Raw genomic sequence first — 72,089 nt, 5'->3', positions numbered from 1 at the left:
TATAGTTTGGAGGTGAGTGGAATATGCAGAACCAAGAATACGATATCTTGTAATTAATTAAGGATAGAGTTTCTGTAAGTTGAGCAGCAGTTGGTGTGGGGCACTTTTTATATCAGGTTAAATCTGAAAACCCCGAAACAAGACGTCGATGAACTGTATATCTAAAGGCCACCCACGGCTTATAATTATTATCTACAAATCTAGAAATTTAATGCACTTGTAAACTTTTACAGAGATTACAAATATTTTGAGAGCAAAAAATGAAAACATGTTACCTTTATGTTTACCGAATTCATCGAATAATACGCAATAAATCATGTACGGAATTGTCGAAATTTCAACTTTTATGGTTCCAGGATAAAATTGCCTGTATCCAAATGGTCTTGATATCTTTTTGAAAGTTGCAAATTTCAAATTTTGAAAGTTCTAAAAACAGTCCGTTTTTATTTTTATTTTTGGTTGTGTAATACAAAGTTAACGAAGTTGTGTTTCAGACGATTTCATTCAAAGAAAAAATCTAAATCTCGCGATGGAAACAGTCAAAATGAAAGAACGGTTCCTTCTCCAAAAGCTTCAGCGTTTGGAATTGATATGCGTTTGCTACATCAATCGCAAAGCACTCACTTTTCGTCAGAAATCAGTAGCAAAGCGCAAAAAGAATGCACACAAATAATCATTTGTCTGCAATCGTCAGATCTATTTGAAGAAGCTCAAGCAACTCCGCAAAAACAAAGCAACGCATTGTTTTGCTCCTCACCGGATCATCATGTGTTATTCGGCCTTGCTGAAGTACCGCGTCGAAAAAGAAGCCTTGGAATAAGCAGATGAAGCAACAACATATTTCATAAGCATCAGCTGATGTAGAAAGCGTTTATCGCCTTCGGTCTATGTATCCGAATTTGCAGAAAACACCAAAACAATTATTCCTTTGTATGATTGCACCTACAACAAAACAGCTATGTTTTGTTAGATTACCCGAAAAAAGTTTAAAGAAGCTTTTTGACATGGTGAAAGAAAAAAGCTGGCTCAGACTTTCCAACATCATAGACGCTCATTGCGCCGCGACGTAATTGGTCATCGTTATTATGCAAACTCCAATTGCTATGAAAGTTTTCAAAATAAACCTTTAAATGCACAGAATGAGTAAGGGTATGTTGCCGCCCTGTGACTTTGCTTGAATCTTTCAAGAAATTTGGCAACAACGACAAATTACTTCAAGAAACATACAAAATGGGTTCAAAGTAGAAGAGTTCTATCACCTCCATTACAAACGCAGAAAAGAATTTTCAATTGAACGGTTTGTATTTTACGTGCTGGAGAGAAGTGAAATGTTATTTCCATAACGGTTGAAAGTCTTTTGTTGAGTGTTTTGCACTTGAAGTGTCAAAATATATTCCAATTACTTCACTTCATCGGACATCGTCAGGATCATGTTGAATTGACCAGATGAAGTGGGTGACCCATTCAACACAGCAACCTTAAAAGAAAAATCATGGGTTAGGAGCCAGAAACAATTAGGTTACACAGGTGGTTCGAGGAACGCGGCACGATTACTAGAGTTGTACCATACTTCAGCATACTAGTTTGCTTACGCTGTGACACCTTGGATTTAACCATTGTATGGTAGCATTACAAGCGATTGCTGAATAGTGATAGGTGATCACCCAAGATTTTAAGCATGCTTTTGTTCATCATCATCATCGGCGTATCAGCAGATCTTTCTTTTTGCTTTTGTTAACAATCGTTTATATTTCTTCATTGATCAGCAAGGAATCAACATTGTAATTTTTGTGCAAATCTTTTATTTTAAAGTTGTTGTTGATTTATTTATTGTCGCAGTTTTTGTTTGTTTTCGCAGTGTTTATTGCTATTACAGCATTATCCGTCATCAGTAATCAACTTCTTCGATTCTTAAAATAAACAATTTTCAATTTATTCCTCCAACCACTCATAGAATGCTAATGAACTGTCAAAACATTGATGCTCAACTTTGAGTTTATTTGCTGTTTTGTTTAAATACAATGAAACTCCTTTTTTTATTTTTTGGCGGTAGCATAATTTTGCTCTTGTGCGTACACAAGATAGTTCGATACAATAAGGTCCTATAGAGGGTTGGTGTGCTATGTGTGATGAAGATATGCACTTATTTTACAGTGTGTTATAAAATTGCAATGTTATAAATAAGGTTTGTTGATGATCATTGTGTAGGAGGTTTCTTCTTAATTCATTTGTAATTTGAAAATTGTAGTTTGGCCTTTCTATACGTTAGATTCACTCCTGACATGGATTGTGCTTAACTCTAAACAGTGACAATACTGTAATTAACTAAAAGCTTTATTCTCTTAACAGGCGTTTGATTGCACAAAAGATAAAAAGATCAATTGACTTGAAAGCTGCTTCAAGTATCTTAACAACTTGTGAGAGGAAATGTGTTTATCAGATTAAACAATTTATTGTACATGATCGAACTTGATTTAGTGATTCTGCCATGCGAAGTTTATGAGGGGAGTTTGGACAGCTGATTGCATGGATACTAAACAAATAGGTCAATTTTATACCCACCCTGGGTTGAACTTGGGATTAAATATTCAACTTGGTATCTGGAGCGTTTTCGTGAAGTTGGTTTGTAAAATTAATTTTCTACAAAATCGTCAGAAATTTGATGGTTACTGAACTGACATAGAAAATCTGCAATCTAGACTGTCATTATGACCACTATAACTGTCGATTTTACCTTTGCTGGAAATATTGAATGAGCAGTTGAGAAAAGAGTTTATAACTTGATAGAAAAGCTTTTGGGATACATAAAATACGAATACTAGCAATATTTTCACCACAGTAAATTGCAGCATTGCCCGAAGTACAGTATTGCGAAGAGAACAAAAATTTTATTGGAGTTTTTCGAACATAAAATGACAAAGCTTGTGATGGTTATAGCAGAAGTACAAAATAAAAACTACCAAGAAAATCCATACTGCTAATGCATGCCATACTTCTTCAGAAATAAATGGTTTTGAACAAAAAGCTACAATTATACAACAAGTTCATTAAGTATTATACTGTAAAATTTTCAATCTTTTGGTCTGTGTGACATTCAGACAGCACGAATTAAATCATCATTACAACTATTTCTAATTGGAGTATTTCCTTTCGGTGATAAAATGTTATATGAGATTAAAATATGTTGTGGGCGCAACACATATCCCCAGTAGGCTGTTACAAAACGCTTGAATTTCGCAGACATTGAACCTGATCATGATTGCTTCCATTTCCTGTTGGCTAAAAAAAATATAAATAGCTTCACTTTTAGGAGCGATTATGCCAAGTAGAGGTCACGTCGTTGATTAAAAGAGTTTCAATTAGCTTAAATTATGAATTTTTCTCGGAATGTTTATGTAACTTTTGAAAAGATACCACACAATTGATCGGCCGAGAGCCACACAGCCACAATATGCCCACCAGCATGGAAGGAAACATGTTATATAAACTTGTGATGAGAACACTCCTGGCGTGGTTTGCCACAAAACATATTCATAAAATGCACCGAAAATGCATCGGCGGCTATTTGCACCCAAAACCAAAACAAAAATGATTTATTATGTTTGAAACCATTATTTTGAATTTTGTAGATGATTTTTTACAAATTTGTAATAAGCGCTGGCTGGAGCTGACGTTGTTTCCTACACTTTCTTAAAAATATGCAAAGACAGTTAGATGTTTAATTGAGCTCGTAATTTCATTTCAAATACTTTTGCGCCGCAGCTGTTTGTATACCCCTGTAGCCCATGTGTAGCCTATGGCTTTTATTTTTGTATTTTTTGTGATTTAAATATAGACATTCTTGTCTGATGCTAATAAATAATAATAATAAAGACAACAACTTTTGTAATACAAAAGAATCTTTACTTTTCAAAGAAATGCGTTTGATGTATTGTACAAGGCATGGTTAATTCAATTCCTTTGCTACATCAGGAATAGGTTAGTTTAGTGTTTAACTTAATTTGTTTAAAAGCGCAATCTGTTTATTGCAAAAACCGTTTTTTCACCTTTTGATAGACTCATGATTAGAGATGTAAATGCAAAAAAAACGAACCGTTTTTTTTAAAAAAAAACGTGTTTTTTTTCAAAAAAAACTTGAGCCAAAAAAAACACTCGTTTTTTTTTTTTTTTTTTTTTTTTTTTCTTTTTTCATATTTTTCTGAAAAAGTTGCAATTTTTTTGCAATTTACAGCTTAGTTTCATTATAGTGCTCTTGAAAAACATTAAATTACTAAAAATAGTTTTATTGGTGTGCTGAAATTCCTAAGTGTTTGTGTTTGGCAGCATATGTTCTTGCATAGTCCTATGAGGACCTATGTTGTTTCGCTTTCTTCTTCATTCTCTGGCATGTTTGTGGCAGTAGACCTGACAAACATTGAATTAATGAAATTTGATACATGACATAATGTAGATGAGTTAATTTCTTTTTCCTTTTATGGAAGTTAGCCTATGATGTTAGTATACTGTGGTACTGGTTATTCTTGTACACACTCAATGGGTTGACGAAATTTTGACAAAACAAGGTGGCAGTATTCAGTACACACATTTACCTTGTTTGTGGACGTGGTAATTTACTAACGCAAGCTATTGCCAATAGCTTGTTTAAACATGTTTTGTAACTGATAGCTTGCCAACGATGTATATGCTTTATAAATGTTGAAACAGAAGTATTCTTTTCGTGTGTTGTAAGATCTTGGATTGGACACTTCGTCATTGATGCTTCTTGCAGATTATTTGGGACATATAATGCAAGAGACCTTATCACTGATATTTTTAGCTGTCAAAAGTTAGTGCATTTGTCAGAAAAGGTTTAGGTTAATGTTCCTTTCAAATGCCCACCACCCATGTTGACTATTGCTAGTAACTACCATTCTACCAACCTTGAATGAAGAAATTTTTCCTTTAAAGTGGAGTTTTTCAGCACTGCTCAGTGCTCAGTGTTCACATAGTGAATAAATGCTTTATAATGCTTTTCCTGACAAGAATAAAGTTTTACCCATATTCCCACAATGCAGGATAAAGATACAAAACAAACATCAAAGATGAAAACTTATTTTATTTGAGAACTAGGCTTACTGTTTTTTGAGATAAAAAGAAATTGACCTCTTGTCGTTACGCACCAATAAAACCATGATGCAAACTTTAATTTTTTTTATTGGGCAGAGGAAAGATTGACGAAAAGTTAGGCAAAAACAAAAAAAGTGCTAAAGTCTCAAAGTTCTGCAAACTAGTTCAAATTGGATGGATTAAGTGCAACCGATAGCCATACTTCTTTTAAACATGTCTATGACAGCACAATGGTGTGATTAAGGGAAAACAAACATGACTATGACGTCACAAAGGATTATTGAATCTCTTCAGGGAAAATAAAAAAACATCAAAACGTTTCCATCTTTCACTACATTTAAATGTGATTTGGGCTAAAAGTTGGGACTTTAGCACTACACTGCTTTTGCCAAACTTGTCATCAATCTTTCTTCTACCCAATTATTTTTTTTTTAAATTTACGCACCATGGTTTTATTGGTGCGTAACGACAAGAGGTTAATTTCTTTTTAGCTCAAAAAGTAGTAGCCAAAACTTGTTTTAATATTCATAAACAGATAGCCCACCCCATAAAACATGGGGGTAGAGCTAAAACTTATGTAAATATGTTGAGCGGTTCTTGAGATATGGCCGTTTTTCTATTGCTCCTTATCTATAAAGCCACTTAGTGGCTAAGGTTATTTCACTTATAACTCGAGAACCGCTTGTGTGATTTTCATCACGTTTGCACCAAATGCACATCAACTGGAACAATCTCTTGACGTTGTACTGGTAATGGTGTGGTGTGCTGGTGAAAAGTGCCTTTGTGAAGTAGAGAAACAGGACCCTGACCACCTGGTCCTAACGTAACATGCCCATTAACCAAAATCCCAGGTGGCTTCGAAACTGTACATGAGTGTGGTACTGTATTTAACAACTGGCTGAACCAAATTACAGACAATACTTGAGATGTGCCAACCATAGGACACTGTGTTACTATTTGAGACGATGAGAAATGTTTATGGCTCGTGTGTTGAGACTTGAGAGACATATTGTCTCATTTGAAAGATGTTATACGAGTTATGAGACTATTTTTTTGTTGAAAGAGACGCTATTGCAATGAGTTTACCCTAATTGCTGCATATTGTGACATTTAATAAAAAAATAGGTAAAAAAAACAAAAAAAACAAAAAAAACGAATAAAAAACAAAAAAAAACGATAAAAAACAAAAAAAACGAGCTCGTTTTTTTTAAAAACAAAAAAAAACGTTTTTTTACATCTCTACTCATGATTAAATTCCTATGCCTTTAGTCTGCGGCTGATTTGTAACACACATGCAGTGTTTCGGGTTGGGTTAATGCAGTTTGATTGAACGAGAAAAGCAAGCAACAAAATTTTGCAAATCTGAGAATTTTTGCATGTTTTAAGTGGCACGTAACCAAGTAGGCCTACCAACAACCGGGTCCGCAACTTAAGTTGGACTGGAGCAGGCAGATTGGATTCTAAATCTCAGACAAAAATGTTTTTATACTCGGGTACGCCTACTTGAAATAAATATATTTCGTATTATGGTCATAGTAATTTTATCCACATTTTAGAAAACAAGGTAAAGTTTAACCATGATTATATTTGCTGTCCATTACTTGGTGTTTACTAGTCCTGTCCATTTCTAACTCTTCAAAAGAAACGTATATTTTAATCATTACCAACAAGAGAACAACAAAATCTACTGAATCTCCCTTTGGAATTTCTAAATTGAAAAAAAAAAAATTAAAGGACGAATGCGGTTAGTCGGTCTTGACCTGCGTTAAGTATATTCTAACAAATTCCTGTATCATGCGTTACATTGCCAAAACTGTTCTTGCAATGTTTGCGATAATATTTACCAACCGTCTAAATGTTTATAGAAGTCAGAGATTTGTAAATGCTGATAATAACTAATATACCGGAAATGTGTTTAGCGATGTTTAAACTTAGACAAACACGTAGGCCTACCAAACAACATTACATGATCCACCTATCCACAGTGAAGTGCTTTGCCAAGTTGCATGAAGGTGAATTATCACATGAACTCCAGTTCTCCTTCTCAAAAGATTTGATGATATTGTGAGCTAATATCACGTGGTCTTGTAAGCCTATAGAACGTACTTCTTTGCAGGGCTACATTTTATCAAACATACAAATAGGACTGCTAACTCGTTTGCGTTTTATTGGGATATTAAACACCATATACATTTGCAAGTTAAACATAAAATTTAGTAAAAAATACTGAGTTTAATTAAACTGAGACATCAAACACAATCAACTCAAGTAATGAAAAAAGCGTGTTTTATTTGTAACTTTGTTTTCCTTCAAAGAAATTTTCATTTGTGATAGTTTTAGCATAACGGATCATGATAATTTTATTGTAATTGTAACACATTCCGATTACAGATGTTACATATTAGCATCTGTTGTTCTTTGTTTGCGAACAGGCAACTCCTTTCTTTTTCTGCATCTTGCAATGCAGCCATGAATGCAGCCAATTTCATTATAAGAAGACTTAAAAATGATGCTAATTGGAAATTGGAAATAAAAAAGTGGCTACTCGGAAGGAATATACTGTAGCTATTTTCGGATTTAATGTAAAAGATATACCCATTTAAAAGTATCTGTGGGTATATAAAATAAAATAAATAAACAGAATAGTTGACTTAAACTTGAGCATAACATACTAAAAAAAAAATCATAACAAATAATTAATCAAAGCTTGACTCGTTAAGATCTGTACCAAGTTACGCCGACACAATCATTTTGAACCAAAATTTAACCCATAGTTTTACAAACTTGACGGAAGGGCGTAAAAAGCAACCCCTGGAAAAATTTGTTGAAGATAAACAAAATTAAAAGTGCCTTTTTAACAGCCTCTTACTATAAAACTAAACCAACTTAAATTTTGATACTTTTTTAGTTCATTATAAACCACTAAGTAAGTTATTTTGTTTGTGAAATGCCGCAAACGTCTTCTCGACAAACATTCCAACCAAAGCCTTTAGTTAAACTTTTCATCAAGCTGATCAAAAAAAGATTTACGTTGCATTTTTTTCAGGCAAAGGAAAGTTGAATGATACAGTTTCAAACGTCAAATAAGAAAACGGCAACTCTTGCTAATGTCCATGTTGATGCAGTGTTGCGTGTTGGAATATTTATCAACCCAAGCCAACCCAAAAAAATTCAAGGACGCCATTTTTACATACCCTGCAACAACTTTCTATCATGCCCTGCAACAACTTTCTATCATGCCCTGCAACACACACAAAGCAAACAAAAATTCTAACACAAAGATGTCTATTGTACCTTGTTTTCTTGTTGAAAAGGTTAAAAACTTTATTGCCATTGAGAAGATTCAATCACGAAATGAAAACTAGCAATGTGGGGATTTTACATATATACTGCCAACTAGCGAATTTTTGTTTCAGAGACGTGCACCACACTCTAACAAAAAGCATCTTTTATGTGTAATTGCACATGCAAGTTCTGAAGCTGAGAAACAGTATGAGAAAGAAGACTAATTTGTGGTAGCTACTTCATGTTTCAATATATTTTTTCAGACTTTACTTCAAATGATAAATACTGCAGATGTCAATGTCTCTCCCCATTGAATTTAAGTAGTTACAAGCCAGACCAGAGTGCGGCATTACCCAGCACTTGTATACAATACATTTAGTTTTGTGACTTAACGGTAACGTTCACAATTGGTTTCATTTTTGAGAGTTTATTGCCAAAGCAGCCTTAAGAAGTTCAGACGGCATTGCTCCAAAATTTTATGGTTTACACAAAATACACAAACCGGAAGTTCCTCTTCGACCAATTGTTTCGTTTGTCCTGCTTATTATTTGGCAAAACACTTGGCCAATATTTTCAATGCTTTGGTTGGTGTTGTAGATTACAATTCACCTTTCTTATTTTGCCTCGTGCCTAATCATTTCTATTGCTTCTCCTTGCGGTACTATGACGTAGGTAATTGCTCGTTTAAACAATCAAATACCTGCCGCGACATTTTACTTGTGTTCTAGCAGCGTAGCTTCATACAGCAGATTGTTTAGTAGTGAAGACATTTCAGTTGCATGTAATCTTTAGTTGTAAGCTGTAGTGTATAATCTCTTTATTTAAGTTAATACCTACTACCTTATTATGTTGATGTTAACCGCTATGTTTATGTTCAGCTATATCGTGTGTTTTGTTTATTAAACCTTAATTTGAGGATTTGTGATGAATGAGTATGGATTCATAACAATTTAATAAACAGACACAGAATGGATCTTGAAGACTTAAGACCAAAACTGTTTACTGGCGATTCTCACAGTAGCGAAGCCAGGAAGCTTTGGTCGCACTGGTATAGGTCATTTACCTATTATATTCAGAAGTACGGAGGTATTTCGGATGCAGATAAACTCGGTCTTCTTGTCAATCATCTTGATAGTGCAGCTTATGAGGTCATTTCAGAAGTTGGTACATATGAAGCTGCAATTACTCAACTTCAAAGTGCATATGACAAAGCTCCTCATCGAATTTATGCGCGTTATTTGCTTAAATCTTGCAAGCAAGAGGTCAACCAGACACTTGATGAATATTATCAAAAGCTCAAGCGCTTGAGTACTGACTGCAATTTCGAAGCTGTGTAGGCCGTTCAGCACAGAGAGGAATCTATTCTTGATGCCTTTATCAGCGGATTAACATCACAAGAAATTAAGCAACGTTTATTGGAAGAACCAAACCTTGTTCTACAAGCTGCTTTCGAGAAAGCTCGGTCGTTGGAAGATGCTAAAAAAAACGCTGGACGAATAGTTGCAGAACCCTCGGCACTGTATCCGCATTAGGGTGGAGTGAAAATAACTTTTTCGCGAAATTCAAAAACATAGCCCCCTAAAAAGTTGCTTTTGTTCATGAAAAACACATTTGTGAAAAAAAAAAATAAAAAAAATAATGTCTTGATGAATCTCAATCCACAAATCAAAGATGGCCGCCAACTTTGCTTGAAAATACAGTAAATTCACCATAACTTTGCCAACACTTGCCCAATTTTCATCATATTTCAACAAGCTTTCCTCGTTCATGTCATAAAACACTAGAAATACATATGATGACAGCGTGAGCAAATTATGACGTCACCAAATCCAATATGGCCACCAAATTCAGTTTTTCACATTTGCTATCCATGTTACACATTTCTTTTTCGATTTGCTCCAACGTTTGACAATTATATGGTTATGCTGTCTTCTGTCGTGGGTACGATTGTTTCTCTTGATCAGTGTTTTTTTTAAGGTGTTTTTGGGGACCGAAACGGTCCCCCAAATTTCTCCAGCGGTTTCCCAAAATTGGGACTTGCAACTACAGTAGAAAAGTAATGGTTGTTTCTCGCTATGTCTTAAGCAAATATGGTTATTTTTTGGTATTTAAATGAAACACTTGCGGTTTCTTAAAACTACTTAGCGATCGCCCAAACCAAACCTTAAAAAAAAACCTGCTCTTGATGATAGTAAATACAGATGGAAGCTTTATTTAGTATAGTATTCATCTAGAAATTAAAAATACCTTCAATAATTGCAACAGAGTAGGATAGGACGTTTAGCCGTTAAGCCCGTAGAATTAACGTTTCCAGTTCACGCCACGTGGAGGCAGTCCTACATGTGAACATTTTAGGGCACAAACCGGGGATGGAATACGTTTGTCGCCCAAGGGCATTCTGGGAAGTCCAAGGGATATGAACTTCATCCCAGAATCACCTGTTCAATGTAACCTTCACTGAAATTCTAAACTTTGAAATCAGCCTTGCTGCCAAACTTTGGCATTTTGCGCCTGTTCTCTAATCGAGCCCTGATCAGATGAAACCATCTCTGTTATCTTCTCCACAAACGGAGCCTGAAGCCTCTGTTACAAGCTTAACATGGCGTTCCACATCCTGGTTATGACAGGGGAAACTTTCAACTGTGAGAGGACTCATCGTAAATGGATTTGTTTTGATCATATTAATCAAATCTTCATTGCTAAGGTTCTTGGTGTGGGGAGGTTCAGTGATATCTTCGGTCTGCCAGTCAAATATTTCTATATAATTCCTACCCTGAAGGTTCAAGGTTGGCACTCTAAAAACTCGCACTGTACTGGTGCACTTGCGTTAACTGGACTTCAGTATTCGCCTGACAGCTAGTTCTCTGATACTGATGTTGTCGTCTGCCAACATTGCCAGCAGAACGTTTTCAGGGTGCGCAAAGAAGGCATTTCTCTGGATAGCATTCATAACAACTTCCTTAAGCTCATCCTCAAAATATCTGGCCTTGTCTACCATGTTGTAGACATGCTTTGCTCCATCTGTACACAAAGATGCTTTTTTAATGGAGAACCACATCGGTGCATACACTTTCAAAATAAAAATAATTGACTGGCAGACCGAAGATATCACTGAACCTCCCCACACCAAGAACCTTAGCAATAAAGATTTGATTAACATGATCAAAACAAATCCATTCACGATGAGTCCTCTCACAGTTGATAGTTTCCCCTGTCATAACGGCTGTGGAACGCCATGTTATGCTTGTGACAGAGGCTTCAGGCTCCGTTTGTGGAGAAGATAACAGAAATGGTTTCATCTGATCAGGGCTCGAATAGAGAACAGGCGCAAAATGCCAAAGTTTGACAGCAAAGCTGATTTCAAAGTTTAGAATTTCAGTGAAGGTTACATTGAACAGGTGATTCTGGGATGAAGTTCATATCCCTTGGACTTCCCAGAATGCCCTTGGGCGACAAATGTATTCCATCCCCGGTTTGTCCCCGAAAACGTTCACATGTAGGACTGCCTCCACGTGGCGTGAACTGGAAACGTTAATTCTACGGGCTTAACGGCTAAATGTCCTATCCTACTCTGTTGCAATTATATATTGAAGGTATTTTTAATTTCTAGATGAATACTAAACTAAATAAAGCTTCCATCTGTATTTACTATTATCAAGAGAAACAATCGTACCCACGACAGAAGACAGCATAACCATATAACTGTCAAACGTTGGAGCAAATCGAAAAAGAAGTGTGTAACATGGATAGGAAATGTGAAAAACTGAATTTGGCGGCCATATTAGATTTGGTGACGTCATAATTTGCTCACGCTGTCATTATATGTATTTCTAGTGTTTTATGACATGAACGAGGAAAGCTTGTTGAAATATGATGAAAATTGGGCAAGTATTGGCAAAGTTATGGTGAATTTACTGTATTTTTAAGCAAAGTTGGCGGCCATCTTTGATTTGTGGATTGAGATTCACCAAGACATTATTTTTTTTATTTTTTTTTTTCACAAATGTGTTTTTCATGAACAAAAGCAACTTTTTAGAGGGCTATGTTTTTGAATTTCGCGAAAAAGTTATTTTCACTCCACCCTAATCCGCATCAAGTTGCTGTTATATCCGAACCTAAAGATAACCTTGAAAGAAAGCAAGATACTGTTGAAGCTACCGTTTCAGTAAGATGTCCATATTGTGGAAATAAACGGCATTCTCGACAATTTTGCCCAGCTAAGGAAGTTGAGTGCTATCGTTGTGCTAAGAAAGGACATTTCTCCAAAATGTGTCGATCACCTAAACTTTCTATGAATAAAAGTCATTGTTCTTTAACCTCTTTGATGCACATAACCCCTCAAAAGACTTCAAAATCTATTGATACTAAAGTCATTATTCCTGTCACGATTAACGGTATTTCTGCCAATGCTTTAATGGACACAGGATCGTCGTTATCGCACATAAGCAAGTCGTTTAGTCAACAATTCCAACTAAACCTTAAAGAGACTGATCAGCGGATTGATTTAGCAGTAAAAGGATGCAGCTCTAAAGGTGTAGGCATTTGTAAAGTTGACGTGAACCTTGGTGGTCAACTATACCAAAAAGTGGATATAATGGTGCTGGAAAATTTGCTAACTGATGTCATACTCGGTCAAGACTTTATGGAACAGCATAAAAGAGTCAGCATTTACTTCGGAGGTTTGAAGCCCACGTTACACCTCGGATTGTTGCAAGCTGTAAAGACGTCAACTCCTGTCAATTTATTCCAGCATCTGACGGAGGATTGCCACCCAGTGGCAACCAAAGAACGGCGTTATTCAATGCAAGATAAAGAGTTCATAGGATCAGAAGTAAAACGACTGCTGAAGGAAGGACTCATCGAGCCAAGTAACTCTCCATGGCGTGCGCAGCCTCTTGTGGTTACCCAAGATAACCATAAAAGGCGAATGGTCATTGACTATAGCCAGACTATAAATAAATTCACTAGAATTGATGCGTATCCGCTACCACGGATGCAGGAAGTGGTGCAAAATGTTGCAAAGTTTAATGTGTATTCGACAATCGATATGACAAGTGCATACCATCAAGTAGAACTACCCAAATGCGACAGGATATTTACTGCGTTTCAAGCTGACGGTTCACTTTGGCAGTGGAAAAGAATACCATTTGGGCTGACAAATGCAGTGCCATGTTTCCAGCGAATTGTGGACGATATTATCAAGTCTAATGATTGCAAAGGTACGTTCGCTTATCTTGATGATATTACAATCGGTGGTAAAACGCAGCAAGAGCATGATGAAAATTTGTCGAAGTTTTTGCAAGTAGCTAAAGAGTGTAATTTGACATTTAATGAGTCGAAATGTGAATATTCGACTGACTGCATACAGTTGTTGGGTTATCAAATTTCTAAAGGTTGTTTAAAACCAGATCCTGACCGAGTGAAAACTCTTTTAGAGCTCCCTTCTCCAACAAATAACAAAGAGCAGCAGCGTGTTATCGGACTTTTCGCATATTATGCCAAATGGGTGTCTCATTATTCTGACAAAATTAAACCGTTAATAGAAAACAGCGACTTTCCTTTAAATGGTGATACTTTAAAAGCGTTTGAAGAGCTTAAATCAGAATTGGCCACTGTGACACTTGGAGTAATCGATGAAGAAGCCATGTTTGTAGTCGAAACTGATGCTTCAGATGTTGCCTTGTCAGCAATCTTAAATCAACGAGATAGACCAGTTGCATTTTTTTCCCGATCGTTGACAAAAACCGAAAAGCATCACTCTTCGATAGAAAAAGAGGCCGCTGCTATTGTTGAAGCAGTGCGGAAATGGAGCCATTTGCTGGCCGCGCGGCGTTTCAAACTTGTAACTGATCAGCGATCAATCGCGTTTATGTATGATTGCAAAAGTCATAGTAAGTTGAAAAACAGTAAAATTTTGAGATGGCGTGTTGAACTTTCACAGTATCAATACGACATAGTTTATCGTCCAGGAAAACTTAACGTGGCACCCGATACCTTATCAAGAGCGTATTGTGCACGTTTGTCTAGCAATTATTTGTACGAGATTCATGCGAGTCTTTGCCACCCTGGGGTAACAAGAATGCACCATTATATCAAAACAAAGAATCTACCTTATTCGCTCGGCGAGATACGTAAAATGATCTCAGATTGTAATGTTTGTGCTGAAATTAAACCTCGTTTCCACAAGCCGATTCAAACTCCGCTTATAAAAGCTACTCAAGCTATGGAACGCCTAAATATTGATTTCAAAGGCCCATTACCTTCAGCCACAAGAAACAAATATATATTGACTGTAATCGACGAGTATTCGAGGTTTCCATTTGCGTTTCCTTGTGCAAATATGAATGCCGGAACTGTTATTTCATGTTTATCGCAATTTTTTTCTTTGTTTGGCCTTTGCTCATATATTCATTCTGACAGAGGGCCTGCATTTATGTCAAACGAATTTATATCATTTGCGCACAGCAAAGGAATAGCTCTCAGCAAAACTTCAATATACAACCCTCGATGTAATGGTCAATGTGAAAAATATAATAATATTATTTGGACCGCAGTGCAACTTGCATTAAGAACGCGCAATTTGCCCATTTCAAAATGGGAAAGTGTTTTGCCTGACGTATTACATTCCGTACGTTCACTGCTCTGTACTGCGATCAATGTATCTCCTCACGAGCGCTTTATGAAGTTTAGTCGGCGTTCCATGCTGGGATCATCAAGTCCCACATGGCTCAGTACTCCTGGTCCTGTTCTATTGAAGCGCCACGTTCGCACGAGCAAATATGAACCTGCTGTAGATGAAGTAGAATTAATTCATGCTACTCCAACGTATGCTTTTGTGAGATTACCGAATGGTCGCCAGACTACTGTATCATTGCGTGATGTTGCTCCTGTGGGAAAAAGAAATGCTTTCGAAAATAGCGCAACTGATTCTGACACTTCTGTTTTCATTAATGATCAATCGTACAATGATGAAACCGTTGCAAGCGATTCACCCGTTGATAAAATGCATCACAGCAACGTGAGAAGTGCTGAACCAAACACCGAAGTTGATCGTCATTCTGAAGTCAATGAAGAGCCTAACACAAGAGAAGAATCAATGCTGAGGCGTTCTTCCCGCATAAGGCGCCCTCCTGATCGTTTGATGTATGAATGATACAAATACCCGTTTGAACTCGATTTCTTGGCAGGGGAGAATGTTGTAGATTACAATTATTCACCTTTCTTATTTTGCCTCGTGCCTAATCATTTCTATTGCTTCTCCTTGCGGTACTATGACGTAGGTAATTGCTCGTTTAAACAATCAAATACCTGCCGCGACATTTTACTTGTGTTCTAGCAGCGTAGCTTCATACAGCAGATTGTTTAGTAGTGAAGACATTTCAGTTGCATGTAATCTTTAGTTGTAAGCTGTAGTGTATAATCTCTTTATTTAAGTTAATACCTACTACCTTATTATGTTGATGTTAACCGCTATGTTTATGTTCAGCTATATCGTGTGTTTTGTTTATTAAACCTTAATTTGAGGATTTGTGATGAATGAGTATGGATTCATAACAGTTGGGTGCACCGATTTCTCCGTTAAAAATTCAAAACTGTCCTGTGATATTATTGCCGATTATAAAATAACACCAATGAAGTTCAAATTTTCTTTGATGTAATCAGTTTGTTTACCTCCGGACCTATCGACATGACCGCAGTATCGCTTTAGATAAACTCTCCCAAGATTGCACTCTTTCAAACAGAACTGATTGGACAATTCCGGATATTGAACGTGCTCTACATATTTGTCTTAATGCATCATTTTTCACCTACAAAGCGATAATTTACCGGCAAGTTTTTGGAACACCGATGGGGTCGCCACTTTCGGCGGTTTTGGCCAATTTAGTCATGGAACACATCGAAGAATTATCTCTCAACACTTTTTCATCACCCCCTAAAATTTGGCTTCGATATGTAGATGACACTTATGTTATACTACAAAAACACCCAGTAGATCAATTTTATCAACACTTAAACGCCATATCAGACTCCATCCAATTCACTAAACAAGTTGAAAGCAACCAAAGCATCGCATTTTTTTATGTGAAGGTCACCAGACAAACCAACGGTAAATTAGCCACAGAGATTTACAAAAAACTGACACACCAACAGATACATGCAATGCACATCACACCATCCACTCCAACACAAATTATCTATTCCCAAAACACTTTACAACCGCGCCAACAACTTGGTCACCTCTGCAAAGAACAAGAAAAACGAAAACAAACAAATTTATAACAATTTAAAACTTGGTTTGGATTTCCCAAGCAAATGGCACACTCATTTCTCGACCAAACGTCACGTCAAACAAAGCAACAGCAAAACTTATAACAGTTTCACCACCATTCCATACATACAGGGAGTCAGGGAGTTTCTGAGTCGATAAGGCGAGCATTGAATCGCGCCAGGGTTAAAGTCGCTATGAAACCGTTTCGAACTATCGGCAATATTTTATCACTACCAAAAGACCCAAACCCTTTTCACAATAAATGTGGTGTTGTTTATGAAATTCCGTGCAATGATTGTGACGGAGTTTATATTGGCCAAACTGAAAGTAGCATAAATTCCTGGGTCAATAAACATCGCAGAGCTGTCAAACATATGGAAGATGAAAAGTCAGCCCTTTGTTCACACATGCTAAAAGAAGACCACAGAATTAACTGGTCAGAAACAAAAATTTTAAAAAATGAAACAAATTATTATCAACGCACCACGGCAGAAAGTTGCTTCATCAACATTACGTCAAAACAATGCAATGTACTCAACCGGAACCACGGAAATCTACGCAGGCTTCATGCCTACTTAAACACAGTTGGAAACGTTATTGTAATTTAATTTCGTCTCGAATTTCTGTTGGTCTTCACCTCTTCGAATTTATGTTTATTGTTGGAAGTTTTTACGTAATTTAACGTGGAAAGTAACCGCTCACGCATCATTGGCTAATCTTTAAAATATTCTGTGTTTTATTTATTTTTTCATGCCTTCAATCGCACTGCAGTATATAATTTGTAAAATTTTATTTTGTATGTTATTTGCTCTGAGGATGCGCATTGTCATGGTGCTCGAAACGTCAGTGAAGCAATAACCTATCCCAGGGGCGCGGGAAGTAGGGGTGCTCAAGGGGCTGCAGCCCCCTTAGAGTTAATTCAGCCCCCTTGGAATTTTTGATAATTGCTTCAGCCCCCCCTAGAAAATTCTGACAATTTAAGGTACACAGGCTAACATATTTTCAGAAAATTATTCGAACAATGATCGTCTAAAGTTAAACGTAAATATCTATTCATGTCGCTTTTTGGTTCCAATGAAGTTTCCTGTAATTTGCTGGGTTTGTGTCCTACTCGTTGGTGCGTTCGTGCTTCTGCCTCGCTCGTGTTGTTAAGTGCTACCTTACCCTGTTGCAATGTCTGACCGACATGACAGAAGATAGTGCAATGAGAGGAGACGCACGTGCAAAGATATTCGGCTTGGTAAAACAAACACGCACGATGCGGCTTTATTTTGCGATTACCTGCAGCGGAGAAGTTTTTCAGCCTGCAGAAGCCGTCGCAAGACAGCTCCAAAGCAAAAAGATCTCTGCTTCTTCAGCTTTGAAATCCATCACCATTCTCCGCGAACGGATCAAAAATCTCAGAAAAGATGAATCCGTTTCCAAGCTTATGGAAGCAGCGAACGTCTTTGCGTCTGCCAATAACCTAAAGACGCCAAAGGATCCGCGAGTGAGCACAACTCCAGCAAGATTTCGAAACACAAAAGAATCGGATGCAATGTCGTCTGCGGGAGAAGGAGCGTGGAAATGGCAATACATCGAAGCCTTTGATTTGGTTCAAGCTGAGCTTGATCGAAGATTCGACCAGGCGGATCTGCTTACAGAAGCCAACAGAGAGAAGGCCCTTCTGAGCTGTGCAAACGGTGAGGAAAGATCTGATATTGAGATCAGCTTACCCTATGCCATCAGCAAAGATCGCCTAAAAACGGAACTTATCTTGTTCAGGGATGTTGTAAGTGGAAAAACCGCAAACTCCGTTCAAAAGGTTGCTGAGATAAAATTGCAACTAAACCCTCAAACACTAGATCTTTTCAAAGAAACGGGAAAATTCGTGGAGCTCTGCCTTTGCCTCCCGGATTCAGCTGCATCACCAGAAAGTTCTTTTTAAGATGCTCTAAGATGCCTGAAAACGTGGTTGAGAAGCTCAATGACACAAAAAGACTTAGCCTACCGTAGCCTACTCATCTTGTGTTGATGCATGTCCACCAAAACATTTTGTACACTGTCGATGTCAAAGATGACACATCCAGTTCATAGAGAAAACATCTGAGCGAAAAGCAATCTTGGGAAGCGTGTGAGAACTCATTTCCACAAACTGTCGTTTTCGTATCACTTTCTAATTTGTACGTTTTCATTTTAATTTCCTGAACAGCTGCTTTTGTTGTTGCCGTTCTTCATTTGTTACAATTTGACGTCGTTTTTTTGCATAGAAGGGGACCGAAAGCTTAATACAAGTTTTAAATGATGTTACACATAAGGGGGGTCTGGGGGGCGAAGCCTAGAGAAAAATAGTTCCCGCGCCACTGACCTATCCTGTTTATTGTTGGTTTTACTTTCAAATTCATCAGATGAACGTTGCAACTAGTGCTAGAAACAACAACTTCATTATCGCAACGTTGAAGTTTACGTTGATAGAACGTCGTCTATCGTTGATACTTCGTCGTTGTCGTGTAATAAATAAAGAACGGATAACATTAATTTAACATAAAACAACGCAGCACACTTCATGGAAGACACTTGGAATGCAGCATGGTGCGCCACCGACACCAAACTACATGGTTTTATGCCCCACCCGGTGGCGCGCCCCCCTGGTATGGACCTCCCTCGGCCGACTTGGTTCAAGCTCAACAGAATCCGAACCGGAGTCGGTCGCTTCCATTCCAACATGCACAAGTGGGGTCTGGCTCCCTCATCGGCCTGCGAATGCGGCGCGGAGGAACAAACTGCTGACCATGTCGTTCTCGAATGTCCCATCTACAAGGCACCAAATGGAACGCATGGTATAGCAACGCTGGACGAAGCTACACTCACCTGGCTCTCCACCACCTGCCCTCAAATTTGATCTAGTCTCAAACGAAAGAAGAAGAACAAAACAACAAATCACAGAGAAGATTGGAAGACCATGATCGCCAACGTCTGTATCAGATCAGGCACATAATCATCATCAAAACAACATCAAATAAATAAACAACAAAATCTCTCAGTTATCGCGATCCTTGTGGGTGATGACAACATCGTCGAAGATGTCAACCAAGATCTTCAACTTCTGTAAAAGACAAAGCAAATAATTAAATTAAAGAAGTTGATACAACGTTGATAGAACATAACGTACTCTACATGTTACGTTAGATAACGCTGATGCAACGTAATGTACTCTACATGTTACGTTAGATAACGTTGATACAACGTAATGTACTCTACATGGTAGGTTAAATAACGTTGATACAACGTAATGTAATCAGATGTTACGTTAGATAACATTGATACAACGTAATGTACTTACTCTGCATGTTATGTTAAATAACGTTGATACAACGTAATGTAGCCTAGATGTTATATTAGATAACGTTGATATAACGTAATGTACTCTACATGTTACGTTAGATAACGTTGAAACAACGTAATGTACTCTAGATGTTACGTTATATAACGTTGATACATCGTAATGTACTTAAAATGTTATGTTAGATAACATTGATAGAACGTAATGTATTCTAGATCAGTGATTCTCAACCTTTTTTGGCCCATGGACCATATTTAAAAAAAGATATATCCGATGGACCACTTTGCTATGTTGACGCCATTTGAATGCCACTAGTCGAAACTGTATTGCACATAGGTCAGAAAACTCAAGGGCGTGTTCAATCTTAGTCCTTAATAAAATTATATATACCGTATTTACTTGATTGTAAGCCGCGCTTGATTGTAAGCCGCCCTTGATTGTAAGCCGCATGTGATAGTGTTAAAAATTTAATGTAAGCCGCCCTTGAATGTAAGCCGCAAATACTGTTTACACGCAAAGCTGAAACTGGTTACTGTTCATCATCAGTCGTTATCTCCGCCTGCGGCAGATTGCGCATCAACATTGCTATGCTGACGTGTATTGTTTTGATATGATGGTCAGAAATAAAAACAACTGAACATGGCTTATTTGCTTCCAAGAGTGGCGATTTTGAGCCAACTCGCTCAGTGTCGTCAAGTGGAGTCCGGTCCATGATTGAATGTTGTCTTGCCATCGTTTTGGTTGTCTGCCACGTTTTCTTTTTCCTTCTACTTTGCCTTCTGTGCAAACTTTGCTGATTCCGAATTGTGATCTTTTAGTGTGGCCGAACAGTTTTAAAACTTTTGATTTTATTATTGCTGCAATTGGATGTAGTTTTGTCATAGTTAGAAGATCTTCTATTTTCGTGTGATCAAGTAACCTTTTGTTGGTCATGCTTCTCATGATGTGATTTTGGAAGGTAGTGAGTTTTTTCATTGTTGATGATGTCCATCAACTGTTACTGTTAAGTACCATAAATAAAACTGACAACTCCTTTTTTTCTTTCGAATGCACAAAGTCGACAAAGAAAAAGGCAAAAAGAAAAAAGAAAAAATGTAAGCCGCCTTTGATTGTAAGCCGCCCTTGAATTTAAGCCGCAAACATGATGGAAAAAAAAACTTTTTAAGCCGCGGCTTACAATCAAGTAAATACGGTACGTAAAAATTATGCGTGTTCAAATAAAATAAAACGTAATTAACTAATTAAGCAAACACTCTTCATTTACACTCTACCTTAACTACTTGAATACACATAACTTCAATTTCAAATTTCATTCTAACAAAACATCATGCACATATTGTTTCAATAAAATGGTAATGTCTCAGTTGTCAGTTTTGCCTTCTTAGCAACAGGAGCATCTGACATTTTGTTAATCTGAAAGCACTGCAGAATAGCCTACAGTAGTACAGTAGGCTACTTAATGTAGCGTTTGAAAAAATATACCATGTGACATTCATAAAATAATTTAATTAACATTCAATAAAACAGCGAATAGCTCTACTCTCCCTAAAGAAACTTGGTAGGTTACGATGAAGAAGCGCAATCTTCGTGCACCGACAACACAACAATTACAGCAACATATGATTTATTGATTAGGCCTGCCAGCACTTCACTTATGCCTTGAACAAATGAACAGTTCAATAGGATACTCGTCAACTGGTAAAATAAGTTTTGAAGAAGTTAATGAAGAACGTTTTGTTGAGAAGGGGCGATCTTCCTAGCGTCAGCACTACCTGACTACTCACTGTGACTGCCGAGAAACATATGTTTTTGGAAAAATCTTGATGGCTAGTGTGGAGGCTACACCGGTATGGTTAGCGAAACACAATGCTCGCTGTTCTATAGTGAGTAGTCAGGTAGTGCTGACGCCAGGAAGATCGCTGGTAGGGACGACTGATTGCAGCGGTGGATCTCACTAGCACAGTACGGTCGTAGAACATCTTTGAAGAAGCGTAGACAGCCAAGGGCGTAACAACCCATCTTTAACCCGTCCCTCTCACTCATCTGAAACGGCCCGATGCCGGAAGAGTGATTGCAGCGGGAGATCTTTAACCGTCTCTTTCCGTTGTCCCACTCGTCCTGGGATGACAGGATTGCAGCAGCCCATTCCAAGATGACTCTGGGGTCAGCGAAAGCTACCCTTCCTCTGGCCGCTCCTCTCTGGCATCTCCGCCAAATGAGGTGTCAGACTGCAGTGGCCCATATTCCCACAAACAGATGCCCTTCTTCAAGCGGGCAACAAGAAGAATCACACACACACAAACAAACTCAAATAAAATTAAAATTAATTATGTACCAAAACGCGCTAGTTCTTGAGCTTGACCCGCCATCTCCTAGACTGCTCCAAGATCAGCAAGAGGAAAGTCGAGACTGGCAGATCAGCTTGAGGCAGCCACTAACCAAACATTTACATCCACAGATTACCATCTACCGCGGTGGGTCCCTTCGGTCGTAGTGAGTCCCTCGCCTCCCTGGTAGGTATCTTCCATGTAAGTATGGTGTGCCTGCTGAGTGTTTGGGTGTGTGGACGGATCCCGGAGCGGACGCACTAATGATGAGACAGGAAACAAATCCATTCCATATGGAAAATTTGTAAACCTGCAAGATGTAGTGGTATCCATCTTGAACTCTGAGCGTTGCGCGAAAAAAAAAAATGTTCTGAAGAAGGAACTAGAATTGTCTCGTTATGTAACCGAAGAAGACCTAGGCCAATCCATCTCGAGACCCGACGTCCAAGGCCGATCCACCTCGAGACCGGGCGTCCAAGCCGAACAAAAATCGTGCGCCTACAAGAAGATCAAAACGCTCTCGGGACAGGAGCGACAAAGTCTTATGTACGGAAACTTGTTTCCTTGTAAGACGAGTGGAGAAATCCTGACCGCGTTTTGCTGCATCCAAATCAAGCAAAACGTATGTGTCAGATTCGTCGCCGACCAGGGAACAGATCGCCTGTCCTGTATGCCGATCAACAGGCTGGCACAAACCTGGTTGCAATGCAAAATCAAAGTTCCGGGAAAACAGTAGGAAGAGAAAGAACCCCACCATGAGCGACGATGGCTTTACCACCGTGGGCAAAGGAGGGAAACACAACCCCAAAACCTCCGTGCGCTTCTCATCAGATGCTGAGATATTGGATAATCCCCTTTCCAACACAGAGTCCAAGACATCGACTCCAAAAGAACCCTTGCTCAAACGGAGAACGGTTTCCCAACCAGTATCTCCCAGAACGACGAATCCCAGAGACCAAAACGCATCCCACGCCAGCTCCAAGGATGCGACGGTCTCAGTTGACAAAGACAACTCGTCAACTGGCTCGGAGTCCGTTTCTTCAAGAGAGTCTCCGCGGGCTGGACTGCCCGGGACCTCTCCTCCCCATCGAGATGTCTTCAGTTCGATGGGAGAGTTCACGGACTCAGACGGCGACCCAGCCATCTACACGGTCTAGTCCAACCTCTTAAAATTTAACCTGCTTTTTCTCTATCTATAATCATGTTCGCAGATACGGAGAGTGACGATTCGGACGCCGGACTGGGCAACCTCAAGGTTGGCTCAATGAACATCAACGGAATATCCAAGAAATTGCGAGATGTCAAAAATCTCTTTACATCTCACAGACTCTCTGTACTGGCAATACAGGAAACACACAAAATCCCCACCGATCGACTCGAGACGTGGGCTCAACATTACAATTACATAACATACACCAACATCCAACATAGAACCTGATCGAACCCCCTTCTATGCAGGGACAATGTTCGTCGTCAAGAAAGGCATACACGATAGGTCCGAAATCACACATCATAACATACTACAAAATCGAATACACCACCTCAACATCAAATGTGGTAAAAATAACATAAACATATTCAATGCATACCTTCCGCGTAGCAACGGAGAGAAAAAGTCCTGTTTTGAACTGCTCTCCGAGGCTATGCTGGAATATGAACATCAGCACGTGATCTTGCATGGTGATTTTAACGTGATCCTCGATCCGTTAGACACTGCTAAGCCACAATATTTCTCCACTAGACCAGATAAAACAGCACTTAGAACACTAATACGTCATAACCAGCTAACAGACATATGCAGACAAGAACATTCATACAAAAGACTGTTCACGCACAAAAACCACAACAGTAAGAGCAGGATAGACAGAATATACATAAATCAACATGCACTTGAAAATTATCATAACATCAAACATGAATACTTCACATCATCAGACCATTGTACATTACCAATAATTCATCTCCAATATCAACATCACACCAAATGGGGTGAATATTCATACAAAATCAATAACAGCAAATTACAATATGCACACGTCATAACAGAGCTCGAAACAGCTTGGGAAAATTGGACTACAAACGTACCACAAATGGAACCACCAGACATGCTTATATGGTGGGATCAAGGCAAACAAATGCTGAAAAATCGACTGATCGAACTCTCGCAAGATGTCGCACTCAAGCGCAGAGAAGATTACAATCAGGCCAAAAATATGCTCCACATTGTGGACGCTCATCCAAACCACGTCTTGGAAGAACGTCGACCGGAATTCTTGGAGAAAATCAACAACTTCTACTTCTACGATTACAAAGCAATCGGATCCCAAATCAGATCCAGAACTATCCCGATTAGCGATGAAGAACCATCGAAAAGCTCCTTCAAAGCAGAGGAACAAAATTGTAAAAGTAGCTCTATTACTGAGATACATGGCACAAACAACACAACTCTCACCAAGAAAGAAGACATTCTTAAAGAAATACACAGCTTCTATCACCCCCTATGGGGTGTGGAAGACGACATCAACCCTCAAGAACAAGATAACTACCTGAACATTCTTGGAGAGACCAAAATTGAGGAAGACGCAGCTGAACAAGCGGAACAGCTGATCAGTCTAAAAGAAGTAAAAACCGCCATCGATTCTCTTAACAAGGATTCTGCACCTGGATCAGATGGTCTCGGTTCATTATTCTACCAAAAATGCTGGCATTTCCTGAAACACGACATTCTAGAAATGCTTACAAATTGCTACTTGAGAAAAACAATGACTCCCTCAATGAGAGAAGCAAAAGTGAAGTTAATCTTTAAAAAAGGTGAAAAAGAAAAGCTCAAAAACTGGAGACCGATCTCTCTGCTCAATACCGACTACAAGATTTTGAGTAAAATCCTCTCCAACAGACTCACACCCATGATCGCAAACCTGATTTGTCCGAATCAGAAATGTGGACTGCCAAACCGCAGAATAGAGCATGTCACAATGAACATACAAGCTGCCCTGGAAGCATCTCAAACACAACACAGGGACTTGTACATCATGATAACTGACTTTAAAAAAGCTTTCGATAGAGTTAGTCACTCCTTCCTCTGTGGAGTTCTGAAGAAACTCGGAGTAAAACCAATAATGATGAATTACCTGTATTTGGTTTACAACAAAACAAAAAGTAAGATAGAAATCAATGGAGCCTTAACAAAACGAATCAACGTCAAAAGGGGCATTCGACAGGGTTGTCCCCTCAGCATGCTCTATTTCATAATCTGTGCTGACGTGTTCACCCGCCGCATAGAGAAAAACCATCTGATCAACGGTTTTCGCTTCTCCAAGCTGACAATCAAAATTCAGCAATATGCGGACGACACCACATTCATCACAAGAGACACTCCATCTCTCAAGGAAATCAACAGAGAACTAGCCATCTACCAGACGATGTCCGGCCAGAAAGTGAACCAGGGAAAGACACAAATCTTGGCGTCCAAACCTAATCTGGCCCAAAGAGCTAAGCAGCTCTTTCCAGAAGCTGCGATCTTGAACAACGTCAAGATCCTGGGCATCTGGCCAGAAACAAACCAAACAGAACTTGACAAGATGAACTGGCAGACCGCCATCAAAAAAACTCAGACGATCGCCAACATCCACAAACCACGAAGACTCTCCCTCTACGGAAAAATTTCCATCATCAACACGCTCATGGTACCCGTCACTCTGCATTTGAGTAGAGTACTGATGCCAACGAAACAACACCTCAAAGAACTCAACAAAATCCTTTTCGGCTTTCTCTGGCATCCTTCGCCATTTGAACAGCTCCAGAGAACCAAAACAACTCCTCCTGCCAAAGATGGAGGCATCAACATGGTAGACATACAATCAAAATTCCAAACAAGTCGCATCGACAGAATTCGCCACCTCTTCTCACTAGAAGACGCCACCGAAATCTGGCACGAATGGGCCATGTTCAACTTGAGTTGCAGAATGAGACACATCAATCCTCTTCTGTTCTCCAATAGCATTCCGCATGCCCCAATTCCAAACGAAATGTATGCGGACATCTTCAAGTCCTTTTGCAAACTCAAAGGCTTGAAACACGACTGGAAAATACTTCCTATAAAAACATCTACCTCAATCTGAAAACGCAAAATGAAAAGAAAATTGACAAGATCGATCAACACGGAAAGAAGATTCCTTGGAATGAGATCCTTTTGAAAAACAAGGAAATCAAACTCCTCCTTCCACCTTACCTGTCCTCCATGTCCTTTCGGATTGCTCACGGAGGATACAAATGGGGAAAATTTCAAAGAAAACTATAATCTGACAGAAAAACAAGTTGCAAATTCTGCAGAAAACCTGAAGACAACGTGGCCCACGTCCTCACCGAGTGTTCCTTTGCACAAGGAATATGGAAACGCCTTCAACAACAATACACCGACCTGACCAACGAAGACATGAAAATAACAAAGGACATGATCCTCTACAACCAAATCCCTGAAGGACAGAAGAACAACCCGATTCTTTTGACCATGATGAACGTCGCCAAGCACACCATCACCCAAAAGAAGATATCTCTGGACATAGGCGACACATACATACAGGACACAAAACGGTCCACCATTCAAGCCCTGTGGGTGATCATGACGAAAACGAAAGACATCACACAAAAGCATAACATCCCTTTGTCATCTGACATTTCTACTCCTTCTAAACCTCCTCCTACGGTCAGAAGAAAGAAGAACCAGTCAAGATCCTCTCTTCAACCGCCCTCTCAGTCGTCCTCGGTGGTAGGGATGACTGATTGCAGCGGTGGATCTCACTAGCACAGTACGGTCGTAGAACATCTTTGAAGAAGCGTAGACAGCCAAGGGCGTAACAACCCACCTTTAACCCGTCCCTCTCACTCATCTGAAACGGCCCGATGCCGGAAGAGTGATTGCAGCGGGAGATCTTTAACCGTCCCTTTCCGTTGTCCCACTCGTCCTGGGATGACAGGATTGCAGCAGCCCATTCCAAGATGACTCTGGGGTCAGCGAAAGCTACCCTTCCTCTGGCCGCTCCTCTCTGGCATCTCCGCCAAATGAGATGTCAGACTGCAGTGGCCCGTTTCCCACAAACAGATGCCCTTCTTCAAGCGGGCAACAAGAAGAATCACACACACACAAACAAACTCAAATGAAATTAAAATTAATTATGTACCAAAACGCGCTAGTTCTTAAGCTTGACCCGCCATCTCCTAGACTGCTCCAAGATCAGCAAGAGGAAAGTCGAGACAGGCAGATCAGCTTGAGGCAGCCACTAACCAAACATTTACATCCACAGATTACCATCTACCGCGGTGGGTCCCTTCGGTCGTAGTGAGTCCCTCGCCTCCCTGGTAGGTATCTTCCATGTAAGCATGGTGTGCCTGCTGAGTGTTTGGGTGTGTGGACGGATCCCGGAGCGGACGCACTAATGATGAGACAGGAAACAAATCCATTTCATATGGAAAATTGTAAACCTGCAAGATGTAGTGGTATCCATCTTGAACTCTAAGCGTTGCGCGAAAAAAAAAATAAATAAAAAAAAAGCTTCTCTTCTTCGTGGGAGACCCCAAAGTTTATCCGCTCTGCCTACGGGCAGACCGGGCGTAGGAGTCAAACGTACCTGTGTTACGGTCACGTGATGGAGACGTGGGCGCTGCCCGGCTTTAAAACTTCTGACGGTATCAGTCGCCCCACACGACGGGCCGCCCGGCCCGTCGTGAGCTGGCCTTTTTGCGTTTGCGGAAAGCTAAGCCAGTCTCCCTGGCCCGTTCCGCCATTCTAAATTTTGCGGACGAGTCGCACAAAATTTTCGATCCACACTTTCCTTCCACAGGTACCTACACTCCCCAGCCTGGTCCCCGCGACCTAAGCTGGTGGACTTCCCTTCCGGGTGCATCGCCACCCCATAATCACGCCGCTCCCCGCCTCCCCGGGGCGTGGCAGGCCGGTTCTCTAAAGTCTCTGACCTGGCTATGTTTATTATGTTCTTCTCGCCGTGTCAATTATTTTGTACTCGTGCGTTGTTGATCAAAATAAAACAGTTCATCACCTGCGGTACTGATGAGCCCAGCCTCATGGGCGAAACACGTGTATATCGCTGAGTTTCTACTACACTCGACTGCCGAGAAACAGATGAAGAACGTTTTATCAAGGATTTATAAACTCTCTGTGGACCAACAGAAATTCCAAGTGGACCACCAGTGGTCCACCTGGACCACGTTGAGAATCACTGCTCTAGATGTTATGTTAGATAACGTTGATACAGCGTAATGTACTCTACATTCTATGTTAGATAACGTTGATACAACGTAATGTACTCTACATGTTATGTTAGATAACGTTGATACAACGTAATGTTTTCTGGATGCTATGTTAGATAACGTTGATGCAACGTAACTCTCACCTTATTGTCCAACCCATCTAGAGCTTCCTTCAACATGGATCGTTCCATCATGTTCGCAACTCTCCCCTTCCAATCACCATCATCCAGGCAACGCAACATTCCAACTCCCTCCTCAACTTTGCTCATTACCCCGATGACGTCATCGACAGTTAGGAGGTTGTCATAGAGATCCATCCGAACAATCTAAACACAAATAATTATGATGCAACAATTAAATAATGGAGTTGTTTGTGATTAGGACTACAAAAACGAAAAAAGAAGAAAAGAACTGTTCACTTCAACATGAATGAATTCAGAGACGACAAAACCAATAAAGAGAAATTCCAACAAGCTTTCACAATGCAAATGACAAGCAGTAACACCGAAAACAAAACTGAAAATCAAATATTCAATTAATGAAGCCAATGAAATAATTCCTAAAATGAAATACCAACGACATAAAAACTGGATGACACAAGAAATTTTAGAGATGATGGAAGAAAGAAGACAAAAGAAACACAATAAAAGTTACTATCAAAAGTTGAACAAACAAATAAAGAAAGCATGTAACAAATCCTGTAAAAAGTACTTGAATGACGAGTGCACATCAATCGAAAAATTGTATAATCTCAGTCAAAGAGAAACACATCTAAAAATCAAGACGTTAACTGCAAAGCACAGTTCCACATCGAAGTCAGAATTTTTGAAGAGTAAAACAGGTGAAATACTATTAGAAGGAAATAAAATACAAAAATGGTGGCACGGGTATTTATCTGATTTCTATGATGATCCAGATCGAACTGTAGAACCTTTCAAATTCATTGAACCATTGTCAGGACAAAGAATTCTAAAAAGTGAAGTTGAACATGTCATAAAACAAATTAGATTGAATAAGGCAGCGGGACCAGACGAGATCAGTACTGAGATGATAAAAACACTGGAACATGTGGGTATGGATGCATTGCATGAACTCTTCAATAACATATATGATTCCGGAAAGATGCCTACTGATATGGACAAATAAATTTTTATAGCATTAGGCCACCTACAAAAACTGGTAACAAAGGAATGTGAAAACCACCGCACAATCATCTTGACATAACATTATTACAAAAATTCTACTACGAGTTATCATGAACCGAATCAAGAACAAAATCAACGATGAAATTGCTGAAGAACAATACGGCTTCATGCCAGACCGCGGTACAAGAAGTGATGTAATGTATTAAAAAATATCGTACAAAGATCAATTGAAATGAAGAAAGATCTGTACATCGCATTCATTGATTATAAGAAAGTCTTCGACCGAGTGAAACATACCTAACTAGTGGAGATGCTAGATAACATTGGAATTGACGATAAGGATCCACGTATTATTTAAAACCTTTACTTTGATCAAATTGCAGTAATAAAGATCAATCACAACATCAGCGATTGGATATCAATCAAGAGAGGCGTTAGACAAGGATGCGTGCTCTTCCCAAGCCTTTTTTCATTATACAGTTACACTCAACAAAAGAAGAAACAAGACTTAAGCAATGGAAACAACAATTCGAAAATGACCCATCATACACTGAAATGAAGATCCCACCATCAGAGTCCCTCCCCCCAGGAGAAAACGCTCCTTGGGCAAAGCGGAAAACATTAAATCGACTCCGAACCGGTGTTGGACGTACTAAGTCTGCAATGGTGGAGTGGGGCTACGACACGGGCCCTGTTGCATGTATCTGTGGCACCGAGCCCCAAACAGCGTACCACCTTCTTGTTTGCCCTCGGCTTGCCACCCGGTGCAGTAGGTGGGACCTGTCAGTGTATAACTCCGTTGCGGAAGAATGTGTCAATCTGTGGTGTATCAACGAACTTTAGAAGACTCGATAGAAGAAGAATTGTACAGTGAGATCATCCTACGATGTCTTGAAGATGAGGCTGGCGTAAATGTTGGGGGAACTAACTTTAATAACCTGAGGTATGCTAATGACACTGTCTTGGTGGCTGATTCGGAGGCAAAACTACAAAATTTGTTGAACAAAGTAAATGAAAGAAGTAAAGAATTGGGAATGGAAATGAATGAAAAGAAAACGGAAACAATGGTAATCACAAAGAAAAAAGAAAGTGAAATTCAATCTGTCAAATTAAAATGAATGGAACAACTATAAAACAAGTAAAAGTTTTCGATATCTTGGGACAACAATAAACTGGGACGTCAAAGATGATAAGGTGTTCAATATACGTATTGCTCAAGAAAATCCGCTTTTCAGCAAATGAAATCAATATTATGCAACAAGTACATATCTTTCACAACCAGATACAGAGTATTGAAATGTTACATTTATCCAATTTTTAAATATAATTCAGAAACCTGGACAATTACCAAACCAATTAATAAAAGAATAAATGGGTTTGAAATGTGGGCATTCCGAAAAATGCAGAGGATTTCCTGGACTGAAAGAAAACGCAACTAAAAAACAAATAAAGAATCTACTAAAAAATATCAAAGAAAATCAACTTCAATTTTTGGGACACGTGTTGCGAAAAGGAAAGTTAGAACATCTCTCTCTCTCACAGGCAAGATTGAAGGGAGGCGTGCCCAACGCAGACAAAGATTAACTTACTTAAACCAACAAACCGACAAAACCAACACCAGCATACACCTAATACACAGAGCAAACAACAGAGAATCTTGGAAACTTTTCATGCAAGAGGCAGTCAATGCTTGGAATCAAGTGCGACAATAAAAAAAGAAGTTGTTTGTGACGTTTTGTTTACTTGTAAAAGTTTAACAATACTTAAATAATTAAAATTATAACTTGGAAACTGATTTGAACTCAGACGATAAAACAATGTAAAGTAACGTTGAATCAACGTAATAACTGATGTTAATGCAACCATGGATCAATGTAATTAAACGTTGATCATAAAAGTTAAACATGGCTTACGGATCCAGGCATCGATTTGATCGCCTTCTTCAATGGACGGAATTGATTGGAATTCATTTTGCATCTGGACAGAATAAGACATCTAATCCGCCCTGGCATCGATTTGAGGAATGACGTCACCGCATGGATGTCATTCCTAGAGTCGGAGGCACTGATCTGTATCTTCCCTCCATGAAAATGACTTCCTGCGGCCACGGTCACTTCCTCGTCGTTGCCTTCCCTCAGGATTCTGCTGATGGCGATAATGGAGCGAACATCATTGTAATCTAATAATGCAGGAATATTATCAATCAATATTAGCTCTGCTAACCAGCTTGTAATCTAAAACCACAGTTTGGTTCTAACCATAAAATAATCAAACATTGAATCCAAGTTGTTTACTTAAGAATAAAACATTAAATTATTTACCTCGCAAACAAAATACAAACAATTAATTTAACAACAAAGTGGCTATTTGCCGTGGTTACGATCAAAAACGTTATTTCGTGGTAGGTGTTGCCAGAGTTGAAAATAAGATTGTGGTTAGAGCAAAGGTTAAAATTGTTCTTTCTGTCCAAGACTTCAACATTTTCCAAATTAGGCCTACAAGGTCTTGTTATCAATGTCTTTGAAGTTTTTGAGCAGAAGTACTTAACTGGCATCACTGCATGGGAAAAATAGCCACAACCTTTGAACAAAACTTGATCAAGAAATTTCCCAATCAGTCATTTCTTGGTGAAACGTAATTCAAGCTGATGCTTTTTGTTCCATACTTAGAAGACAAGGCCAGAAACAAACTTTAAAACATTTTTCTGGTGAAACTAAGCAGAATGATGACTGAATTGAAAGTTGAAATCAACCATTTCTATCATGCTTTTCATGCATGGCTTCATCAACTGGCACACCTCCAGTTGCTTTAGGTATGTGGAGCCAACTGGTTCTTTCAACTAATTCATCCATTTTAAACTGTTAGGTTTGGTGGCCGTGCTTCCAGTGGCGTAGCCAGAAATTTTTTTTGGGGGGGCCAAATATTTGATGAATTGAAGAGAACAACAAAGTATTTAATTTAAGCCATCGCCACTTGATATGCAGTGGCGTATCCTGGTGGGTTGAGCAAGGGTAGCAATAAAACTGGTGGGGGTTTAAAGCGTGCCGAAGGCACGCGTATTCTAGGGGGGTCCGGGGGCATGCTCCTCCGGAAAATTTTTGAAAAATTACACTCAAATAATGGATTATAGCGCTTTCTGGAAACACTTTTAGGGTAATATTTGTATGAAATTAATTAGCAGATAAACAGCTATTAACTTATTAAAGGTAGCTCTTACACACAAACGGGCAAAATATGCGGCTAAAATTAGAGAACACCAAAAACTCAGCTACACAAAAACTCAATAACTACACAAAAACCCAACAGAGTAAGCCATTCTGAAATTGCTTCCAGTAAATCGCGTAAATTTTGCGCGATTTACGATTTGCAAAATTTATTGGTGTATTTCTGTGTGTCTAAAACAAGTCCTTGGAGATGTTAATAGCCAGATGTCTTGGAAAACGTTATAAATTTCTACAAATTTTATTACATTTTCAACAAAGGGCTCAACTTCGGAATCCAAACTTGGAAAATTTTGGCGGGGGCCATGGCCCCTTTCGCCCCCCCTGGCTACGCCTATGCGTGCTTCATCAACTTTCATCTACGTAACCTCTAAATCTGTATCGCATGCACGCTTTAAACTTCTGTGGTTTTGCCACCTTTTCCTTTTGTTGGTTTTGTTCCTGGTCACTATTTGTAACTTTATAATTGCTGTGGTTTTCCGACAAAGAAAAAAAGTAAATGGAATTGAATTGAATGCTTCTTCTTCAATGAATAAAAACAAAATGACTGTCACCTGCTAATTTGCGCAGAAGTTTTTGTGCAGAGTTGCCAAATAACTGTCAGTTTAAAGGGTTTTTGAAGTGACAAAGAATCAATCAATCAATGGTTTATTTGTCAGTAATAGGAACATATAGTACATGTTTGAAATATGCAAGTAATATACACAATGTAGAAGTTACACAAGTTGCCATACCGACAGGGAGACAACGAGACGACCCTACGGTCTACCAGTTAATTGCCACCCTACGGAAATGACGATTTAGCCATTACAAAAATACAAGAATAGATTAAATTGAAAAAATTAAACGACTTGGAAAAAACACAAAATAATTTCATGTTTTATCATAAAAAGAACAAAAAATACAACCAACTTGTAGTTTATGAAAAAATACGCACATGCTTCGAAAAATACTAATTAAATCTTGCAGAAAAACTGAAAGTTTGGCAACTTTGTTCACAACCAACACAAATTGTCGTCTGCAGCTTTGCGCGGGAGCTTTCTGCGTAGTGTCTCCCAGAAAAAATAGTAATCAACGAGAAATTTAGGTAACAGTTTGTGCCAGGTAAATTGATTGTTTTAATTTTCTGATGAAATTATTTCAGATTAATAAACTTCTAAAAATTTGTTTCATAAATATTCTATTTTGAATTTCTAAAAATTGCAATGTTTCCAAGAAACTTTAAACTTGCAAAAAAACAATTTGACAAAAAGCTTCCTTCACTTACGTTCAAAATCACTTTGCTTAAATAGAATGGCAACAAATTGTAGTTATGTAGGCTATTGAATGCTTTTAAAGTTACTATTCGTAAAAATATACATCATAAAAAAAATCGTTGATGAAAACAACATAACCCTATAATCTAAGACTATAATCTATGGGCAGGGGACGTAGCCAGCTCAAAATTTCTTCGGAGCAGAGGGCAAACCAGTATTTTTACACATAAAAGTGAGCCCGACAACGAGTTACCAAAAGTAGGGCATCCACAGGAGGTCTGGGGGCACTCTCCAGAATATTTTGACAAATATACTTTAAAAATGCGCATTTTGAGAGTACTTTCAGCCTGAAATAATAGTAAAACTTTGTCAAATGCTGCTGTAACAGAGTTTGAAATTTCTAATTGAAATATTCAGGTGGAGGGAACAATTTCCCCTTCCCTCCGACTACGTCTCTGGGACAGGGACATTAGAACGCTTCAAAAACAGCCCAAATTTTTTTTTTTCGGAAACTTACAAGTCTTACCCCCCTAAAAGTTTCCATTTACTATAAAAACACCTTGTGTGAAATATTTTTTTAAAATATTAATGTTTAGGGGTTCCCTGCCCCCCCGAAATTTAGATGTTTTTTTCGAAAAATATCAAATTTCAGATAGCTGTATTTTATAAACTTTTCATGCAAACATATAAGTGTTGGGGTTCATTTTCATCAGCATGGTGAGCACTATAAGTAGAGAAAGTCAAACAAGGCAAAATTTGTATTAAAAATATTGTCGATATTTAATTTTTTTTTCGTTTATCATAATATGGAAAAGGTTGAGTTTAAAAAATTGAATTTTACAAATTTACCTATGTGAAATTAGTAACTTAACAGGATTCAGCTCCCTCAACAGTATACACACAAGGTCGTAATGGGTCCCCCACCCCAAAAGTGGGTGGAATCTGTTTAGAACAGGGGTTCCATGGTGACCAACCACTCATTGTTGCCCAGTTAAGGTGTTTTTAACTGGCTGGGGAAAGTCACTGCAAATATTTTGAACAAGTGTTGTGGAAGAAGCACCATTTTGGTAGACAATCACTGTGGAAAGGTGTGTGTATAGATATGTGATTTATCTAAAAGAAAAATGTTTGCTCAAGTAAAAAAAATATATTGTTTTTGTATAACAGAGACAAAACAAAACTACTTAAAGAAAAACAAATACAATATTGGTTTATAGTTCCTTAAATATAGGCCACCCCAAAATTGATAAAACATCTTTTGCAAAGAAAACTATGTTGACGAGGCAAAGATATTTACTTACTTGCAGCAACTTCCCGAGTTTTCTCATACAACTCTGAAATAAATATTTCTCGTTTTTGCCACTTTTGACCTGAAAGAAATCACACCCTAATGAAATCTAGGGCTTGCAATTGTCACCGTTGCAGGCTAACAGCCTACACGTTATTGTTACCACACTTCATGCTTTCACTAACCAGACTCATCGCGGGCAAATAGTGGATAGATGTACAATCACTTTATTTCTACACAATCAAAGTCTATAGGATTGACACCAAGATGCGAGGGTAAACAAAAATATTATTGTTACAACTATAGTTATTGTTTACATAACAATGCAGCACATCAGCTTCATAAAAAATCAACAAGAGCTCAAAAATAATCTCTCTAGCCCACTAAAATTTTTTAGTTTGCAATATGTTGTAAAGTTTTGACGAGCATATTTTACCTGGTGAAGATAATCGGGTTTGCTGGGAAGGTGGTTGGAGTAGTGAAATATCGGATTCTTCTGAAGGTGACTGGATAGTTGTTGACCTTAAAAAACCTATGAAAGTACAAACATGTTTGAAATATGCGCCTCAATTTCGGATAGCAGATTGCTAAAAAAGAACACTTCACTTAATAAATTAACTGTTAGTGTAGTCCCATGTTAAGTATGCACATAACCAATAACGTAATATTGACTTTTCCGTAATGAATGTTAGTGTTTCAAATGTTTAAACTAGTACCGTAATTCATCAATATTGCCATTTTAAAATAGTTTTTGCAGCCTGCTATCGCTGGGTGAAAGTTTCAATTAAAAGCCACAAACTTCCAAAACTAACAAATTGAATTTGTTTCAGAAGTAGCCTGCAAAATTGTTTTCTGTATTGTTTGTAAAATGAAGAAAATATTCTTTTAATTATACTTGTCTAGCTCAGGTATAAAGAAAAATGTTTCTAGAAAGCTCAACAAGAGCAACAAGGTTATGAGAGCCTTGAAAGAAAGCTGTAGTTAATTTGGTTGTGCATACGTCAAGTCATCTTTGAACACTTTACAATTTACATCAGTAGCCTGCTAAGTCTGCTAACAAATCACTTGTTAACTTAATCACTTGTTAACAACTCAAGGCGTATATTAAAGGTCTAGCTAAACAGTGAGATTATTATATTTACTTTAAAATCTATGCGCATTTGCTTTGGCCTTGCAAACTTGTGTAGGCCTAGCCTATAACTTGAACAGATTTATATGACAGATGTTGAACAAACTCTTGACAAAATTTTGCAGATGTTCCTGAGCGGCACATATTTGCTTGGGTGCAGGCCGGTGCACGGTAGGCAAGATTCAATTCTGCAACCCATTGCTCAACATTTTATTTCAATATGTGAACAATAAAAGTTATGAAGTTTTTGGTTTTTGTAACTCAAACGGTTGTTGGTAAAATTATACTTTATATGTAGTAGTAAAAGTAGGAATTCAAAGTTAAATGATAGTTAAGTTTTACACGGTGTTGGCACATTAATACAGTTTACGCCAAGATCTCATTTTTATACTTAGCCTACTTTTTTACGTGTAAGTTTGGTTAATAATTCCGTTATGTTGAGCGAGAACGCATAGTCAGGCACGATGTAGCTTATATTGTAGCAGAGGTGTACGGAGTCAGGTTTTCTGGACTCCTGCTCCTCTCCGACGTATTTGACTTCAAATCCACTTCTGTTCAAAATATTTTGACAATATTGACTCCAAATCCCACCCGACTCCAAACGCAAATCATAAACAACAACCCAGATTTTTTTTATGCCATACTTTATTTTTTAGGAAGTGGCTATTTTTACATACTTGTTGCCATGGTTAAATCAGGTGTTGCCAGAATGAGGATTAATATTAGGAAGGGTCAGTGCCGGATTAACCATTAGGCAAAGTAGGCACGTGCCTACAGGCCAGTCAAAAATCCAGGCCACTTTAAAATCAGTAGAAATTTAGTCATGTTTTCAAAATAATCATTTTCTAAACTAATAAGTATTTATCTTAATAGCTCTGTTTTTCCAGATGAATTAAAGGTTGCAAAAATTGGTAGCCACTTTAACAAGTAGAAATTCTGCCACTGAAATTGATTAGAATGAAACCGCCAACCAATCAGAACATGTTATAAGAGGCTACCGTCCAATTGCGACCTTTCTAGCACTCATCCAGAGAGTTAATGCTTGTTTTGAACTTTATTTGGTAGTTACAGAAGAAAAAAGAGCAATAGCAGTGGTGGGAATCGAACCCGCGTCAATGAAATAACTACTTTCTAGCCCTAACCCTAACCCCTAAGCCAACCAGCTGACAGAAAATCCATCACTTGATTTGCTTTGTATTATCTTCTTTTCGCTCTTTTTCACGTCATAGAAAGCGTAGCTTATGATTGGTTGGCGGTGCATTCTAGTCAATTGCAGTGGCAGAATTTTTCCTTGTTAAAGTGGCTACCGCAAAAATCGTTCAAAAAAGACGAATTGAAACATGTTGCCACTTCAAAACAATATTTTGCAGCGCTTCAATACTAGTACTGTAGCAAGTTGCTTCAAAGTTCCACTATCGAACTGACACCAGCCATTGGTCGGCTGAAGAGCTTGGATGAATTCTTGGATGAGTGCAGAGAGAATTTTGACCGTTATGAGCAGCAGGCAAGTGATCGCTGTGGCAGCAGCATATATAAATCTGATAGTCGGCAAGCACCAAAGCGGCAGAAGCATGTCAGTGATGGAGCTGCTACAGATGATGTGGAAGGAATGTCGGGCCATCAAAAATTTAAAATCAACACGTTTTATGTGATCATCGACCAACTGAAGAGCGCACTACAGAAACGTATCGATGCATGTTCCATGGTGCTGCAGAGGTTTGGAGTTTTGACAGAGTACGACTCCATGTCTGTTAAAGACATCGATGTTGCTGTTGCAGGTCTGGTTGGTATGTATTCAAAGGACCTTTCTTCCGACTTCCCATCAGAATTTCGTCAGTTTATGTGCTGGTATAAAGACTATAAAGAGCAAAGACACGATGAAACAACAGCAACAGGAAGTGCCCAGAAGATGCTTAAAATGCTGCACACTACTGGTGTTTATAATGCATTTCCGAACACTGAAGTAGCACTTAGAATGTACTTATCTCTAATGGCTACGAATTGCTCGGGGGGAACGCTCGTTTGCACAACTGAAACGAATTAAAGACGTTAAACGATCAACAATGTGTCAAGAACGTCTTCGTACACTGGCACTTTTGTGTTGAAAGCGATCTACTCTGTAAGATTGACCTCTAAAAACTAGTTAACGCGTTTTCAATCGCAAAAACGCGCAAAGTTGTTATTTAGCTAGGCATATGGCCAAGTTTTTGCACGGTACCTTGTGTTATAGTTGCAACAACGATCTTTGTGACAATGATTTGGCAACACTGATAATTGTAATTTTTTAGTTGGCAACCCTGATTTTCGGGCCACTTATAAAATGTGCCTACAGGCCAGCAGACCCTTAATCCGGCACTGGGAAGGGTTAAGGTAAGGGTTAGAGTTAGGAATAAGGTTAGGGTTTTGATCTTTGCCCAGAACTAAAAAAATTTTCCAACATACAAGTTTTTGTTTTCAACAGCTTTAAACTCTTCTCAAATTAGGGCAGAATTCCTTATCTGGCAAAACTATTGAGGCTATTTTTACACTATATAGTGTAAATATAGCCACAGCCTATTTTTTATGCCGCTCCCTATTCTATGTTATGAAAAGAAAAGCGCATTTTGAAATGAAAAAAATGACTGCTTGGAAAATAAGGACAATTAAAACCATCGAAGTAAACAAACATAACAACTGCACCAAGTACAGTGTAAATATTTGTACTTTAAAAGTACAAATTGGCAAAAAGTCAGACTGCAGCTCCAATCCTGCTTCTGTTATTGCCAAGAATTTTAGACTCCGGCCAAAAACCCGGACTCCGGCTTCTAAATACTCCAAAACTCCGGTTCCCGTACATTTCTCTATTGTAGCCAGCAGCGTTGATATAGGTGGTCCAGTGAGTAGGCTACTTTTGGACTAGGGCACGGGATCGTTTTAAGTACCCAGAAACCCGGGCCAGAAACTTACTGAAAAGTCGAAGATATTTTTATAAATGTTTTCAATTTTGCACTGGCCCTTAATGTTATGATTATATTTATTGTCGCTCTACAATAGCTATGATCTTTTAGCGACAGGGCTCATTTTTAATTTTAGCCTATATCAGATTTACGATGTCATCACATTATTATCCAACTTATCCTCACTGCGTTAATCAAAATAAAACACAATCACTACTGTTTTTAAAATCTTCAATTTGACCCGACCTGGAATCGATCTCAGATCAACCAGCACCACAGCCGAAGGCGAAACCACTCGTCCACTGAGCTGGTCTAGCGGTCCTTATTGTAGTTACTTATAGCTACTGTAAGCCATCATCCAGACAGCGTTGATCAACGGTTAGACGGGAGACACTTATTCAACGTCTGTAGACGTTGCATCAGTGTAAAAAAAATGATTTGCTGACTAGGGCAAGCCTATCCTGAACTATTGCATAGCGTAGCCTATAATCGTTTTGGTGAGTTTCAGTTTTGAAAACCTTCGCTCAGCGCAAGCCTCAAGCAAGTTTGCAAAAGATTAAAGCATTTGATATATTGTCTGGGAGTTTTTATTGCACAGAAAACCAACAGAGCATCTTCATGTGTCGAAAAGTTTGCTAAATTTGTAGTTATTGCTGCTTTGGTCATTCGTTAACTCATTGGCGTCAATGTGCCTGCTTGATTGTATTTTACCAATGATTTGAAATAATCTCAAAGCTCTTGCAAATGCGAGACCGAATTTACAGATGAGGCCACCAAACCTGCGATTTCAAAGCATCAGAGCGACTTTTTCATTTATTATCTCGTAAAATATAGGCTTGCAATTGCTGCGACAATATGCCAAATACAAAAATATTTTTGTTCAAAGAAAAACGACCTCAAAAATGTTACAAAACTGCAAGAAAACGAAAGTTTTGCACCCCCTTGAAGTCATATATGGCCCGAGAGGCTCGCGTTGAGCAAACTGATCTAACTGGAAATGCAGAAACAATTGAAATGAATTGACAATGCTCTAATTGTCTGTGTAGTTAAGTGGTTCTCAAAGTATAGGTCACGACCCATAGCATCTTTTCACATATAAACTAGGTGGGCAATTGCCCACCTAGTCCCTTTGCTTGCCCCCCTAGCCCTTTCTTTGCCCCTCTAGTTTGAAACTAGGTGGGCAATTTTTAAGACTTAATTTTTGTTTAAATTAGATCCAAGTTAAAAAATGAACAGCTAAATCAGTGGTTCTCAACCTTTTTTTGGCTGTTACCATAACCTCCACCCCGAAGTGAGCCAATTACCCCCAAGATGAATTTTCAAAAACAAAAGTGCTTATTGCTATGTAGGCTATTTCAAAGGGCTAACTATGACAGTCAAAATGCAATACAATGCTGAATACAAGATGACAATGCGTGGTAAACATTCAATGCGAAGGTTGGACCTGGACTTCAGCCGCCAGCTTTGTGATCCTGGGCTTTGTTTTACTGAGAGCGATTCTTGTGTCGCTTTCGACATCCAGGCGATTGCGCTTCTTTGTCTTCATTCCCAAGACAGTTGAAAACCTTTGTTCACAGCGATACGTTGTTGAAAAAGATGTCAGGATATTTGATGCAGTGTCGCTAATGTTGGTGCGTCCTGGAGTCTGCCCAACCAGAAGTGTCCCAACAGGGGTTCCAATCCAAGCCTTTCCCCTTGAAATCAAGTTGTTTCAACGCTTCGTTCATTCGGAGAGTAATAAATTCTTCTTTGGCCGGAAAGTCGTCACCATCCACCTGGCTGTCATCACATGTGAAAGGCTCAGCGCAACATTGGAGACTAGCCGTGTCCAAATTCGGAAAGTAGTTGGCTAATGTCCATCTTCTTGGCTTGCTGGCCTAAGTGGTCAGCTATGCCCTCCTTCAACACCGCTGTCAACTCACGTCCATTGCCTTCGAAGTACATGTCAAGCGTCTGAAACTGCACTACTGTGCCTCTTCCAACTAGCTTGTTCCACAATTTAACCTTCACGATAAATGCAGCTACGGCTACTTTGGTGTCGATCACAGTTACATTCTTGCCTTGAATTAAAAGATTGTCTTTGTTCAATTCACCAAAGATATCAGCCAGGTAGCACAGCTGCAGGAAATCCACTGTTGGTTAGGGAAATATTCAGCCGAGTCGGACTTCTTTTCTATCAGAAAAACATGGACAGCCTTAGGAAGTTCGACCAGGCGGGGTTATCACTTTGCAACGAGACAGCCATTATACTTCTGTGTGGTACAGTAATGATTCATATCTTTCTCCCATCTTCTTGCACAGTTCCTTGAAAAGACGGCTGTTCAATTCCTTCGCTTTCACAAAGTTCACAACCTTCACTTGCTTCACTGTTTCCAAATCTGGTCTCGTTACCCCCCTAAATAGGCAAATTACCCCGGGGGTAATTTACCCCCAGGTTGGGAACCACTAAGCTAAATGGAAAGCTTTAGCATACATTAGCATACATACTTTAGAACTTATGAGTCTACCTTTGACCTTACTTATAATATCCTTAATGTTCCATTCAAGCAGATTGTCAATTTGTGTTGTGAGTAGGCTACCTCAAATTTTGTGTGAGATTCTAAATGTCTGAATTACCGAAGTTTGTTTCCTGATTTTCATCAAAATAAAATACCAGCTCTTTAGAATCATCTATAATTCTGCAAAGATTCAACTCATTATAATATCTTAGCAGTTGTGTTTCATATAGGCTATTATCATAGTTGTTTCTTTTTACTTTAGTACAAGAGACCTCTGCAACTAAATGTTGCTAGATTAAATTTCATAACATTATTATTTACAAAATGTTGTGGGCGGGGATGAATATAGGAATCAATTATGGGTCTCAAAAGTATAGTCTAGTTATAATATGCCTTTTCACCCACAATTTGCCTGAGAAATCTACATTTTTAAGCTTACATGTTTTACGCTCGTGCAAAAATGCCCTTTTTCCCATCATTTACGCGCGAAAAGTGCCCTTTTTAACCAGTTAAGCGCGTCGTTTATTTGTTGGGTCTGTTCACCCAGTGTGTAATTATTTTTTTTGCGAAACGCAGAAAGCTGTAGGCGTGTAGTATCGCGCAGAAAGGCGCATTTAAATGTTTATGTACAATGATGACAAAAGTGTCTGTCATACGCAGTACCAATGTAAAGCGTCTGTGTCATACGCACTGATGCAATGAATTTCCATGACATTGATCAGTGTCATACGCAATGGCGGGAAAAACACCATGACGCAAATGAGTGTCATACGCGCTTAACTGGCATAACTCTCGCGCAAAAAAGTGCCCTTTTTTGAAAATTTGCCCACCTAGTCCCAATTTGTGAAAAGATGCTATGTCACGACCCAAACATGGGTCGCGCAGGATCAAAAAATGGGTCGCGCTATGGTGATTCAATTCTGCCCAAACGAACTTTTTTCAAGTATTTTCGATTAAATCATGGCTGAATTATTGCATCATAAGCATTTTATGTAGCTTCATCTCAGTAACCTGGAGTATTGCATCATAAGTGGTTTTCTGAGAGTTTAAAGTTCGAGTGTTAAAAGTTTTAAAGTTCGAGCTTTAAAAGTTTTAAAGTTCGAGCGATAGGTTCGTTTCTTTCGATTCGAGCTATAGGTTTGTTCCTTTTAACTAAGTCATTACGTTGAAGGTAGTATTGTTAAAAGTTAGCGTTTAAGGATGAGTAAGTATTCGTACAAGGAAATATTTTTAGATTTGGGATTCACTTTTATCAATGATCATGGTACTGCAAAGTCACAATGTGTGCTGTGTTATGCAGTATTGTCGAACGAATCTCTGAAGAAAAACAAACTGAAGAGACATCTGGAAACGAAACACCCGCAACATGTGAAAAAAATTGAAATTATTTTCAGCACCGAGAAGCGCAGCTGAAACGAAGCCGATTTTTCTCACCAACGAATCCAGCTCTTTTATTCACCAAACAAGCCACGCTGGCATCGTACGTAGTCGCGCTACGCATAGCTAGAGAGATGAAACCACACACGATCGGATAAGAGCTCTTAAGCCTGCAGCCACTGCCATGGCCAGACTCCTATGCGGCGACGACGTGGCCTAGAAATTGCAGTACGTCTCGTTATCGAACAGCACAGTGAAAAGTCGAATCACAGGGTGACATGGACCTCGAAGAAGAATTTTTGTTTTGCACAAACTGACAAAAACGGCAACTGGCGCCGACATTTTCAACGTTGTAGACAACTTCCAACAAAAAGAAGGCATTAACTGGGAAAACGGTGTCAGCTTATGCATTGACGGTGGTCTCACGATGCTTGGTGCTCGACTGGGGTTTACTACACGAGTCAAACAAGTCTATACTAATGTGCAAGCCGCCCACTGTCTTCTGCACCGTAAAAACCTTGCTGCGCAACTTTTGTCTCCTCCAACAAAAAAATACATTTTTTGATGTCTTAAGCTTGGGTCGTGAGATGTTCATAAAACTCAGATTTGGGTCGCGCTCAAAAAAGTTTGAGAATCACTGGTGTAGTTCAATTTTACTTGGTCTGTGATGGGGAAATGGTTGCAATCGTTGTAAAGGTTTGGTTGTTCTTCCAGATGATTCTGTAAAAGCACAAACAGCGACAAAAGTTAATTACAGTGTTAATTTATTGTGACGTTTATTGCGACAAAACGAGGCCTAGACGTAAAGTTTGATATTTTACTTGAAATTGTAGTAAACCTAAAAGTTTACTATTTGAAATTCTTTTTGGCCCATAACCATAAATAACAGCACAAAGACTTGATAGGTTTGAAAAACTTTTATGTTCTAATTGTAACGTGAAATAAAATTTCAAAACCAATTTTAGTTGAAGTTTGTGTTTGAAAGCAACATAAACACATTTTAAATCATATAGCTTAATTAATTTCTTACTTGGAAATATGTTTTTTGTGAAGTATTTTAATTTTCTTATGAAGGATTGAGGTTTTGACTTTTGAGAAACATTTAAAGCATCCTGGGAAAATGATTGTGGTTGATTTGAAGCATCCTGGGAAGATGATTGTGGTTGATTTGAAGCATCCTGGGAAGATGATTGTGGTTGATTTGAAGCATCCTGAGAAGACGATTGTTGTTGATTTGTGGCTTCTTGGGAAGATGATTGAGCTTGATTTGAAACATCCTGGAAAGATGATTGAGCTTGATTTGAAGCATGGGATTCTTGAAGAATAGAATCTTGCAAGAGGTCTGAAAAAACGAAAACAGAACTGTTAACTACCTCAGTGTGCCGCAGCACAATAGTGTGCAGCAATACTAAGTGTGCCATGGGACAACTATAATGTGAACATAACTTGAAATGCACACAATTCATTCCAAAGCTGATTGATGTGCTTTCATCAGTCGGTATGAACTGTAAGTCAAAAGTTCTATGACGTGATTCATATTTTCTGCTATTTAAATTAAAGTATTGAAAGCTGCTTGAAATGCGTTGCTCAGGCACAAAACCCAAGAGCTAGAATAAGTTTAAATAAAATAATATTTCCAGAACCTTTTCCTTATTATTGGATGCACAATTGCACATATGCTATACTCGCACACTTCACCGTTTCAATGTTGGTCTGACATCAGCATTGATTGTTACGTCAGTATCACACTTTCATTAATACGAAGCAACTGTTGCCATTTGTGAGATACTGAACAGACAAGTTGGTTGGTTTGAATCTTTATCCTTGAACCGACAAAGCTTCTGATAGCTTATTCCTAGAAGTTTTGCATACTTGTAGAAGCTTTGAACCACTGACGGCTGGCCGGTTACCGAGACTGACAGAGCAAGGTTTCCGCTTGTTGAAGTCTTGTCTCCGAATGTTAACCCTTTGCTTTTCAACGTTTTTTTGGAAGTTAACTGCTCAAGGGGGGGGGGGGGGGGGGGCGTTTTTGGATCAAATTCAATCAGCTGTTACGTGTGATCCGCTGGTGCTATTTCAACAGAAGTTGCACTGGTGTGAAAAAAAATCATTTGTCTATAAGTTTGAAAAGTCATTGTTCTAAAATTTTATATGTTAAACCTGATATTTCAACTTTTGCAAAGGTACCCAAAAACGACAATTTTTCTTTATCTTGCCGCAGTTTAATTACCGTGCTAATCTGATTTCATGCAAAGTTCTGAACAACAAAGAGCTCGATCAGCCGCACGAAGTGTGTGTGCGGTGTGCATTAGGGTGGATCGTTTTTCAACTTTTTTTCTTAATCGCTTATTAATAGTGCGGAAAAGTTGTGCACTGACATTGTAAGCACAACACAAAAACAAATTTTCAAAAATTTTAATATCTTGGGTTGCCCCAAAGAAGTTGAAATATTGGAAAAAGTGGAAAATTTCCAAAAATTTTATTTTTTGTTTTAGTTTTTAATCGCTTTTTAAGAGCGCGGAAAAGTTGTGCACTGACATTGTAAGCACAACACGAAAAAATTTTTCAAAAATTTTAATATCTTGGGTTGCCCCAAAGAAGTTGAAATATTAGAAAAAGTGGAAAATTTCCAAAAATTTTATTTATTGTTTTTAGTTTTTAACCGCTTCAGAAAATTTCCGAAAATCAATATTTACTTCGCATTGCTGATGTCATGGTTGTCTGTATCTTGTTTAATAACATGAACATTCACCAACGTTTGCTTCCTTCCCCTTAGTTCGGGCCTTTTGTGTGTTATGTGTAGGCAACACAGTACACACTTGACTTACTGCAGGTTTCAAGCTGTATCTCTCTCACGCAGCTACACGGATCCCAAATCGATCTCATGACGACGACCATGACTCTAATTTCGTCCCACCATACTAGACCACTAGACCTGTGGCGATGCGTTCGATGGCACTTTTGTGGGATCGCTATGCCATCTCTAATCGAGCAGTGGCTGCTGTAGCGTCTGCTGCATTGCACGACGTTAGGTATGGTAATGGTTAGTGCTGATAAAACTGGTATTATTGATAGAAACAAAGTTCGGAGATCAAGAAGTAGAAATCGAGAAGAATTGCAAGAGTCCAGGTCGGACGTTTTACACGGTTTGTATTTTGATGGCAGAAAAGACAAGACACTAAAGATTGAAGTAGATGATCATGGGGTGTCTCATAGAAGATCTGTTGTTAAAGAGCATGTGTGTATTATTATCGCCGAACCTGGATCTCAGTATTTTGGCCAGGTAAGTCCAACCGCGGGAACAGCCAGTAGCATTGCCGACTCTATAATATCAGCAGTTCATGATAGAGGAACAGACACCAGCTTAATAAGAGCCGTGGGGTGTGATGGTACTGTGGTAAATATGGGTCATGCAGGCGGTGTTATCCGATTGTTGGAATTAGAGTTTCGAAAACCGCTGCAATGGTTGGTATGTCAACTCCACGCAAACGAATTACCCCTGCGGCATTTTTTTGAGTTTTTGGATGGAAGTACAACTGGTCCTCGTGAGTATTCCGGACAGATTGGAAAGGCTTTACTTACATGTGATAAAATGCCTATCCGACGATTTGAATCAAAACCAAGTAATTTTCCTCATATGGGTGTGACCGATTTAAGCACAGACCAAAGATACCTCCGGAACATTTGTCATTGCGTTTGTACAAGAGAAATTCCCAGTTCACTCGCCACAAGAAGTCCAGGTAAGCTTAATCACTCACGCTGGCTAACTGCGGGGAATCGCATTCTGCGGTTGTATATAGGGACCACAGAACCCTCTGATAATTTAAAAACGCTGGCTACCTTTGTCATGAAGGTATTATGCTCCTATGTGGTTCGAAATAAAGTGCAATCTACTCTGTATCAGCGGTGCTTTTCATCTATGGCAAACCACCAGCAAATCTTGCTACCTGTCGGATAAACTAAAGGCCATTGTCGACCCTGTTATTCAAAGAAATGGATTTTTTGGCCACAACGAAAACAGACTTTTATCAATGCTGTTTGACAAAGAATCACATGTCCATGAGCTGGGAATACGCCGTATACTGCTTGCACGAGAAACTCCCGTTTACACTGAAATCCGAAGCTTCAAACTGCCAAAATTAAATTTTAATGCTGTCAGTTATGTTGATATGATATGCTGGCAAACCGATAACGACAAAACCGAACCTCCAATAACTATGAAAATGACAACAGAGAACTGTGGTCGTTCAAAAACATCAACACAAGCCAACATTCTCTCAATTTCCCCTGCCACACGCAAGCAGTCGAGCGAGGTGTCAAGGTTGTCACGGAGGCCTCTGTTGCATGGTTTTAGATTATGTTCTTAAAAGGTTTGGGTATCTTACATGTACTTGTACCATAATTCTACTTGTAAATATTGATTTTCTGCGTAATTTACAATGATTCGCGGGAGGCAGTGCAGTTACAAATGTGTAAAAATGGAATTTTTAAAAATTTGCAATTCTTTTTTCAATTTTAAACTTTGTTGGGGCACCCCAAGATATTAATTTTTTTGGAAATTCATTTTTGCGTTGTGCTTACAATGTCAGTGCACAACTTTTCCGCGCTCTTAATACGCGATTAAAAATTAAAGCAAAAAATAAAAATTTTGGAAATTTTCCACTTTTTCTAATATTTCAACTTCTTTGGGGCACCCCAAGATATTAAAATTTTTGAAATTTGTTTTTTGTGTTGTGCTTACAATGTCAGTGCACAACTTTTCCGCGCTCTTAAAAAGCGATTAAACATTAAAACAAAAAATAAAATTTTTGGAAATTTTCCACTTTTTCCAATATTTCAACTTCTTTGGGGCAACCCAAGATATTAAAATTTTTGAAAATTTGTTTTTGTGTTGTGCTTACAATGTCAGTGCACAACTTTTCCGCACTATTAATAAGCGATTAAGAAAAAAAGTTGAAAAACGATCCACCCTAGTGTGCATACTCATTGCATTGATAAAGATTTACGACTTGCGAGCAAACCTTATTGTAGGCTACCATGGCCACCTAAAGATACGGCCTGATTTGTCACATTTTGCAGAAATTTCCAAGTTTTTCTAACTTTGGGCAAACGTTTAAATAATTTTTTTTTTAAATTAGATTTTTACGCTTTCTTTATTCTTTTCCCCAGATGACACAATACGTTTTAGCATCCTCACATGTTGAAAAACAAAGAAAATTTGATTTTGTAGATTTTAGTCAGACTGTTAATTTTCAATAACAGTCTGATTTTGCGTTTTTCAACTTACTTTATTTCATTTGCTACTGCTTCCCCAAAGCAACAAAAAAGTTTTTTGTCATTAGGAAACCGCAAAAAGTAAAAACATTTCAAAAAATGTCAGTCAAGCACTAGTAGTAGCTGTAATCAAAATCTGCAAAATGTGGCAAATCAGGCCGCATCTCCAGGTGGCCATGTAGGCTACTCATTAATTCTAAAATAGTTACAATCAGAGTAATATTGTTACACGAATTTGAAAAAACAAAACTGGGTTTGTTGTTTTATATTTTTGTCCTAAACTAATGCTTTCCGAAACTCATGGCCAGCTTCTAGTTTTATGGAACCAAACTTCTCATAAGTAACACCTTAGCCTACTTGAATAGCTGTTTACATCTTCGTTTGTGTATTTTAGGTCTACAATATTGAATTTGTAGTATGTATATTTTGAGTAGAGAGAAGACAATTGAACAAGCTGTTGAAATTATCTGAAATTTTTAAGTTCAAATTAGGCGCTTTTGGAATTATGGATTTGTGACAAGTCGCATCACAAATATCATGCAGGCTACATCATAAGTCATTTGGCTTACGGGTGTTTATAAACATGACTCATGAATTACATCCACTAAAAATACAGCATTTACATCAACAAAGCTAAGTTTGAAGCTCACTTTTTATTGAAGATTGTGTCAATCAATTTGAAAATACATTGTTAGTCCGCCAGCGTCGAAAAAATGCAACATCGAAGTGAGGGACGTGGGTAAACAAAAGAAATGTAAAATAAACCCACAGTCAGCAAATCTACATTAATTTAACGTTTACAGATGTTGAATCAATGTAAAAGGACTGAATTGCTGACTGGGTCGTTATTGTTTGAAACACAAAGAATACGCGTAAAGGCGACAAAGCGATGCAAGAGCAAGCAGCGATTATGTTTCTGGCCAAAAAAAATTTACAATTGACTTCAAAGATAAAAATGATTATAACGAAGCTTCAAAATTTGTCGTAAAAAATATTGCAGAGATACAATTGCCAAAAAATGGCTTCTTGGTTGAAATAACGTGGCTACAATTCTATAAAAAATTCTTAGGCCAATTACATTGAAGTAATAAAATGTTGTTTTGTGATTTTTTTCTGATGACGTTTTACAACATCCGAAAAGTAAAAAATAATAATGATGAATAATTTCACATAACCATAACCATGGTTTGTAAACGCTTCACAAAAATTGTTGTGGAGACTTTACTGTTAGACGTAAAACGTTTGTGAAAGAAAACTGTCGGGTTACGTATTTATAATGTTTATTGCGCTGTTATCGAGTTATAAACTGCCTTTGTTGTCTACCTTTGTGGTTGCCGGCCAGCTTAGAGCAGCATGCAAACTACGCGTTTATGGTATTTGCGTCGTGTTATGATTCCCGCAAATTTCCCACAAGGTCTTTGTTTTTATCGTGATATTTTTGTGCCTTTTTTGTCCTAAACTTGAAGTCACTGTGCACCACAATCCACATCGCTTTTTAGACTCAATCTTCATTGAAAATCTTTTGTGTGGTGCATCATTTCAAGTAGTGTCTTCCCCTGAACTGTTACACAAACCGCCCAGAACCTGGTTGATTATGAATATTATAGCCGTTGAGTGGCCGTTATTGTATGTGTGGATTTATTAGATGTCTGACTAAATTCATGCCAAAGTCGAGCAAATTCTGCTTTCGGGAACCCTGCCGTTATTTACGGTATTTTTTATTGATAAGTTTAGGCAGCATTTTTCCAAGATAAATGAAGACATCGGTATTGTTCGTCACTTAGATTTAGTTTTCTCAGCATTGTTTATTCATTCTTTGATCCATTAGTTTATCCCACTTTTGGTATAATCGGATCGTTTATAAATGGCGGGTCTTCACAATAGCCGGCCTCTTACACATTGGCGCAACGTATTCAGATGTTGAATCAATGATCAAGAAAGCTGATTTGTTGTTTGTCTTATGTGACGACGAGTATTATGCCTCGTCTACATTACAAAATATTTTGTAGTGAAGACGAGGCATTATCATCTTTATTTTGCACTCTTTAGAACAACACACAGTGCACCGTGAAACAAAAATGCAAGACATAACAATAAGTAGGCGACATAAAGCAGCGAAGGGACATGTAGTCATCGAGTAAGCTGCTACGTGATCTCACAATTTTGAGTATATAGTATCTCACAATTACTGTTCGCAAAAACACCATTTCTTCAGCTTCTTCCAAAAACATTTGCAGTGATACATTTCCTCAATTGCAAGTTTTGTAAATGAGAGCATTTCCATAGGACGTTTATTGCGAAACTAGGTTTTTCGTGTCACTACCTATGGGAAGATTTTTTTTGTAACGTTTTTTATTGGTCAATGGATATTTGCTGGTTGAAACAACTGTTTTGAATAGTTTGTGGCCTACATTGATCGTGGATTGCTATTCTTCGTAAAGCTGATAACGCAAAAAACGTTTGCTATTATTGTTTCTAATTAACAACTTTGTGATCACTGGCTTTCTTTTGTAGCATAAGAAATAACGCGCTTTGTGTTATTGAGGTCAAACCAAACAATGGAAAACAAGAGGATGTTTCTCTCTGCTCGCGCATATCGATGCACGAAGCAATTATGAGCTTATGGCTTGTTATCGCAATGTATTCACGCTTTGCTGGAAGTTAGCTAGAAATTGCAAAAATTTACCAAAATCTTGAATTTACAAGAAAACTACACAACTTTTAGCATCAAATTTAGTATCATCAGATCCGCCGAGCAATTTTAGGAAAAGTCAAGAAAAACCAAGTGCATGGCGTTACTGTGCTTCAAGTAATCAAAGGAAATATGAGGGGGGGCCAAATCTGGCCTCCCTTTGAGGAGCAAAGTGTTAAATCCATCCACTATGTGCCGCTGATTGGAGAGCAATGCTCAAATGCGTTGCTCAAATGCATACTCCGAGAGCCGAACCAGTGCCCCTTGATCGTGAGCTTTCTTCGTGTACAAAGTCAGGCGCTTAACCAACTGAGCGAACGTGGGGGAAGACTCAAAGAGTTAATATAATTTAGGATTTCGCAAGCTACGTATAATTAACCCTTAGAAGGTTGGGCTCCTGGAGTCTTGCTCAGTTTGGGGGGGGGGGGGGGGGGCTGTCGATTCTTCTCATGCTTTAGGAGTGATATCTCTGTTATTTTTTAAGGCACGGTTTCAAAATTTGGGATTCACTTTTTAAAATTATTCACCCTGAGCATATCCGAAAATTAAAATTATGTGAATTTTAGAACTGCTCATATACGTTGAAATGTTGAGGTGACTTATGACTGTAATTGTAGCGTGAGTTTACACATTATTTTTTGGTAGAGTAATGAAGAACATGCATTGCAATGTTGTGATTACAATTTTTTTACATAATTTTACATACAGCCAATTCCCTTCACGCTGTGAAACAATTAGGATTAACGAGACATGGGCCAAATCAATTACTTTCATCCAGCTGGTGGGAAAATTTTGAACAATAGAATATGAAATATTTCAGAGAATGTGCTGAGAAATGCCTTATATCTCTCAATTTATAACCTTTATTCGCTCAAAATTTCAGCTCAATAGAGGTGAATAAAAGTTAGGAAAAGTCAAAAAATCTCGTAGTCGCAGCCTCAGTGGTTTTAGAGATACAACTGTTGATACAAAAAAGTTGAACTGACAGCCCCCCCCCCAACCTTCAAAGGGTTAAGCTATGCCACAATGCAGTTGTAAATGCAGAAGCGACGATTAATGGTTCCATTTGTTTTTATCAAGGACAATCACAGCACACAGGGCTAGAAAAAATATAATTAGCGCCCAAACGCGAACGTGAATACGTGGTAGATGTAGATGGGGTAAGTTTATTGAGAAGGTGATAATGTTTTGTCTGTGTCTAGATGTACTTGAGCATTACTGGCTAAGTTTAAATGTTGTTAGCAGAATATATTCTTACTTGATAGAGGTTGCAAAGACGGTGTTTTCTGGGAAGATGTTTGTGGTAAAGTGAATTCAATTGAAGATTGTTGTTGGTTGAATGCAGGACTCGAAGAAGCTAAAAGAAATATACATAAGAACTTATTGATGACTCAGATTGCCATTAAGTGACATGCACTGTCGTGACCAGACCCTCCATGGCACGCCTGACAAGACACATCTGATTGTGGGCAGGAAGACTTTCTTCTTTGATTTTTTATTTAGCTGATTTAATATAATTTTTCAAGCATTGGCCTAAACCTGGATATGAAAATAACAACCATGGTCAATATTATCACTTTAGATAATAATTGGACAATCCGTTAAGCTATCATCATATGATCATCAATAAAAGACAACATTCAATAATAAACAATTAATTATAACAAAAGCTTGCTTCAAAAGCTCATTTTGAGTTCATCGACTTTACAGCCGAAGAACCAACAAGAACAAACAACGCTGGTTCAAGTATCGACTTGTGCAGTTGAGTGACAATTGAGGGACACAATTCCAACACAGCTGGTCATTAGGCGTCACCGAGTGGCTGGAATGATTCGTAAGCAACAGAATTTTTATAAGAAGCAATTTCAGTGTCTATTGACAGTTATGCAAACTTCTAGGATTAATCTTAACAAGCTAGTAAAATAAATAAAAGAAACAAACTAGTTTTCTCAGTATGAGATTCCACAACCAATCAACGACTAGTGTTTATGTAAAACTCTTCCTCAACCACAGCATAATAACTCAATGCAGCTGTGTGGCCGAAAGACAACGAGTAGTGTCAATGATGGGCTCATCTGAACACCGAGTAGCAAAATTTTTGGACTTTATAATTAAACCTTATATTCCCAACAAGTATATGCTCGACTCTACCAACAAATTTTTAGAAAATGTAAATAATTTCCCTTGCCACAAAATTAATTGATGGTCAGTTTTGATGTGTCTTCCTTGTTTAAAATGTATCGTTCACTGAAACCATAAATATCATCGCTAATTGAAATTTTCGGACTCCCAACCTAATCATTTTCCAATCTAAAAAAATAATATTTATCAAACTCCTCACTTTTGCCACACAAGGTATGTTTTCAAATAAAAATAATTTATCCAAAAAATCGATGGCGTAGCTATGGGGTCTCCACTAGATCCTACCATTACGTCATAGATTTTCGTAACTCTGTATCCAAACTTTTCCTAAGTAAAAAATCATTTGTGTAAGCTAAAACCTATCGAAATTCTTTAACCCTATCTGTCATTCGTTTCAAAGACACGCGAAAAGCACGAGACGGGACCATTTGAGTCGGCCCTGATTAATGGCTTTTAACTCAGTCGCTAAATATCGCAAATTAGAGAAAATTGAGATGCACGTGGTCGAATGCTTTTATTTATTTTGTAATTATTTGTTTTAAAAAAAAAAAAAAAGTTAGTTTGTGTCTTCTGAAAACATATGTTTCAAAAAAGCTCTAAAAACACGAATTTTGCTTGCATTTAGTCTTTTTATAGCCGATTATGTTCGTTCGAATTTTAATTATGATGATTTGTGAACATTCAAAAACAGTATTTTGCAACAAATTATTTTTTCCTAGAATAAATACAGTATTTTTCATATTCATACTACATCAAGCAGTTTTGAGGTTATTGTGATAAATTGCACTAATGGGTTCTCCGCGGGCAGACATGGTTGCTTAGCATCGTAATATCTCTCAAGACAAATCAAGATGAATGTAGCGAAAAGTAGCTATCGCAAACCCAGCCAGCAAATCAGTTTTTTACAATTAGATTCAACGTAACACGATTTCCAGTCAGCTGTTTAATCAGGCATTTCATAGAGTGTAGCTTTCAACCTGCCAAAATGTTTCAGAATCAGAAAAAAAAATCTTTAATACTTTTAGATTTAGCTAAACGTTGAAACGATATAAAAGCGAACTATTGCTGCCTGGACTACTGCTTTTTGAAAAATTTGTTTATTTGAATCTGGCAATGTCGAGACAATGTAAAGTAGTTAATTTTACTTTTCAAGATTCAAAATGAAATGTACCGCAATTCTGGATCAACACACATCGAATGATCGTGGAGCTATGAAAAATTCAGTTTTACAAGCATCTTCTGACAAACACATGTCATGAATGGCATGACATACATAGTTTCAACATGTGCTTTGTGCACAAAGGCATATTGCATGCTATGAAAAATTCAGTTTTACAAGCATCTTCTGACAAACACATGTCATGAATGGCATGACATACATAATTTCAACATGTGCTTTGTGCACAAAGGCATATTGCATTCATATTGCACATTGCAACGATGAGAAACTTTGCCGAGATTCTTTCTTTTTTTGGAATATCCCGACCTCTGATGTCGTCTACACATATGCCACAAAGCTTTTTGGATGGCTGTAGCTGATAATTTGGTTGTGGTTGTATTGTAGGCTACTAACAGTAAGCTACTTCTTCTTAGGAATCCCATTATTGACTTGCGTAGGTAATTATTGAGTTGAAGAATGTTGTCGCGACGTTACACTGCGGCCCTGCGTATGCTACTGTGTGAGACAATCTTCTTCGTCGTATGAGCTGTTCTTCCGGACTATATGTTTGGGCATGATGTCATCAGCCACTCGACAATCTCGTCATCCAGGGCCTTCAGTCCAAGCGTTCCATGTGGTGGTTGATGGATTGGGCAGTCATGGACGACATGGTCCACTGTCTGGTCTATGGCGCCACACTCGCATCCCGGTGAGGGAGCCAGGCCCCATCTGCACATGTCTGAACGAAAGCGACCGACGCCGGTTCGTAGGCGGTTAAGCAGGACCCACGCAAGTCTTGCGAGGGGCATTCCCGGAGGGTGGGGATCGACGTCGGGTAGGAAATCACGGAGTCGGGAGGTGTTGTTTTGCCACTCCATGTTCCATGTGTAGTTCGTCCAGTGTGCCGCACTTATTCCAAGATCTTCAACTTGTGTGAGACAATTATTATTGCTGTCAAATGTACTGTTTTTCTTTTCAGAAGTAGCAAAGTAGAAAATATTAAAGTAGCTTAAAGTAGCAGATCATTTCTAGTTGCCCAAGTTTGCTTTTCATGTTTTGAACACGTCGAATCTTTGTAAAAACTGGTCAACTTAACTAGCCGAGATCGTGCACTGACACAACAAAAAGTGCCTGGATTGAGAAGAAACGATAAGTTGTACTATGAGTCCCAATGAGTTTAGTGCTTAGTTTTAGTGTTTGATTAATGACAATTTCTGGTTGACTGCGGCAACTGTAACATAATAACAAGAGCAATATGAGACATTTACGCTGATTGCCAAAATTTTTGAACAACCTGTGACAAAATGCTTATTGTGAACCACATAACGTTCCAAAAATAACCAAATCAAGTTTAAACGATGCGCAATAGGGTGGATCAATTTAGGGGGGTGTACAACTTTTTTCCAAATTTTGCTTAGCTTGCAGTGCCAAAACTTGCCATTCGGTGTATAGAACACTGTGTTAAAAGTTTATTTTGATCGAACAAATTTTTGATCTGCCACCAGGCCATTACTTGTCGACCAAAAACGCAAAAATATTTGAATTTGACGTTAACATTGCAATGCAATGGAAATGACAATATACATCAAACTTCCTCGCGTAAGATGAAATAGTCACGTTTCGATTCGAACTTGGGCATTTCTTGTCTTGATTCAATGCGTGAGCTTATAAATCCATCTCGCGAATTAACCCCGCACGCGCACACGCCGCTGAAGCTTCCGTCACCAACTTGAAGCACCTTTCCATCGCCTGTGTGTGACACGGAAATCGAGGAAATAAAAGTTCTGGAGTGTCCTTAGCTGCAATCATGTTTCGTAGTTCTTTGTCCCCATATTTCTTGTTACAGAAGGCTCGGTGAGATCGAGAACCTGCCAGTCAACCATATCGTAGTATTCGTTGGCGTCAAACTTTAAGGGCGGAATGCAGAATAGTCGCACTGTTCTCTTTTCGCGATGGCTTGATCGAGCTTTCTGAATTCGCCTAAGTCCAAGCTCATGGATTATCTGCCTCTCATCTGTGATTATGGCTAACAAAAGTATCTTAGAAACACCTCCAATTGACGGTAAAATGACTAAGTCTCTGCCATCAGTAGCAAAAGCATGCGATTGCACAGTATCTGTGCGATCTGATGACATCTGATATCTCTGATAGATCTGCTGCTATGATCGCTTCATCCGTTCTGACGGACGTGGAAATTATCTCTCCAAAAGATCAATCCAGAATAATAATTGACCGAAGTAAGATTCGCAGAGAGAGAACAAAAACACGAGAAAGATTGCAAAACAAAGGAATGACTAATATACCGGGATTGTGTTTTGATGGCAGGAAGGACAAAACAATAAAACAAGTGATGAATATTGATAGAAAATATCACCAAAAAACAGTGATCGAAGAACATGTCAGCATCATTTCAGAGCCAGGTTCCGGATATTTCTTTCATGTAACGCCAACTAATGGATTAAGCAAATCAATAACTTCAGCTGTCATTGGGAGTGTAGATGAAAAGGATGTTTATTATGGCGCAGTAGTAACCGTTGTATGTGATGGAACGGCAGTAAACGCGGGAGTCATGGGTGGTATTATACGGAGACTGGACGAGTCATTTGGACGTCCGCTTCATTGGTTTGTCTGCATGTTACATGCCAACAAACTTCCCTTGAGACATGTATTTGCACATCTGGATGGATCAACAACTGGACCACGTGAATTTTCTGGTCCTATTGGAAAAGCCCTTGCTTCGTGTATGGAACATCTTCCCAAACAGTTCGAGAGGATACCTTTTACAGATCCTTTGCCAACCATAGACATGATGGACTTTACAGATCAACGTTATTTGAGGTAAATTTGTGATGCCATAGACAGGGGTGAATGTCCTATACATTTAGGAACACGGAATCCTGGTCTGCTCAATCACTCACGGTGGCTAACCACTGCGAACAGAAACCTGCGCTGTTACGTCGTAGGCTACGTGTTAATAGTCCATCTGAAAATCTAAAGACGCTTGTGACATTCATAATCAGAGTGTATGCACCGATGTGGTTTGCCATCAAGTGTAAGCCATTATGCAAAAATAGTCTGAAACGTATGCATGAGATGATAAAGAGAACAAGGTACCTTACTAGCGACATAAAAAGATATTGTGGATGCTGTTCTCCAGAGAAATGGATACTTCGCACACCCAGAAAACATTACGTTGGCCGTGATCACAGATGAGATGTCCAGCTCGCTGATTTCAGCACGTCAGATGTCTGGTTCGAGGAATTGAGCAGTGCCCCAAAAATAAAATCCCGCCCGTTCTATTTGATATCTCTCCTGCCTCCTCACTCCCACTTGGTTCTGAGCTTCAGAGACGGGAGCGGGTGACGCTGAACCGATTAAGAACGGGAGTTGGCGCTTCAATGCTTGCTTGACACGCTGGGGCATGAGGGACTCTGCTGCATGTCAGTGCAGTGCGACGGAGAAAACAGCCAACCACATCATCTTTGGGGGTCTCATGTATTCCCTTCCCAACGGAATAACAGGCTTCCCCACACTTGACGATCTGACGAAAAGTTGGCTCCAAGTCCTTCCTTTCGGCTGACCACAAACTTTCTGCTTCATACGAAAGACGACGACAGATGAGAGGCAGATAATCCATGAGCTTGGACTTAGGCGAATTCAGAAAGCTCGATCAAGCCATCGCGAAAAGAGAACACTGCAACTATTTTGCATTCCGCCCTTAAAGTTTGACGCCAACGAATACTACGATATGGTTGACTAGCAGGCTCTCGATCTCAAAGAGCTTCCTGTAACAAGAAACATGGGGGACAAAGAACTGCGAGACATGATTGCAGCTAAGGACACTCTAGAACTTTTATTTCTCGATTCCGTGTCACACACAGGCGATGGAAAGGTGCTTCAAGTTGGTGACGGAAGCTTCAGCGTCGTGTGCGCGTGCGGGGTTAATTCGCGAGATGGATTTATAAGCTCACGCATTGAATCAAGACAAGAAATGGCGAGGAAGTTTGATGCATATTATCATTTCCATTGCATTGCAATAAATCTCTATGTTAACGTCAAATTCAAATATTTTTGCGCTTTTGGTCGATAAGTAATGGCCTGGTGGCAGATCAAAAATTTGTTCGATCAAAATAAACTTTTACCACAGTGTTCTATCTATACACCCAATGGCAAGTTTTGGCACTCCAAGCTAAGCAAAATTTGGAAAAAAGTTGTACACCCCCCTAAATCGATCCACCCTAATGTAGAAGGAAAAAGTAAATTTTCAAGTGGCTGGTAGCAGATCAAGCTGTCGTCAGATTACATTGTAATTTTGCGCAATTGTTTGTTGTAGTAATTGGCAAGTTTTCCAACCCCAAGCTAATAAAAATTTAATGAAAAGTGTTTTCACTCCACCCTAATGCGCAATTAATAAAAAGTAAAAGTTAAGAAATATCAGCGTTTTAGGAAAATTCCTTCTATGTGAAATTTCAAGACTAGTGCAGGGCGGGACCACTTGGTCCCGGCTGATAACAGGTCGAGTTAAGTTAGCAGATATCAACAACCACAGTACCATTAAAGACCACATATATGACTGCAGTATCTGTTGTGACGTCAATTTTACATCAGATTTATTTGAAATAATTCGAAACTGTCAATCAGAATTTGAAATCAAAATTCACGAGGCACTTCAAGTAAAACAAAGCAAACCTCAGATCTACAAGTAATTATTCGATGGAGGGCAACCTTATTATTGAATTTGTATTAGATTACGTTTGCTTCATGTCACAATTGCTTTCTCGGATTGTCTTTTGTTGCTGCTCGTTATCTCGCAATCTTGTCTTGTGACTACACTCTAGTATACGTTACAACAAAATGTTAACACCTTTGATATCTATTTTTCAGTTGTGTGTGTACTTAGCTCAGTGCGTATTGTTGTTATTTGTTCAGTTACTTTTCATTACAATTATTTACAGTAATTTGTTTAGATGTATTAAGATTTCTTGATGAGACCAAAGAGATCTTGCCAAAAACGATTGAATTTATTATGGTGTTAGTCTGTTTAATGTTAGCGTTTCAAATGTTTAAACTAGTCGTCGTCGTCGTCTGAGCTTCTGGGGCCGAGGGTCTATCCTTTTACCACCCCAGATTCACGATGTTCCCGGACTACACTGGAAGGCTGCTAGAGAGCAGCCAGTCTTTAGCAGCCAGTAATTCATCCATATTGACATTTTAAAATAGTTTTGCAACCTGCTACCGCTGGATCAAAGTTTCAATTACTGCAGTTATTTGTTCAGTCACTTATCATTAGCCTACCATTATTTACAGTTACAAAGTTTAATTAGTTTAAAAGATATTCTTTCTTGAAGCAATTCGTGAAGACGGAATAATTTAGAAGTGTTTATCGCTGTTCACGTTTATACAAATCGACGCTTTGTTACTAATCCTAATGGTTCAGCATTCTCGCAACCCTTGGAGACAGTTCTCGCACTTCCAAGTGGTACGTGTAACAGTGGTTAAGAAGCCCTGCTTTAATGGAAAACAGATTGTTCAATTTTAGACAATTACTATTTTATTTCATTTCAGTTGGATAACAAAGCATTGTTTATGAAATATAATTACCTTCATTCATCCATGGATCCAACAGAAGTCCAGATAAAAACTGGACAACGACTGACCAGTGATCGACCATCAGACTAGTTCGAACGAATCTTGTGAAATTTTTTAACGACATTTGATCGACCATATACAAAGCGCTAAAAAACTCTTGAAAAGTTTGGTGTGAAAAATACAATCGTCGGTTACCCTCCAAAAGACCACACCTTCGATTTGAACCAAATAATGTCACAACAAGTGCTTGGACTTGTTCACTTGTTAGATGTTCTGTTTGAAGATCTTCCATTGTAATTAATACTGTTTTATTCTTGGTAGCTTGAAATGCTAGTTTTGATAAACTAATAACGATTTGGTCCGAAAGAGAAACGGCGTGATCAGATGATTTGAGGTTTTCCAGCACACGATGAAATATTGCGGTCATTGTTGAAATATTTACAGTTTCATCTGATGAACCCAGAGAAGCTCTCAAGTATAATTGTAGCATCAAAGGATTGTGGCACATGGATTCTAGATGAGGGGTTTCTACAGTTAATTTGTCAAAAAATTTACTTGATTTTTGTTCACTATTGATCAAAGCATCAAATAACTTTTTCATGTTTTCAGACGTTAACTCTCCAATAAAATACGTTTGCTTAGGGCGACACATTTGAGGAATTTTGAGCATGGCGTGTGGTCGTGAGGTGAATACAATGTGGCAATTAGGTAATAATAAACCTTGACACAGATTCGACACAAGCTCCTGGTAGGTGAGTAAAGTGTCATAATTCGATCTTTTCACTTTATCTATCAAATTCCAGTTCACCTGGTCGAATCCGTCAAAGATTAGAAAACATTTTTGAGTGTGATTTTTCATCCAACTAAAAATTACATTTTTTTCTTTCTTTTCCAAGTTATATTTTACATCTCCAAGCAAAAATCCCTTTAAGGTTAGTTTCTCGTCATCGCAATCACTTATGTTCATGAAAGGTATCCTCAGAACAAGAAAGTCTCTAGTTTGGTCTAGACTCCTTGCCAGGCGCTTTGATAACGTTGTCTTTCCCGCTCCAGGGTAACCGACAATTGATATAAAGCTTTGTGACTCAATACGTGAAATTAATTCATCAATCGAAACATTTTTATCGGATTCTTTAAATTGAATTTGTTTGGTTTTAGGATCATACTGGTCATCGTTTGGAATGAACCTTCCCACATAAAAGTCGATTGACATAAGCTCTGGATGAACTTCTGGCAAATTCGATGCAGGAATGTCGAACCTCGCCACATCCACATCGAATTTGCGATCATAAAGCTCTCCAGTGGTTTTCTTCAGTTTGTTGAAAGCTTTGCTTGGATCTGAATAAATACAACAAATAAAAATATATTTCTGTAAATAGTTCTATTAGTTACTCTTAGCTATCAATTAAGATTGCATTTGTAAGATTAATTCAACCAGTACATTAGTAAGACAATCACATAAAGCAAAGCAACATTAAATACGAACGTGTAATAAATATGTTGAACCCTTCATGTTACTTGACTTTATGCGTTTGTGGCTCAGCAAGGCAAACGCTCCTTCAAAGCTCCAATATTTGTAAAATATTTTGAAGCTTTTGAAGACTTTAGATCACATGTGTCAAACTCCCGGCCCGCGGGCCAAATCCGGTCCGGGATGCAACATTTTTTGGCCCGCAGGTTGGTATTAAATTTCTTTTAAATCTAGCCCGCCGATATGTTGCATCATAAACAACTTCAAGTTTTAATCAATAATAAACTGACATAACTAAAATAAACAATAATGAAGTTACACGTGATTAAAACTTAATAAATGTTTAGTTTATAAGTATTGTACAGTGCATATTTGCACCAGCCAAAGTCCTCAATATGCTTCAACAACAATTTATTGTTTACGTAATAATTGATCAAAGGACAATCTGGGTAGATTCCAGGTTGTCATATTGACGAATTTATCGCCAAAATCCAGAAATCTGACGATTTTTGAAGACGTTTGGCTTCATATTTATAGTTTGGCGATTTGGCTCTTTTTTGGCGAATTTGTTTCACAGTTGAGGCATGTTCGTGTTTTTCGGTTAGATTGAATATTGTTTTCTTTCACTGCTCTGAAAAGGCTGTAGTGAAAGCCATAAGCAGGGAATACAACTGATATATTTCTTTATTTAATAGTCCTATCTTGACTTTGGATATGATTTGACCTGAGTTCACTTTTTTTAAACTTTAATCATGTTTCGCTAAATGCGCAACCAATATGCTCAAAATCGCTGGCAAAACCACCTATTATTGTTGCAAAGTCGGAAGTTCCTTCAAATATATTTTGCAATAAATATTGAACTAGTCTGGGCCGCGACTTGTACTGATTTTTTAATTTTTGCCCGGAGTGCATTTGAGTTTGACACCCCTGCTTTAGATAAATTAACACTTTTAAATAAGCAAAAAAAAAACATTTCTTTAATAATGCCAGGAGCTGCTCTCACCAACGAATTGAGATTGCATTTGTAAGATTAATCCAATCAGTTCATTTGTAAGACCAACATATTAGCCAAGCCACATTAAATACGAACGTGTAATAAATATGTTGAACCCAGGCGCGGATTTATGGGGGGGGCCCAGGGGGCCCGGCCCCCCCCCGAAATTTTGTGAAAAATTGTATGTTTCCGCATCAAATGGTTTGATATGCTTCTAAACAGCTGATATTAGTCCCTCGGCATCACAATTGATGAAAATGGTTGTTTTAATGTCTATTTTCTAGCATATCGTATATGTCGTAGTATCATTGTTCATATCTGTTTAGCTTTTTCTTTCTTTTTAATTGATTTTCAAATTTTCTGGCCCTCCACGAAAAAAACTCTTAGATTCGCGCCTGGTTGAACCTTTCATGTTACTTGACTTTATGATGACGTAGCTCAAGAGCCGATGCAGACTGGTTAAAACAACAACGTCTTGTAATAAATGTTGGGAACCACTGTTTTTTAACTGTTTGAAGGTTGGGGGGGGGCTGTCAATTCAACTTTTTTGCATCAACAGTTGTATCTCTAAAACCACTGAGGCTGCGACTATGAGATTTCTTGACTTTTCCTAACTTTCATTCACCTCTATTGAGCTGAAATTTTGAGCGAATAAAGGTTATAAATTGAGAGATATAAGGCATTTCTCAGCACATTCTCTGAAATATTTCATATTCTATTGTTCAAAATTTTCCCACCAGCTGGATGAAAGTAATTAATTTGGCCCATGTCTCGTTAATCCTAACTGCTTCACAGCGTGAAGGAAATTGACAGTATGCGTGGACCTTTTGTTCTCACCACGGCTTATAAGCGACGTCGATACAAGAAAAGCTTCAACTTTGATACGATGAGTTACCGTCGCTTGCGGTTGAAATTGCGTAAAATTAAACATAAGACTTGGTGCCAATGCATCTAGAGCGTGAATAGTTTTTCGCAGACAATTATGTCCTTTCAATCAAACAAAGCATAGGCTACAACGTTATTGCCTACTATAGAAGCTGCTCTGTAACATATTATGATTTTGGTTTCAAATCTTTCCTTTTGTCCGACACACTATCAAAAGCAGAAAAGGCGTCGATGTTCCCAAAGCTTCTCACATATACTTGTAAACATTTATTTCCAAGTCGACATGTAAAGATTTGAAATGCAATACGCTTCTCATTTGTGTAGGATAAACCAGAACATCACGCTTTTGTGAAAAGGACGATCGTTCCACCACGTTTATACGTGATGCAGCTTAGTTGAATCAATATATTCGAGGCTTCTTGTACCAGGTTCACTGTCACTGATAAACTAAACCGCGATGCAGTACCTCGCAAAGCAATTGTAGCGTAACATTTCCAGGCCGCAACGTTGGAAGAATGACCGGTTGGCCGCATTTCGAGTCGTTTTCGAAATGTTTAACGAAAACTGCGGCAAACATGTCATTCCAGGTGACTACTTGTCGTTGGACAAAACGCTATACCCCATGAGGACACAAATTGCCTTCAAGCAATATAATCCAAACAAGCCTGCGAAATATGGCCTTCTGTTCAAGTCGGTAAACGCCAGCAGATTCCCATACACATTTGCGGCATCGGTCTATTCAGGTAAACCGAAGGAAGAGCCATTTAATTTTTACGTTTGTGGAACAGAAGAACTGGTAAAAGGAATGGTGATGAGCCTGGAACAACACGGTGACCTTCAAGGTCGGAATATTTTGTATGACCGCTTTTACACCTCCATACCACTCGCGCAGTGGTTGCTTGACAGGGGTATAACGTCAGCTGGAACCCTCAACGCTATACGTAGAGGAATACCCCTGGAAGTGAAGCAAGTGAGTGGTAGGGAGAAATCTTCGTACGAAATTTATTGGCAGACGAGTGAGGCTGATCTCAGCCTACATTCTTATGTAGTAAAAACGAAGAACTCTGGCATGCGGAATGTGTTGATGTTGACGATCATGCAACCTCTATTGGGGATTACCAAGGATGACGGCAAAAAGAAGCCAGGCTTGTATAAGCTTTACGACTTCACAAAGGGTGGCACCGATATCATCGACCAAAGGATGGGTTGGTTCATTCACGTGCAAAGCGAAGTCCCCACGGTGGACAACTACTGCGTTTGCTTATTGAGAAGGTGCCAAAGCCACAAAAAATAAACTACCAAAAAACCGTGGCCAATGTCAATGCTGTGAAAAGCCTTTATGCCCTGCACATTCCATACGAGTATGTCAAGTTTGCTTTTGCGCAGAATAAACTATTTGAATGATTGCGGTTTTATAAACTTTGGCTTCAACCACAGCCTAAATAAAACGCGGAGCTCAATGAGAGATTTTCCTTTTTTCCTTTTATTAGACAGATAGCTATTTTTACGTTGATTCAACATATCAAGACGTTGAATACTTGTAAACATGTGCGGTTTTGCAATTAGATTGCTTATCAAAATCATCTATCCTTTTTTGTATAAAAAGTGGGTCATAAAACTAATCGTAATACTCGATGTAAAATTCAGCATTTTTATATGCTGAAACAGTATTGTATTCATATTTTATAAATCCATTTTCTATTTAGAAAATATCAATATAATGCGGTTTGAGCATAGCTGAATTTTAGCACGGATACAACGACTGATTTTATGACTTTTATACAAACAAGGACAGAAGAGAAGTAATCTAATTGCAAACCCGCGCATGTTTACATCGTCTTGCAATGTTGAATCCACGTCGAAATGATTGTATTAGCGTTGTATTCAATTTCTCGTATTATCGAACTGTAAATGTGCAGCCACTTGTAATTTCAATGTGCCTCATTGCATATTCTTAAATATTTCTGAATTTGTGTGTACATAACCTGACAGAACACAGGTTGCTTTACCATTGAATCAAGTTGAAAAACGTTGCTGCAAGAGCCTTGTGCCAATTGCTGCAGTCCGGTATTGCTGTAACCAAATCAAAATACTTATCAATATTTTGCTGCCAAACTGACATTTTTATCGCATAAACGCCCATTAGGCAAAAAAAAAAAGGCAGCTAATTCTTTGTAAAGTATTTCTCCAGGTTCACAATGATTTGACGCATAATAAATACTACTTTTAATAAATCTAAATATTGTTTGGATTTTAGTGTGTGGCATATGAATCTTAGAGAGCTTATTGAATCCACAAGAAAATGACCCGAGGCATTACAGATTTTCCTTTTGATGAAAAGCGTTGTGACGTTCTGTTAATTAATGAACCGTAACTGTTTTATTTTGAATTTCTTTCTGACTTCTGTTTATGTAAAGCATCATCGACTTTATCGGGTAATCTTACTCCTAGTACTAGCCTTGTATGTAGCCGAGTTCACATTGAACTTACATTGAGAGACGCTGTTGCAACTACAATACATTGCATTTAAACCGCTTTTTTTGTTGCATGATCTTCCATTCGTTTCGTGGATTACATAATAGTATTTGATAAACGCCACCCTGCTTCTTCAGCTGGTCTACATTTGTTAATAAAGCGTAGGAGTTGCTGTTCTTGGAACCGAGGTCACAAGATCATAATCCAAATTGGTGTGACACGCGTTCAGAAATCTCATTACTGCATGTAATTGATGAAGCATTGTTCTTTTAGTCAAGAAGCGAGCTTTATTTTGAGCGTGGGAAAAGTTATTATTTTGCATGAAAAATATAGATTCAAATTGAGATTATGTAAAAAAAATTTAATCACAACATGGCAATGCATGTTCTTCATTACTCTACCAAAAAATAATGTGTAAACTCACGCTACAATTGCTTTAATCGCAAAATAATCCAAAAGTCATAAGTCACCTCAACATTTCAACGTCTATGAGCAGTTCTAAAATTCACATAGGTTTAATTTTCAGATATGCTCAGCGTGAATAATTTTACAAAGTGAATCCCAAAGTTTGAAGCCGTACCTTAAAAAATAACAGAGATATCACTCCTAAAGCATAAGAAGAATCGACAGCCCCCCCCCCAAACTGAGCAAGACTCCAGAGAGCCCAACCTCGTAAGGGTTAAAATGATGCACATTTTGATTAAACATTGTTACGTAATTTGGCTACTGTTGTGATAACGTCATATTTCAACTCTCCATTTTCGTTTTTGGTGTCTAAAACAAAACTGATTTTTATTGAAATCACTCAAACTTTGATGGCGCAACATAAAGACGTAAACGTATAAGTTTCGTTTTTAGTATAGTCTCATTTGTCATTATTGTTGAAATCTACCCATCCTCGATATAAACATGAACAGTTCATAAACCTTCTTGATCTCCAAATCGAACATTGGTTTGTTCGGGTTGATGAACAATCTTGGTTATGTTTTGCTGGTTGTGAACCTGGAGCAATTGTTGATCAATATGATGATGATGATGATAATGATGAACGTTCAATATGTTGATTTGAGGTTGTTCTGTAAGAAAACATCATGTCTTGAATTTAACCTTGAACACAAGTAACAGCGTTTGGACCAGATTTGTGTTTTAGTATAACATAGCCAGACTCTTCATATCGCTTGCTATATTACTGTAAGAATTTGACGACCGGCAATCAGGTCATGTCGGAAATGCAAGGAATCCAGTCAGTGTCCACCTTTAGGCACGTTATTAAGTGCCTTGCCTATGACACAGCAGCGTGTCCTTGAGTGGTGTCGAATCGGCGGCTTTCGAGCGTACCACAATATTTGAGCAATTTCTTAAACACATTTGTCAAAATGAACTAACCAGAACTTTCTGGCAATGGTCGTCCAGTTTCTTCAGTTGAAGTTGTTCCGTTTTCTTCTTCATTTTGCGGGAAAGACATTTTTTTTTTTTAACTGTTACTCAGCAAATCAAAATAAAACTTAACACGTAGTTGATGCTACAAAACAAAATTGTGAGTCATAAACCTTTCTCTTCCTTATCAAAGTAAACAAGACAAATCAAGCAACATAAATTTATATTGAACAAATCAACACAAACGCATGATTTGAATACAGTAATAGTTTCGACAGCGGCTCATTGATCATGTTTTACAGCGTTTTACAAACCACCTTGCTTAACATCAAATGATACAAACTCATCTACGCGGGATTGATACATTATTGTTTTAACTCTAACTTACCCTCAACACCGAAATAACACAGCAAGTTATAGTTTGAGGTTTCCAGTTTGACCAACACTAGATTTGAACCAAGGCCCACCAACTTATCGACTGTAGTAGTTGGTTATGCATGTCTCAAGCCTCGTGGGTATCACCAAAGGTAGCCGTAGCCCCAAGGGTATCACCGGAAGTGGTATCACCACAGGTAGCCTCAAAGTATCACCGTCTGATCTCGGTGCCACAAAGTGGCGTGACGTCACTCTATGATAGTATTGGTTTATTTTTTTAAATACGATAAGCAATGATAGTTTTTGAAATAAGTTTTCTGCAGCAAGGACATGTAGTAATTTTTTGTTCACAAGTTCGGCAACAACAGAAATGTCCGCATGGTAAAAGTATAATATCGGTTCGTTTAGTGTTTGATCAATTGTTGTTACTGTAACATCAATTATATTTTACACAAGTAGGTTACTACATGAGAATAGAATATAGATTTGGTAACAAGGATCTTTAAACATAAATTTCATTTTGTCAAAACTAATGAAGTCGTTTGGCTCTACACAGCTGGTGCAATAAATGTTGGTTGTTCGATACGAACGTCAAATTAATGCAAAAGGATGTTGATTCAGTGGGTAGGTTTATAACTCTCTTGTGGATGTGGGAACTCAGCCTGCTTCCTGTTCTGAGCGTGTTGAGACCTGTTCACTCAGCAGAGGCTTGCCTATCGTAAGCAGTATATGTGTCAGGATATGACGTGACTTGGTTTGTATCCTGAAGTAGACTTGTTTAAATTAGCCTAGTAAGCAGAATGCAGGCATGATGAATTCATAGCCAGTTAATATATCCAGTTTTCTTATGTTGCTAGATTGCCTGAGTGTGTCAGTAAAGTTTAGATGTAATAATTTGTACTGAAATATGTAAGCAAAGTTTAAGATTGAGTTGGTTATGGATTAATTAAAGCTGAAACATGTCCCCAAGTTGATTTCGATTAGACATTAAATCTGATTGTAACCTTTTACAAAGCTTAATTACATTTTTTTTAAACGCTTTAACAAGGAAACAACCTATGTGTGCGGTTATTTAACGTTATAGGATACCTTTGTGTCATCGCTTCTGTTTCATGATGCTGCACATTGAATGCTTTAATCGCGTAATCGTTTTAATCTTGTAGGTGTTCATAATTGTCCACAATACAAGTCCTAAATATACCTAAAGCGTACTTGAAGGTCATAAAGATTTATTAACGTTATTTTTATAATGCTTCTTGCTCAACCAACATAAAAATATCAATCTCACAAAATATTAACTAATGTAGTGTTGTTGATTTAAACTGCAGATCTTTTGGTTTTAGGCATATAGAGCATGACGATTTAAATACCATATGTCAACGAATGTTTGTTTTTCTTCTCGTACAATATGTAGTGCGGGCTGATCGCGTTAAGTTAGCGAACTGTCTGTATGTGTATGGACGTAAAATTTATAGATCGGTTAATATGTAGGATTTAATTAAGTTTATTTTATAAAAGTTTTGTTAATTTTTTATCGGTTTGTTTGCAGCCATGTTTTTTCGTAAAGCTGTTTGCTTGCAGGAATAGAGTTTTTACTATTGATTCTGGTGGATAGGTCTATTGGCTCGATTCCAGGTCTTTCCGAATAATGTGTTTCATTCTTATGGGGAGTAGATCTTTCGAGTTTCATAACTTGTCATTGATTGGTAGGATCTTTTGGTGATTTTATTGGTATATGAGGTTTCACTGTTGTTTCGAATGTTTAGGTTAGTTAATTTCGTTGTACTTTGATTCTTTTAATCAGTTGCTTGCTTTTAGTTTATTGTAAAGTAAATGGTCAAAGGGGTGCTTAGTCGCTTATTGGTTAGTTATATATATTATAATCTATGACTAGTTCAAAACCTTAATAAATAATGCATTTTGGCATCTCCATTTCGGTTAACCTTCGTTTTCGGTTTATGTTGATTTCGGTAAACCTTTATTTCTTTATAGTCTACGTTTCGCTAAAACAGTGGTTTAAGGTAATCATTGATAGTAATTTTGATAAATGTGACTAATCTGGAAAATTATTTTTGTTGATATAGTATCATTTAATGGTTGTAAGAATAATGGCTTGGTCAAAACGACATAACTTTAGGCTTATCATGCAGGAATAACATTTACGATTTTGTTTTATGATGCTTATTACAACTAAACCACTCTATGATAATATCATGACGATACAACTCAATACACAATCACTAAATTAAGCCATGTAGAACCTCCTGTTTTTGTTATGTTCAGTTTAAATCTGTGTAACTTATCAGGTTCATAATTTAGCTAAGCATTTGTTTGATAAAGATCATTAAAACAGTGGTTTTAGGTTATTGATAGTAATTTTGATAAATGTAACCAATCTGGAAATTATTTTTGTTGATATAGTATCGCTTAAAGATTGTAAGAACAATGGCTTGGTTAAAACAACGTAACTTTAGGTTTATCATGCAGGAATAAATTTTACATTTTTATTTTAGATGATGCTAATACCAGCTAAACAATCAACATTTCTTTTATACAATGAGAACACCCAAATGAACAGCTATAGAACAAATTGTTGCAACATATACTTCTGCCATCTGAGGACTGGAAAAAAATCAACAAACCTAACGCAATCTGCACCACAAATTGTTACCTTAAGACAAGCATGAAAAAACACAAACTCCAGCAGAATGAGAGCACAAATTTTGCAACACGTAATGACACCTGCTGATAAAAACACACAAACAAATCTCCTAACACAGATGTTAACGTTACAAATTATACAACAGAAACTTGTGATATTTTGTTCTAGTTTCTTAAGCTTGTAAAAATAAAATTGCAATTTGCTGAAAATATTTTTTAAGTTTGTGAAAGAAAACGTTTGTGACTTAAAATAATTTATCATGTGTATGTTTTCAGAGGTAAACTTTCAGATTACGATTTGTTAAAACTATTTTTTTTTTGTATTTTCAGTTTGTAAGTTATGGAACTTAAACGTTTGTTAAAACTAATTGTCAGTTGTAAATTATGGAACATAAAGTTTGCACCTCGTTATAGTTAACGTTTTTTTTTTTGATTTATCAATCATACAAACTGAAAGTTTGTAGCTTGTTAAAAATATTTTTGGTTGTTGGTTTGTGAAATTAAAAGTTTGTGATTTGTTAAAACTATTTTTCAGTTTAATAAAACTTAAGTTTGTGATTAATTTTTCGTGTGTATGTTGTTAGAACAAAACTTTCAGTTTACAATTTGTCAAAACTAGTTTTTTAGTTTGCAAAACAAAACTTAACTATTTTTTTTTTATTTAAAATAATTTTTCGTGTGTATGTTGTTAGAATAAAACTTTTTAACTTACGATTTGTCAAAACTACTTTTTAGTTTGTAAAACAAAACTTAACTATTTTTTTATTTAAAATAATTTTTCGTGTGTATGTTATTAGAATAAAACTTTATGATTTATTAAAATTATTTTTTTTCAGTTTTGTAAGTTGCAGAACTAACATTTTTTAATTTCTTAAATTTTTTTTTCGTGCTAATTTTTTAAAAAGTTTTAGTTTACAGTTTGTTGAAATAATTTTGTTTTCAGTTTTAAACTATGGAACTTAAAAGTTTGTAGTTTGTTAAAAGTATTTTTTAGTTGTTGGTTTTTGCAATGAAAAGTTTATGATTTATCAAAATTATTTTTTCAGTTTTGTAAGTTACAGAACTAACATTTTTAATTTCTTAAAATAATGTTTTTTTTCGTGCTAATGTTTTAAAAAAGTTTTAGTGTACAGTTTGTTGAAATAATTTTTTATTTTTTTCTCAAGAATAATACATCTGCTTATTTATTATTTTGTTTAAAGATGAAGTATTTCCAGCAACCATATGCTTACTCCCAGCAACCTTAAGCGTATTTCCAGCAAGCAACTTAAAGCACACTTATGATTTGCAAACTCTTAAATTCTTTTTATAATCTTAATCTAAAAATCATAAAACACTTTGGATGTGTCACATGAGACTTTTAAATGATAACACTGTTTACTTAGGGTTTCACCTCCATTCACTGTTTACTTAGGGTTTCACCTCCATTCGGTTCTGGTTTTATTGTTGAGCTGTTGGATCCGTGATCGATCCCACGCTTACATTTGTAAAACAGATTAGTGTCTTGTTTATACTATGGTCACAAGTTGTTGTTTTTTCTCATTTTCAACCCCCCTGTTATTTTTGTTA

The 72,089-nt window shown here is 37.9% G+C and overlaps 2 protein-coding genes across 4 annotated transcripts in view; one reads left to right on the top strand and one right to left on the bottom strand.

Moving 5' to 3' along the window:
* LOC145771033 (uncharacterized) overlaps positions 1–828 on the top strand; it is a 2,505-nt gene extending 1,677 nt beyond the window's left edge. The window contains exons 3-4 of the mRNA XM_082582775.1: positions 1–12; positions 495–828. The exon at positions 1–12 is cut by the window's left edge and continues 168 nt beyond it. Of these exons, the coding sequence (XP_082438901.1) occupies positions 1–12; positions 495–828 (346 nt within the window). The remainder of the gene's footprint in view (positions 13–494) is intronic.
* Positions 829–19,579: 18,751 nt separating this feature from the next.
* LOC145770342 (uncharacterized) lies at positions 19,580–67,630 on the bottom strand. Of its 3 annotated transcripts, XM_082581950.1 has the most exons (11): positions 67,494–67,630; positions 67,034–67,183; positions 60,295–61,620; positions 52,651–52,749; positions 44,457–44,768; positions 44,084–44,146; positions 35,923–36,018; positions 35,500–35,568; positions 31,635–31,900; positions 28,720–28,902; positions 19,580–19,745 (listed from the first exon to the last, which is right to left on the bottom strand). In XM_082581950.1, exons 1-11 carry the CDS (start codon positions 67,570–67,572, stop codon positions 19,680–19,682), a joined length of 2,709 nt encoding a protein of 902 aa, XP_082438076.1. In that variant the 5' UTR covers positions 67,573–67,630; the 3' UTR covers positions 19,580–19,679. The 3 variants fall into 3 exon arrangements, with proteins under 3 accessions (XP_082438076.1, XP_082438077.1, XP_082438078.1); XM_082581951.1 differs by lacking the exon at positions 52,651–52,749; XM_082581952.1 differs by lacking the exon at positions 67,034–67,183 and having other exon boundaries at positions 67,494–67,623.
* Between the last annotated feature and the right edge of the window lie 4,459 nt (positions 67,631–72,089).

This window comes from Aplidium turbinatum, chromosome 5 (genome assembly GCF_918807975.1).
Source record: "Aplidium turbinatum chromosome 5, kaAplTurb1.1, whole genome shotgun sequence".
Lineage (NCBI taxonomy): Eukaryota > Metazoa > Chordata > Ascidiacea > Aplousobranchia > Polyclinidae > Aplidium > Aplidium turbinatum.
The sequence above is the reverse complement of the archived record's forward strand: the minus strand, read 5'-3'. Positions and strand labels throughout refer to the sequence as shown.

Coding starts and splice junctions, on each gene's coding strand:
- LOC145770342 (XM_082581950.1), bottom strand. CDS start 67,572: ATGTCTTTCCCGCAAAATGAAGAAGAAAACGGAACAACTTCAACTGAA. Junction 52,750..60,294: donor GGATCCATGGATGAATGAAG/GTAATTATATTT, acceptor TATTTCTTTTAG/CTTCTTCGAGTCCTGCATTC. Junction 35,569..35,922: donor AACCCGATTATCTTCACCAG/GTAAAATATGCT, acceptor GATTTCTTTCAG/GTCAAAAGTGGCAAAAACGA.